The 72,089-nt window shown below is 32.1% G+C and overlaps 6 protein-coding genes, 1 long non-coding RNA gene and 2 pseudogenes across 7 annotated transcripts; 4 read left to right on the top strand and 5 right to left on the bottom strand.

The window, feature by feature from the left end:
- Positions 1–128: 128 nt before the first annotated feature.
- LOC126554556 (uncharacterized) lies at positions 129–1,862 on the bottom strand (annotated as a pseudogene).
- Positions 1,863–32,128: 30,266 nt separating this feature from the next.
- Positions 32,129–33,114, bottom strand: LOC126554555 (uncharacterized). Its single transcript, XM_050209612.1, has 3 exons — positions 32,416–33,114; positions 32,306–32,356; positions 32,129–32,248 (listed from the first exon to the last, which is right to left on the bottom strand). The coding sequence occupies exons 1-3, from the start codon at positions 33,112–33,114 to the stop codon at positions 32,129–32,131; spliced, it is 870 nt and encodes a 289-aa protein (XP_050065569.1).
- A 1,980-nt stretch (positions 33,115–35,094) lies between these two features.
- LOC126554554 (SCAN domain-containing protein 3-like) lies at positions 35,095–35,793 on the top strand. Its single transcript, XM_050209611.1, has one exon. The coding sequence runs from the start codon at positions 35,095–35,097 to the stop codon at positions 35,791–35,793; it is 699 nt and encodes a 232-aa protein (XP_050065568.1).
- A 249-nt stretch (positions 35,794–36,042) lies between these two features.
- On the top strand, positions 36,043–36,912 carry LOC126554553 (protein ZBED8-like). The gene has a single exon (XM_050209610.1). It carries the CDS (start codon positions 36,043–36,045, stop codon positions 36,910–36,912), a length of 870 nt encoding a protein of 289 aa, XP_050065567.1.
- Positions 36,913–37,201: 289 nt separating this feature from the next.
- LOC126554552 (tigger transposable element-derived protein 4-like) lies at positions 37,202–41,825 on the bottom strand. The gene is made up of 4 exons (XM_050209609.1): positions 41,822–41,825; positions 39,173–39,531; positions 38,413–39,052; positions 37,202–37,356 (listed from the first exon to the last, which is right to left on the bottom strand). The coding sequence occupies exons 1-4, from the start codon at positions 41,823–41,825 to the stop codon at positions 37,202–37,204; spliced, it is 1,158 nt and encodes a 385-aa protein (XP_050065566.1).
- Positions 41,826–47,515: 5,690 nt separating this feature from the next.
- LOC126554551 (E3 SUMO-protein ligase ZBED1-like) lies at positions 47,516–48,796 on the bottom strand. The gene has a single exon (XM_050209608.1). It carries the CDS (start codon positions 48,794–48,796, stop codon positions 47,516–47,518), a length of 1,281 nt encoding a protein of 426 aa, XP_050065565.1.
- A 5,814-nt stretch (positions 48,797–54,610) lies between these two features.
- Positions 54,611–59,555, top strand: LOC126554550 (uncharacterized; annotated as a pseudogene).
- Positions 59,556–63,204: 3,649 nt separating this feature from the next.
- Positions 63,205–64,047, top strand: LOC126554549 (translation initiation factor IF-2-like). Its single transcript, XM_050209607.1, has one exon. It carries the CDS (start codon positions 63,205–63,207, stop codon positions 64,045–64,047), a length of 843 nt encoding a protein of 280 aa, XP_050065564.1.
- An 866-nt stretch (positions 64,048–64,913) lies between these two features.
- On the bottom strand, positions 64,914–66,155 carry LOC126554557 (uncharacterized). The gene is made up of 4 exons (XR_007606691.1): positions 66,037–66,155; positions 65,870–65,950; positions 65,515–65,601; positions 64,914–65,428 (listed from the first exon to the last, which is right to left on the bottom strand). It is a non-coding gene; the product is annotated as an uncharacterized LOC126554557 (long non-coding RNA).
- Between the last annotated feature and the right edge of the window lie 5,934 nt (positions 66,156–72,089).

Here is a 72,089-nt window from a genome sequence, read left to right as displayed (position 1 = left end):
TGTATTAATAAAATTATTATAGCATTGTAAAAATATAGATTATAGAACAATGTACTTAGGTATGCAATTTTATTTACCTGGAAGAGGATAATGAAGTTCAGTCTTGACAAATACATAAGCTCGGTAAATGCTTTTGCTGATTCATCGCGTGTCCAGTGTACTTTTTTTTTTTTTCATTATAAGATCCAATTGATTTTTAGTAAACATTTCTGACAGAAAATCTTTTGCTTTTTTTTCAATAACATGAGTTTTATTCTGAGTTAGACATTTTATTTGCTTATTTGTAATATTTTTTAATTTTATAAGAGACAAATTTGTAATTTTCAATTTTTTTTTTAAATTGTTTAAACTATTTCTCAGAGATTCATTGATTGTCCTATATTCCAAATCAGATTTTTTTAATAAAATTAATTCATTCTTAAGGTTTTCATTTTCTTTTTTTAAAATTTCATGTTCCTTATACAAATCCTCATACAATATTTTGTAATTTTCATTAGGTGGAATTAATGCAGTGGTTGATTTGGTTCAATTAACTGTTCAATTAGCTGGTTATGACACTGTAGAAAAAATAAAAATAAATAAATGCATAAGTAACGTTATACTTATACTTTAAAGTAAAATTAGTAGTTATCCTAGTTTATTCTTCATGTTAAAAATATCATTTTTAATAGGTACTATCTATTTTGTTATATTTTTCACTGGTTGGTGAAAAAGGTGGTTTATGTTTTAATGGCCTGATTACACCAAAATTTAAGTTCTTTTATAATTATTGTAAGCCAAACTTATGAAATAGGTATCTTGTATTCTTGTATTAAATTTTCAACTCTTAACTACTAATACAATAATTTTTATGAATTAAACCTACAAAATAATTTGCAAATGTTCATGATTTTGACGAATTTTTGTCAACATTTGAACTTCAAGTTCTAATAAAAAAAATTGTGCGTATGTATTCTCATAATATATGAATTACTATAATACCAACTTATGAGGAACTTAGAATTATATTTTCAAGTATTTTGACTCAGCCAAAAAAATGTTATCGATATTTTTTAAAACAAAAACAACAAAACAAAAACGAATATTTCAAATGGCTATAATTCTATAAATAGCATTAAAATAAGCGAAATATTTTGAAAATTAAATTATGTAAAGAAAATTCCAATCTAAATAGCTAGTGAATTTTTCATGTATCTATGACTTATACTTTTTGAATAATTATACATATATTAATTATTAAATTTATTTTTACGAATTAAAATTATTATTGGTATCATAAATAAAGCTGCTCCAGGCTCCTAATTAAATAAATAATTAGTGATGTATAATACATATTGGGCCTTCTATTCAACTTAACTAATAAAACCTAACAGATTTATCTAATGTAGTGTAAACAATAAACATTATTTCATAATGCAGTCATACCTCTTTATACATTTTTGCCTCCATTCGACTTCTACGTCCTATAGCTGTTGATGTTTCAGTGGATAAACAGTTCGGTAAGTTTACTGTAGGCACTACATTTGGTTTTAGTCTCCTAACAGATTTTATCCCCAAGAGTTCAGCTTTCAAATTCCGTAAAAAGTCGTCGGAATTGAAATGTTCTGAACACACATATGACGTATTGGGATTCCAAATGTCTCCTCGCTTGCATTTTTGAACCCACAAGTTTTTAAGAACAGGGTCCTTTGGAAACCTTTAAATCGGGGTATCGAATTGAAAATTTAGTATAATATATGTAATAATATAATTAATAATTAATACCTGTGAAATGATACATCAGTCCTTCCATCTTTTTTTATTTTACCAGAATAACAGTTGCAATTTGCAACAGCACAACTTGATCCTCCTCTCGTACTCATAATTCAACGAGTTAATACACCTAATGGCTAATATTACTGTAGATATTGTAGAATTTTAGTTAAAACTCAAAAAGTTAAAACACTTAACTCTTTCCAGTACGGTGGGATACACTTAAGTACGTAATCCAATCATAAAAATAACCCATCCGACATTGCGGGACAAAATAGATAGTATACCACCTATAATCTAGGTATTTTATTTCTATTTTTCTGTTGTCTGTTGATTTAATTTAAGAAATTTAATATGTTTTCCATTATTAATGCTAATGCTTATAAATTCTTAGAAGGATAAAATTATTAAATATAATTTAATTAATTTTTTCAAATTTTAAATATTTATTCTTAAAACCTAATGTTTAGTTTTCTCCTTATTGAATCGATCGATCGATTTGTTTGATTATTATTTCATTGAATTTCAAATATAATATAGTTTATTTTGGTTTTAATAAGCTATTCTAATTTCTAAGTATATGGCTTAATATTTGTGTAGACGTGCCATAAGTGATTCTGTTTTAAGTATTTATGGAACAATTCTAAGTGGAAAATGCGTATTAGTTTTCATGATGGGTATATGTATAGTAAAACTATTAAAAGGGCTAAAAATGAAAAATAATTTTCTCGGTTGGAACTTTTTTCGAAACTTAACATATACAATATACATACTCACTGCAGTAATAATAATTATAATTGTATATAATTTTAAGACAGTTAATCTACTGACATTATTTTAATTGGTCACGGGTATTTACGCCACGCAGGATCAGTGAGTATTACATATACTTACTAACTTACTCTCAATAATTAGTTTTAAATAATTAAACAATTTTTCATCGAAAATTTAAAGTAGACATACATTTTTGTAAGGTGTGCAGCTGCACACCCCGTGTGTCCGCCTATATGCATCATAGCTAGGTAGGTAGTGAATTAGTGTATATTAACTTTCTCCTCCCGCCATGATTATGAACTTAAAAAAAAAAGTTCAGGGCATCGGTCGCGTTCATGGACCCGTGGCCCTGGCCAGGCCGAAACTTTTTTTTTTTTTTTTTTTTTTATTTAATAAATTTCTTTATAAGGTACAAATACATGAAGTAAATATATACATTGATAAAGAATATATCTACTCCTGTAAGCCTAGGCTTGTGGTGGAGTAGAGCGTTAGCGAATAATCGTACATAAATTATAAGAAAGATAAAATAAAAATAATATTATACACAATTATAGATATAAAATAAAAATCTAAGAAACATGATTAAGTACTAAAAATAGAATATGTTTTACATATTTAAATATAGACTAACAATTAACAAACATCATTATATGCGGATTTCACTAAGAAATATTTAATTCTGAAAAAAGCGTATCAGTTATGATTTTTTTGTCATTCAATAAGCCATAATGAATGTTCTTTTTTGATAAAGTTGACAACTGGTTAAAATATGTTGGACCTAAATAATTTACAAACGATTGCCCAAAGGATTTTTTTGTGTATTCCACAGGTAGGTTATACACTCTTTGTTCTCTGGACTTTGAAAAATCAAATGTTTTGGTATTGTTCTTTATACATTTTTTAACCGTGAAAAGTAATGCAATTGATTTATACAATAGTTTTGCCGGAAGGATACCTAAAAATTTATAATTTAGTTTCGTTGAACCTTCCAAAGATTTTTTACCTAAAATTATTCTTACTACACTATTTTGATTTACTTGTAGTGGATTTAAATAATTATCCTTTATACCTCCCCATACTAAAAGTCCATATTGAAAAATGGATTGATAGAAGGCGAAATAAATCATACGCATCGTTTTCACCGGTAACAGATCTCTTAGTTTTATGAATTGATGGATTGTGGAACGGAGCTTACCAACTAGATTGCAAATATGCAAATTCCATCTCAAATTTTCATCAAATATGATACCTAAATAACGGATCTTCGTTATTTGCTGTATTTGTTTACAGTTACTATTATTACACATTAAAAAATTATCACAGTTGTGAATAACCAAAGGAGGAACCATATTAGTACATTTATTTATCGAGAAATTTATAAACATTGATTTCTCAAAATTCACGGATATAACCTCTATTTTTTATACATAAATAAGTTGAGTTTAGTCCTTTCGTGGCTTTATTATGTACTCCATTCCAAGATGAGTCTGCGAATAACAGACAAGTGTCATCAGCATAGGTCACTATGGTTCCATCTATCTTCAAATCACATACCTCATTTATATAGAGTATAAATAGAATAGGGCCTAAGACACTGCCCTGTGGAACACCGTATTTAATAAATTTGCCATCACTTAGGACATTGTTTAATTTCACATGCTGTTGTCTGTCCGAAAGGTAGCTTTGAAACCAAAGTAAACTTCTATTATTTATACCAAAGCTGGGTAAGATCTGAAATAGAATATTATGGTGTATAGTGTCGAAAGCCTTTGCAAGATCTAGGAATATAGCAATAGTTTTTAAGCCACTATCCAATGAGTGATATAAAAACTGTGTTACTTGATATAAGGCGTTTTCAGTGCTTAGCCCTGGTCTAAAACCATATTGATGCTTAGATAATAATTTATTTTTTTCTAAATAAGAAATTAATCTTGATTTAATAATTTTTTCAAATATTTTAGAAAAGTTCGTTAACATGGATATAGGTCTATAATGAGACATAGACCTACGATCACCTCCCTTAAATAAAGGTTTAATAATTGCAGTTTTGAAGTTATCCGGAAAAAACTATTTTTAATACTCAGATTATAGATAAAAACCAATGGAGTTATGATTAATTCGGATATATTTTTTAGAATTTTTACAGTAACCCTGTCGTATCCTGCAGCTGTATCGTCTTTAAATTATTTATAATAAAGCGTACTTCTGGAGCATCAATTTCTTTAAGAAACATTTCATCAATGAGTACAGACATGTTATGGTTAGTTAAATCTAAATCTATATTTGGAACATAATTTGAGTTTTCGGCAAGTTTTTTACCAACATTTATAAAAAAATTATTAAACTGATTTGACGCCTCTTTAGTATTTTCTTCAATATTTAAAATATGGTTGTTTATATTTATAGAATCAATTGAATCATTATTTTTAGAAGTTCTACCTGTTAAATCGTTAACCAATTTCCAAGTTAATTTTGGGTTTGAAGCAACACTACTAAATTTTTTTTCATAAAAATTTATTTTCGCTAGCTTGACTAGTTTCGTAAAATTATTTTTGTATTTTTTAAAATAGGATGCTAGTTTGATGTTATTTGGATTTTTTTTAGATTTTAGTGATAGGTAGTGTTTATGACGAGCTGAACATAACAGACCTTTGGACATCCATTCTTTTAATCTTTTATTTTTAGAATTAATATATTTAGATGTCGTGGAGTCATTTATGGCATTTGTTATTATTTTTTGAAAGGCAGAGAGACTATCATTTACTGAGTTTGAGGTATATACACTTAACCATTTCTCTTTGCATAAAATAGAGTTAAGTTTGTCATAGTTGATAATTTTAATAGAATTTTCTAAAATTTTAGTATTTGATGTTACGGGTATAGAAACCATAATAGAACAGTGATCTGTGATTTCAGTTTGCAAAACACCCGCTTTTATATTATTAATTGGAAAGTTATTGTTATGTTTAATGAATATATGGTCTAGACATGAGTGTTGTTGATGTTGCGGTAATCTAGTATATATATTTATGAGAGCGTAGAAGCCGAGTTCAGATAAGAGGTCTAGGTAATCATAATTGTTTGTTTGAGTACCGATTATATTAATATTAACATCACCAATTAGGGTAATTATACCAGTATTTAGATTTAAACCATTTAGAACACCTCTTAATGATTCAACAAAACCTAAGTAATCAGAGGAAGGCGAACTATATATGCATAAAATAATAAATGGCACATTATTATAATGAAACGAAAGCTGTACAATATTATAATCTAACAGATTAAAGTCAAAGAAATCCGCAATAAGATGTTGTTTTACAAATATGATTATACCGTCATTTTGGTTCCTTTTTTTACCAGAAAATAAAAATTTATAACCAGGTAAATCATAGTGACAAGAAAAAGGATCATGCCACGTCTCTGTTAGAATTAATATATCTATATTTTTACAATTAAAATCATTTTCTAAAAATAAAAGTAATTCATCGAAATGTGCGTTTATACTTCTTATATTAAAGCATATAATATTTAAAACAAATTCAGATTTAACAATGGAACAGTTGACATACTCCGAAAAAGACTCAAAATAATTTGTTCTGTACTTATAATTATCTATAAAATTATTATACTTAGACATAGTTTAAAATTATATGTATGTAATTAAATGTTATTTAAAGTGAGGATAGAGATGATTCATTTTCAATGTGAATTGCTTTATGATTTTCGGTTTTTTTTACAAATATTTTTGAGTCTTTAAACCATACGTATTTAAAACCGGCTTCTCGAGCAAAAGCTTTTGACTTAAAAAATAAATTTCTATTATATTAAGTTAAAAAGTTATTTACATACAATGCCTCGTTTCCCCATTTGTCATGAATAGTATTTCCTCTTGGTTTTTGTTTCCTTGAACTGGATACGATGTTGTCACTGTTTTGACCTGTGGATAATTCAACTACTAACTTCCTTGGTCCCTTAGCGACTTTTGACTGAACACGAAATGCCTTTGATGCCGATTTTTCAAAACCAAGTTTATTTAAAATTAAGTTTGCTGTATCCGTGCAGATCTCATCTTGAATTTCAGGAACGCCCATAACCTCGATAAAATTTGCCAAAGCTTTTTGTTCTAAAATATTTATGCGGTTTCCCAAAATAGTGATTTCACTATTGAGCTTTTTATTTTGTTCCTTCAACACTTGATTTTCTTCCCTCATTAGTTTCATTTCCGATAATATTTCTTTCAATTGCTCACCAAAAGTGTCAAATTTTTCACTCATGAAATTTACCGAATCTGTTAGATTCACAAAGTTTTCATCCGAAGAATTTTTTTCACTTTTTGACGTAACCTGTGTTGGTGAATTCTTAATGTCATTTGACTTGCACTTGCAAAACCACTTTGATTTGGCGTTTTTCGACATTTTGCGAAAAGTTGATTCTTTCAAACCTACACACATAAAGTGGTAAAACTCGTTGCAAAGATTACATTTTAAAATGTCTTCTTCAAATATATCATCATTACACGCGTTACATAACATCGTGATTTAAAATAAAATAAATTGAAATGAGTAAAGAGAGAAAAGTAAAATATAAAGTGTAAGACAATACAAATGATAATTAAATATATTGATAATTTTAGTTTACGTGAGACACTCTCCGAAAGGCGAAAGATAACATATAAATGCACTAAATAAAATTAACGAGTGGATAAAACTAATCCCAGCGATAACGCAGCGAATGCAGATAGAAACACGTCTATTCGCTATGACTGACTATAGCTAACTGACTTTATGTAGATATCTAAAATATATGACCCGTTTATTGGACAGTAGGACTTACGCTGTCTCATATTTGGTAACTAAATTTTTTAAGTTAAAAAAAAAAAATCTTTGTTTGAATACATATATTATTATATTATAATAAATACAAAACAGTAATGAAAAAAAAAATTATAAAAATGTAGGTTCAGCTGAGTATGTGAATTTGTGCAACAAGGATGTAGAAAATACTCAAAACCTAGTGCATGAAAGAGTTAACACACGAGTATGCTGTATAGGCGTATGGCAGCATATATTAGAGTTGAGGTGGAACAAATTAAAATGATGAATAAAAATTAAAAGCATAAATAACTAATTTCGTGAATAAAGAATAATATTTTATTTTAAATAGTTTCAGTAGTAAATAAAAAATAAAAATTATTCTGAATATAATTTAATTTGTGAATAAATAAATTAAATAAATTGTGAATAATATTCAATTTACGTGTAACAAAATTATGACAAAAATATAATATTTATAACAGAGGAAATAATGGTAACAACAATAACAACAATTTACATAATAATAACAAATACTATATAGTACGTGTTCGACCTCCGACCGATACACACGTGTATCCCGGTCTACGATAATCGCATTTATAGCTTCCGATAGCAGTATACGTTAACACTCCAATCGATAAGACATAAGGTATGTTGTTTTATTTCGGCCCCTTCTTGCCTTAGTAACATCATTCAACATCCATCTCCAAGATGGATGACCCAAATTTAACCCCCAACTTTACTACACCCTCAGTTCCAAAACTCAACACTCAAAAAACGTTCGCAGAAACAACAGCTAATTTCCAATTTCCTAAAAAAGATCAAGCAGTAATTTTTAATACCATTGAAGACATACCCCAAATCGAATATATAAGAGCATTTAGTACACTTACTGATCCAAACAATATTAAATTTGCTTCACGCATATCAAACAATCGTTTTTGTATCTACTTTGCCAACAATAATATTGTGGAACAGATTATCTCCAAACAGTCGTACATTGTTATAAATAATAAGGAGATAACCTTCCGCCGGCTTATCAACCAAGCTAAACGCGTAATTGTGTCCAATGTACAACCGGTCATACCGCACGACGTAATTACAAAGGCACTCAACAATCTATCAATTAAAATAGTCTCGCCGATAACATTTATGAAAGCAGGCTTCGCTAATGATGAATTTAATCACATAGGAAGTTTTCGTCGGCAACTATATATACATCCGGATGACATCAATAAAATTCCTAGCTCTATTCTAATCAATTTCGAACAAACAGATTATCGCATCTTTCTCTCTGATGATACAGTGATATGCTATATCTGTAAACAAACGGGTCATACATCTAATTATTGCAAAAAGGAAATTGTAAATAAATCCCAAAATATTCAAGTCGAAAACCCGAATCTTATTTCCAATTTCATGGACACAGATAATAGTATACTAACTGACTCAAATTCAAACAATGAATCTCAAACCACTCTCTCCAACAACAATCCGAATCCTACCCCCAACAATACGGAAATAGATAATAATGTTCTAATCGACCCAACTACAAAAAGTGCAGGTAATCACATAGAAAACTACATCGAAAACTTCTCCACACAAGCATCCAACATCATTCCCCCTCCTCAAAACCCAACCCAGACACCAAAGAGACCAGCCTCATCCACTTCCAGCACCTCCCCATCTATCAAGGCACCAAACGATAATTTCCAAACTAATAGCTCTACGTCTCTTATCAACTCACAAATTCATCAATCTTAGAAGGTAACACTATCCGACAAGCTACTAGAATCCGCGAAAACTCCCCAACCACAAGTAAAAAAACCAAAACGATCAAATTCTTTGGAACAGATCATACTAAAGCTGGATCAAATACTTGAACCAACAAAAATCGTATTTGAAACTATACCAAATTTAAAAATAAACTTCACTCAACTAAAATTTATCATCGAAAACACAATAGGTATATCCAACCCAATGAGTATTATACAACCTTTTAACTTGTCACCCATGAAAATGATTGAAATCATAGACACCATCCGCCCAAAAATCAAGAATACAAGCTTTAAAAACAGGATTTCAAAATTATATCAATTAATATTAGACTCAACTGGATCCGGAGGTCCTGTCCCCACAGGATTATAAGTTACCAACCTATAATCAACGTATAAAATATTTTATTTTATTTTATTTTTTTTTATTTATTTTTTTTTTTTCCTTTTTTGTTTTTGTCTCCTTTTAAATCTTATGCTGAACATAAACTTAAACAAATTTCACATTATTCAATGGAATCCTAACGGTTTTTATTCAAAAATCGATGAAATCAAACTATTAGTCAACAAATTCTCACCAATAGCACTATGCATCCAAGAAACAAATTTTAGCAACACCAAACCAACTCATTTAAACAATTATTCAAGCTATACTAAAAATAGAAATCACGCTGGAAGAGCTAGCGGCGGAGTAGTTATTTTTATAAACAATCTTTTCGCTTCTGAAGAAGTCCCCATAACATCACATCTTGAAGTAATAGCAGTAAACATCACAGTCAAAAGAAATTTAACCATTTGCAATATTTACTTACCAAACTCCCAAGACTTCAACGTTTCAGACATCCAAAATATTATTGATCAACTACCCACACCATTTATCATTCTCGGTGACCTCAATAGTCACAACACTCTGTGGGGCTGTAATAACACCGACCACAGAGGAACCAAAATCGAAACAATACTTAATACCAATAACATCAACATTCTCAACAATGGCCAAGCTACAAGAGTTAATTCTAACAAGGGCAACCTTTCCGCTATTGATTTATCTTTCTCCTCTACATCAATGTCACCCAATTTAGAATGGGACGTTATTCCGGAACTTTCTAGCAGTGACCACTTCCCAATTAAAATAACCTTATGTTATACCAACCCTCATGAAATACACACTCGTAACTCTAAATGGAAATTATCAAATGCTGATTGGAACCTCTTCCAAACGGAATTCGAAAATAATCTATTAAATTCATCTTTTACTAATGAGAATACTATTGAAGAAAATATTGAACAATTTAGCAAACTTATTTACGATACAGCATCAAATATCTTTGAGCAACATAACTACTCTGGAAAACGACCCCCGGTCCCTTGGTGGAATAAAAATATTAAACACGCTATAAGAAATAAAAAGTCAACGTTTAACAAATACAAACGCACAAAACTAATCCAAGACTTCATTGAATTTAAAAAAAAACAAAGCACAAGTAAGATTTTTAATCAAAAATGAAAAAAAAAAATCATGGATACAGTTCACTTCAACACTAAATTCAAAAGAATCAGCTACCAATATTTGGAATAAAGTCAAGATCATAAAAGGGATCCCATCGACACAAATTAAAACCATTTTAACAGATAAAGCAATTCATACCGAACCCCATACAATAGCTCAAGCAATTGGTCATCACTTCTATTCAAATAGTAGTAACGCCAACTTAAACTCGGACTTCCTTAAACATAAACAAGATATAGAAACTAATTATTCTCCTTTCATATATAAGAATCAAAGCTTAGGGGACATTCTAAATGAACCTATAACATTATGTGAACTAAATGCTGGTCTTATAGGAAAAAAGAGCAACAGCTGTGGCTCAGACAAAATTCCATTTATTTTTTTACAAAACCTGCCCCCTAGGGGCATTCTCCTAATACTTAAACTATTCAACCAGATCTGGCGATCTGGGATACTTCCAATCAAATGGAAAAATGCTATTATCACCCCCATACCTAAAAAAAACAATGACAGATTCAAGCCAACTGGCTACCGACCAATTTCTGTCCTGTGCAGCATGAGTAAACTATTAGAGAAAATAGTATACAACAGATTATATTGGTTTGCGAATAAACATAACCTTCTATCACCCCTTCAACATGGATTTAGAAAACACCATTCCACTACTGATTGCCACGTTAAATTAGAGTCAGAAATACTGGATACATTGGCTAATAAACAAATAATGATTCTTATCAGCTTAGATTTACAAAAAGCTTATGACACCGTTTGGCGTCATAGAGTAATTGAATTGCTTAAACAATGGAACATTCATGGTAATATGATAAGATATCTAACTAACTTCTTAAGCCAAAAAACTTTTCAATTAAAAATCAGGGATTTCATCTCTAATGCCTTTGTATTAGAAAATGGAGTACCTCTAGGATCTCCGCTCAGTGTCTTCTTATTTCAAACTGCCATCAACAGCCTTCCCGACTTCATACCAAAACCAATCAAATCAATCATCTTTGCTGATGATACACACATATTATACGTCAGAGGAAATTCAGTCCCTTCAATAACTAAAGTACTACAAGACTGCCTTAATGTACTGTCAAAATGGTGTCACAATACAGGCTTTATCTTTTCTCCTCACAAAACCAAATGTATTCTTTTTTCCAACAAAAGGAACATAACCAAACCTAAAATTTATTTGAATACCATTTGTTTACCTTTTGTTGAAAACATCACTGTTCTTGGCCTTACCTTCGACTCAAAATTAACATGGAAACCTCACATTCTGAAAACCAAAAAATCAGCTTATAAAAATCTAAGAGTAATCAAAACGCTTAGTCATCTTGAATGGGGCGCCGAGTACTCCATTTTATTAAATCTATATAGATCACTAGTTAGATCAAAACTTGACTACGGCTCAATCTGCTACGGAAACTCTAATCGTAATATAACCAAATTACTTGACCCTATTCATAACACCGGTATAAGATGTGCAACGGGAGCCCTACAGAAGTAGTCCTGTCACCAGCTTATTAGCCATCACTGGGGAACCTCCACTTCACTATCGCAGACTAAGACTATCACTCAAATATATAACCAGAATTTTGTCTACTCCAGTTAATTCAACTATTCACTATTTAAATATAAACCATTCTTCATCTGTATACGATTTAAACCCGAATCTCAGAAAACCACTAAGATCAAGACTTCGCAAAGAAATGTCCGACAACAACATCTCCCCTGACACGATCCTTCAATATGAAACCTACCTTACTCCGTCGTGGATTTTACAAAACTACGAAATCGATACCAGTCTTAGTGGCCATGTAAAAAAAGAAACACCCGAAATAGTCTATCGAAATTTATTAATGAACTAATTCATATGGATAACCCCAATAAGTCTCAAATCTATACTGATGCATCTAAAACTTCAACAGGCATAGGTCTAGCAGTTATACACAATAGTTCTACTCAATTATTCCAGCTAAATAGTCATAGCAGCATTATACAGCTGAATACATAGCTCTCTTAAAAGGAGTCCAAACAGCTGTCAATTCAAATTTTGACAGAATCGACATAATATGTTCTGACTCACTCAGTGTTCTGTCTAATTTAAAACATAATACCCAGATGAATCCCTTAGCCATAAAGATAAAAAATATAATTCAGTTATCCAAAAAATTCATACGACTTATATGGACTCCGGGTCACTGTAATATCGTAGGGAACGAAGAAGCAGATAAAGCAGCTCGAAATGCTGTAAGTAACCCTAACGCCTTAACACTCGATCTTGTGTCACCAGTGGATATTTTCAGGAACATTGATAAATACTGCATACAACTATGGGACTCAGATTGGCGTCAAGTTACTGATAACAAACTTAGAGAAATCAAATATTCAGTCGAACCTTGGTCAAAACACAACTTCTCTAATCGAAAAGAAGAAATCATTATTAACCGACTAAGAATTGGTCACACAAGAGTCACTCACGATTACCTCATGAAAAAGACTGAACCTCCATTATGCCGCTCTTGCAATTTGCCCAATACAGTCAAACACATTCTCATCCACTGCCAAATATCCTCTGAGGCCAGAAATGAATGTGAAATCCCGGACAATCTATATGAAGACATAGGACCCCATGCCGACACACAACAAATTATCTCATTTTTAAAAAAAATCGAAATGTTCAACTTAATTTAATCTATTTATATTCAATTTTTTTTTGTCTCTTATAATATGTTTTGTTTTGTTTTGTATCTCTTTTCAACCATTGTAACCTAACTTAAACACTATAAGCTAATAACTAATAACCTTGTCGTTGATGCTGAAACAATAAAAAAAAAAAAAAAAAAAAAAAAAACAAATACTATAAAAATAAAAAATAAAATATTACATTTTTCTTTCAATAATGAAACTATAATAAATATACCTATAATTTAAATACATTTTTTAAGTTTTTTATCTCATTTTTGAATTTTTTTGTGATAAGTCAAATGCAAAATAAATTAATAAAGAATAATTTTTATTCAAAATTTCAAATAATCAATCGAATAATTTTTTATTTGACTAATGTCTAATGCTAACTCTGCAGCATACTACGTACGTTGTACGTTGTACGATTGCCGCGGCGTGAACGGTGTACGGCAGTGACGTATTACCCCCACTGCTTAAATTTCATAAATTCGACGATGAGGCAACCTATATTATCTATAAACCTTGGCTGCAGTGATCCGCTCATTACGCAACTTGGTACTATTGTAATTTGTAGTACTGTACTAACTAGTCCAGTGTTGCCAAAATGTACAACCAAAAAAAAGTAAAAAGTAAATAAAAAAAAGCTAGATAAGGCTAAATAAAAATGTAATATATTAAAATTAAGATATTAGACATCGGATAGATAATAGAATAGATAATAGTGTAAATTAATAATTATTAAGACTTGTTCATAAAATAGTAAGATCATAATAATCTCCTTATATAATAATAAATAATATAAATTAAAACAAAATTATATCTTCAGTAGTATTATCAGCACTAATACTTAATTTACTTAATTCAGCTTGGGCAGAGTATATTGTAGTTGAACCAATATATTTTAGAACCGATGTCGGTAAGTTATATTCTGAGCAGCAAACCGAGTTTCTTTTTAAACCTACTCTTGTACTTTAAATAGCATCTAAAAGTTTAGGTCCCATTTTGTTTCTTAATTTACTTTTTACTAAATTCATTTGACTGAATAATCGCTCTACTTCAGCATTAGACCATGGAAGAACTAATATTCTCATTGCCAGATTTGAAATTTCTGCAAACGGGTAAGATCCACTTACATCTGTATAACAAGCCACTTCATTCCAAAATTTGATTGTATTTGATGTTTCTGTCCACTTAACATTTAGTATATTAGCCCACTGTATACTAATTTTGTCAATAATTTTGCCATCTATTTTTAAAAATTGTGCCAAAGGAGTAAGTGGATATTTTATAACCTGCAATCCTAACCCACTTTTGACTGATATCAGTGAAACAGTTTGCAATATGTTAACATTTTTTGGAAGACGCTGTTGTAATTGTTGCAGAAGGACTTGAAGAAACCGTAGACATCTCTCTTTTAGATGCTTTCTTTTTCATTTGAAGATGGACAAGATGCTAAAATTTGATCAAATTCGTACCCAAAGTTAACATTTTGTATTGTATAACTAGTCATATTACAAGTTAAGGGATCTTCTCGACAATTTGGATTAACAAACCTTTTTGAAGTAGAATAAATTAGATTTATTAAGTCTTTGAGTAACTTACTTGGGTCCGCTGTATTCGATTCAAAGGATTTGTTGACTGTTTGTACTTCTTCCAATATTGGGTGTTAAAACTTTAAATATGCCAAATTCATGTTGTCGTTATACATTTCATAGAGGACATCAGCAGCATAACACTTTTCTTTAGTCCTAGCTATACTAAATAAAGTTTTAAGTTCTAACCATTGATTTAGAATGCGACTAACAGCTGACTCTATAGATAACCATCTTGTATCTCAAGACTTCACTATTTTTAGTGGATCATGACCATCATTAATGGCCCTATATAAATTTGCATATTGTGCTTGACGTAAAGTCGAGTGACAAAACCAATTATACGTTTCTCTTACTAAATAATCAATATTCCTAGGAAGTGTTTCTGATGCAGCAGCAGACACGGCTAACTGCAGTGAGTGGCACACTCACTCTTCTTTGAGTTTTTTGTAAACACCATTGTTTACACCCGCCATAACGGACGCATTATCAGTTCCTATTCCACATAGTTTTTGTAAATCTAATCCTTTACTATTTAAGGTTACTTTTACTGCTGTTACTATTGCTTGAGCATCACATGATTCCAACTGAACTAATGACAAATATGTTGAAATTATTTGCTTCAAGTTTTTATCCATGTACATAATACTAATACCCAAAAACTTCAGAAAACTTATGTCTGTCAATTCATCTATGAGTATACTATAATAACTATCACCAATGCTTTCTTTCAAACATTGTGTGAACTGAGGTCCAATAACATTTGAAATAATAGTAGTACATTTAGATCGATGTAATTTCATGTACAATGCAGCGTCAGACTCTTTAAAATATTTTTTACATGACTCACCAAGATGGTCACATGACAAAATGGAGCAGTGAGCAGCAATAAACAAACTTATCGCCCCCTCCGCAGCAGCCGTTTTGAATGAATCTACTTTTCCATAAGAACAAATTGATCTTGATGTTGAAAAAGCTTTTGATGCATCAATATGTTTTTTTGTTTTAATATTATGTTGCTGTAGATCATATTTTTTTGCTTTTAAGTCACACTTGCAGAACTTACAACGTGCCTTGGTTATGTCACCTAACTTCACTACCCAGTCTTTAAAAAGTCTCTCACTCAACCATTCATCCCTACATTTTTGAGGATATCGTGGAGCCATTTTTTTCACTAAATTAATGTAATATGCAAAATACCTGTCAAAGAATGAATAAGAAAATATTTGTCTCAATAAAAGAAATAATTTTAAAACTTAGTGAGGATCTTGATAAACTTTCTACAAATAGATGGAATAATGCTCTGGAATCTTGATAAAGTTGAGGTCATTAGACTATATTTTTATAGATAAGATTACACATTTACACCATAAATATAAAATAAATATAAATATAAATATTAAAATTACAGCAAAACTAAATACTTATTTAATAAATAATGAATGAGTGCTTAATAAACTAATACAATAATATAGTAATAAATATTAAATAATCCCCTGGCCTTGATAGATAATAATAATAACACAATATTCAAACATATATGATGTAGATATCTAAAAATTTGAAAAAAAAAGTCTATACTTTTATGTAAAATATATATTTGAAATTTGACAATGATATCAATCAGATTTAATCTATAATAACAGATATGATATGTGATTTTCACAATTACTGAAAACAAATGTGAACATTTCTGATTGGTCTGATTGATATCGGGTATATTTTCATATTAATATTACCTAAGATCATATAATTTCATTTTTAAATGACCACTGATAAAATTGCCAAATAATGGCTAACCTAAAACATAAAATATGTTAGATTTATGTCTATAAGCATTTACGAAATTTCAATGGCTAGATGGGTATCAAAATAGGCTAGTTCTAGCCATAAATTGGCTAAATTGGTAACATTGCTAACTACTAACGGATATGGATAATAGATATTAGTACAAAACTCGCCACTTCCACTTTCAAGCGCTACCTGTCAATTCAAGAACGAAGAATGTTATTATAACAACTGATAACTGCTCGTTGTGTATCCTGTATATTTTAATTCGTGGTTTGGAGTGTGGAAAGGTAAATAGGAATTACATGTATATTTTTTGAGATGAAAACTTTTGGGATAGGGTAAAATTTATAGTATTTCAAAATCTTCTATAACTGTTGTGACCAGAATTCGATTTTTTTATTTGTCCATTTACATAATATATGATTAATATATGTTTCATGCTGATTGTCATCAGAGATTTGTTATAATTAATATTTATAATTTTAATGCTTAATTGTTGTTTCACTCTTTTTCATCTTCTTGTTTGCGGTTTTCAAAATTATAAAGTAGGTGTATATCATATATATAAATTAGGTATATATATTATATTTTTTTTTTTTTTTTTTATGAAAGGATGCAGGATGATGATGAAAAATTAGAAGAGATCGCTAGACGGAGTAAAAAAAAATACAAGATTGTGGAGTTATTGCTGAGTTTACTATTTCATTCATCTCCTTCGTTGTATTGTGTTGATTGAATCCTTTTATGGCTGGGAATTTTAATATTTAGTAGACTTGGTGAAGTGTTGGTTGACTGTAGTATATGCCTTTATTTTGTAACCGATTTCGTGTTAAATTGGTTTTACACTTTTTTTTTTAAATAAAATAATATAAGTTATTTTATTATTATGATACATTTTTTTTTCAACATCTCACTGTTTACATTTTTGTGAAATTGATTTTATAAGTGTAACCACATCAGTAACTTCTTGGAATAATTTATATTAATTTTAGTCGTGTGAAATGATTTTTTTTTTTTTTTTTTGAGTAAGTATTAGAGATTATAGGTATTGTTTATATTTTATTGTAATATTATGATGTTCGAACATATTTTGTAGTTGGCCTTACATTGTGATTTTTATTCAATCAATTTTGTTTAAGTGCAAAGAGTGTATTAATTATTTGTTTGTTTAACTTCGTATAATTATCTTTGTGGAATAGGAGGAGGAACGGTTAACATGTCTATTTTGATAATAGCAGGGTATATTTTATATCCTATGAACCCTATTATTATGGTAAGCACGGTTAACCATGTAATATAACTTATGTCACCTAAGAAATCATCAATAAGTGTTAGTGAAATTTTCTTTAGTATTATATCATTAAAGTATTTTTCGGGGTCTTGTATTTGTTTTTTTATGTGGAAGTTAGGAATTTCATTGATCTAATTTTGATTTAAAATTTCTGTCAAGTTTAAAAAATATATACTTTCTTTTTTATTCTCATGGTTTATATTTAATAATTTAATTTTTGTCCATGATACTGGTAATACCCTTTTGACTGAGTATGTATTTGAATTGTTAGTTTCGCAATGGTACATTTTTGGAATTAAAACGATATCATTTCTTAATAGTTCATAGCTACACGGAAAGGTTATTTTTATTAATCCTGGGTGATTATAATTTAATTTAAGTTTTTCTGTTTTGGTTATATTTAATATTTATTTTTTTATGTGTAAGGAAGGTTGTGGGTTAGTTATGGCGTATGTGTTTATTCCTTTTTGTTTTATTATTATAGAGTCGTCATCCTATTGTTAAATGCATTGGAAATAGCAGTATTGACTAATTATATCTAATTTTTTGTTTTTAAAAATTGCTTCTACGCATTTTGGGGAAAGAGTAATATCAGATGAAAATTTTGGAATATAACAAAGGTCCGTGTTTGGTGGGTCTCAGTGTTGTAGGCCGATTCCTGATATTATCCTGTGTTCCCCATTCATGGAATTTATTGCTATATATGTTTTTTCTGAGTATATAATGCAAGTGGACTCGTGAAACTTAAAATGAGTTGGAATGTATTGATATAGTTTCCATTTTGCTTATTTTTCTTGGATAGGTATTTTGATTTTAATTAGAATCTTCGATTTTGAAAATTGACATTCGGTAATTGGTAAGTTATAATATGAATGAAAATTATAAGTTATATCCATTTCTTTCGATTGCTCTTTTTAATTTTGTTAAGTCGTTATACAGTATTTTTGATTTTATGATCATTGCTGGAATTTAATGTAGCTTATAATGTAAATGAATGTATCTCTTTCATTGTTTGTAAATTTTAGAATAAATTTATTATAAATTATAATATTGAAATTACAATATTTGTTTGAATAGATATACAATTTAAATTATATTGAAACTATATTTTGTTGATAAGGTTGTCTTTGGTGATGAATTCGATGGTTTTTAAAGTATGTTCTTCATTTAGAGCTTCTTTGATGTTGAGTGGGAGGTTGAGAAGAGTGCGGGTTGGTTCGTGTATTGGGCATTCTTCAAAAATATGTCTTATGGCGATACGGGTTTGGCATGTGTTGCGTATAGGGGGTTGATCTTTACTGATAAGGAAGGAATGTGTGAGAAAGGTGTGGCCGATTCTAATACGAGTGATGGCAATATTTTGACGTCGGTTGAGGTCTGGAAGTGTAGACCACTGTTTCACAGAACATTTTATGTGTTTAAGTTTGTTGGTAGGTGGAATGGAGTCCCAGTGGTGTTGCCATGACAAAAGGATTTTATTTTTGACGGACGTAAAAATATCATAGGATGATATTTTGTCAATAGTGCTGTTATGTGGAATATTATAGGCAAGGTAGGCCGCTTCATCGGCCATTTCGTTGCCTTTTATTCCTACATGGGAGGGTACCCACATCAATTCAAAGGTTTTCCGGGTGTTGATTAGTTCAGATTGGGTAATTTGAGTTATTTCATTTCTAGGCCACGTATTTTTTTAGTGCTGTTAGGACGCTAAGGGAGTCGCTGATGATCAAAAAGTTATTTGTTTGAAGCGAATTTGCTAGTTTAATTGCTTCGAGTATTGCGTAGTTTTTTTCGGTGAATATGTTTGTTATTGTGGGAAGTTTGTGTTTGATGGTCGTTTGATTATGAGCAACTGCTAAGCCAACACCGTTTTCAGACTTTGAGGCATCGGTGTAGATTAGAGTGTAATTGGGGAAACGAGATTGAATAATTTCGTGAAAATGAGATGTTATAATTTTGTGGTTTATTTCATGTTTGCAGAGTGTGAGTAAATCTGTTGATAATTTTATGTTCCATAGCCAGGGAGGGTATTTTTGCAAGATAATTTTTTCTTCAACGGAGGTATGTATATTCATTTTATTGCATAAGTTGGAGTAGAAATCATGTAATGTTGTAAGTTTTTTTTTGACATTGCGATTGATGTTTGAGTTTTGGTTTTTGAAAAGAGGTATATGGCCTATGTGGTTGGGAGTGGTTTTCCTTTTGATACAGTGTAGAAGAGTGGTTTTGTCTCTTATGAGTTGAAGGGGTATTTCTCCTGCGTAACATAAAATACTTTCTGTGGGGCTTATTCTGAAAGCGCCGATCGAGAGACGAATTCCTTCGTGATGTATAGGGTCTAGTGTTTTGAGATGTCTAGGCTTAGCTGTATTGTAGATTGGAGATCCGTAATTGATTTGTGATAGGATTAATGTTTTATATATGTTTAACAAAGACTTTTTATCTGCTCCCCACGTATGGTTGGCGAGAGTATTTATAACATCCAGTTTGGCTTTACATGCAACTTTTAGCTGTTTAAGGTGCGTGATCCAGTTTAACTTATTACCGAAAAACAATCCTAGTATACGGAGTGATTTATGGAAAGGGATTTGAGTGTTTTTAAGGTAGAGGATGGTGTCTAAATTGAGATTGAATTGTATGCTTTTTTGAGAAGAAAAAGTGAAACTAGATTTGTTGGCCCATTCATGTAGAGTATGGAGAGCGTTTTGAAGTATTTCCCTGGTAGTATTTATGTTGGTGCCACTGCAGTATATGTAGCAATCATCAGCGAAGATTAGGTGTTTGGTGGGTTTTTGAATTTGGAGAAATATCTCATGTATGGCTATAAAAAACAAGGTTACGCTGAGGACTGATCCTTGAAGGAGGCCGTTTTCAGTAGGGTACAAGTTGGATAAATTGTGGTGAGCTTTGACTTGTATCGAGCGATTTGTGAGGAAATTTTTAAGAAATGTTAGAATGTTTCCGTTTATGCCCCACTTATGGATGATATGAAGGACTCTGTTGCGCCACACCATGTCATAGGCTTTCTCTAGATCTAGTGCTATAAGTATAAGATGCTTTTAGTGTTTATTGCATTGCAGATATCCGTGTGTAGATATGAGAGGTGGTCTAAGGTAGAATGATTTCGCCTAAAGCCACATTGGTTGCTGGGTAAAAGCTTAGATATTTCAAGAAACCATGTTAGGCGTTTGTTAACCATTTCTTCCAGAAGTTTACTTAGTGTGCTTATGAGGGAGATTGGTCTGTAATTAGATATGTTGAGTTTATTTTAGTTGGGTTTGAGAATCGGTATGATTATTGTTTTGCGCCATGGGTCAGGGTAAAAACCTGTTTCCCAGATTAGATTATATATTTGAAGTAGTTTTTCAGGCCATTCCTAGGGAGGTTTTTGATGAAAGAATATGGTATATCGTCTGGTCCAGGGCTTTTGCTGTTGCAGTTTGATCTAGCGTCTATCATTTCAGAAGTGCTAAAAAGCATGTTTAAGAAATTTGAGTGAGAATGAGAATCTAACTCTGGTTCGTTTGTGGTATACTTTTCAAAATTATCTTTGAAGGTGGCAAATTCTGAGTCGTAATTTGAGTCACTGCTTTTTTTTTGGAAGACTTCCACGAAGGATTTGGTTGTATCCGATGGTGTTGAGAGTGAAGTATTGTTATGTTGTAGAACCAGGGGTAAACGGTGATAGGATATACCTTTTATTGCTTTGATTTTATTCCAGACTTCCTTTGAAGGAGTGTTGGTATTAATGGAGCTGGTATATTTTTGCCGTGTTTCTGTTTTGCTCTTTTTGGTGATATATCTGGAATGTGCTCGGGCTTTTTTAAGTTGAATATAGTCGAGAGGGGATTTTGATTTTTTAAATTTGTTGAGACATCTTTTGTACAGTTTTATTGATTCGTTGCATTCATGATTCCACCAAGGAACTAGGTTTTTTTTGTGTTATGGTTAGTTATCATCGCATGGTAATCCTAGTTGTCAGGTACGCTGTAGGACTGTAGGACCGAATAGTCCCAATGGGTCGAATATTCTATCCATTTTTGACAACGCTCCACGCATAGTGAATATTGGCGAAGGTTGAGAGCCCAACGAAAAACTAAAAAAATCATCGTTGGAGTTCCATTGAAAGCCTTAATTCCTCCGTTGTCAGAATCGTCAAATTGTATACCATGCTTATCCGATCAGCTATAGGCAAAGACGATAAAACTTCAGGGGTATTGCTAGACCATCTTTTGAGTTCCAGTCTAGATTTAGCCAGAATAGATTGCAAGGATGACTGAAATTCCAAGGCATCTACGACGGAGTAGGATCCGACACAGATATCATCGACGTAGGTTTGATACCGCAGAGCATCACGGACTTGGTCTGCGTCGACACAATCGGTTTCGGTAATGAGCTGGAGCATGCGTATAGCCAGATATGGATAACGCGGCCTGGTTGACGGTAGTGGTTGTACCAGGTCGGTCGAGACAGGTGTCGTAGGACACGAAAATAAAAAAGAACAAACGTCGGGTGATGCGTATCTTCCCTAGCGGTAGGTTTATTTCGACAAAACGCACGGGGCGTGATCACCACAAAAATACTATAACAATAGCTATTAACGGCAACACAAAGCCAAAAGATGCGATCACCAAAAAGAAAATTGGCGTAAAAAAAAAAACAGTAAAGCTGTGTCGGCTTATCCGTGGTACGGTTTACGCAAGAGAGAACGATCGCCAGCGGCCGGCACTCGTCCGGCGCGACTTGTCTTCCTGTCCCGCCTAGCCTTTGTGGCGTGGACGGAGAGTCGACAGTGTCACGTTGTTGTCACCCGTGGTGGTGGTTGATAAAGTCGTAGACCGGTTGCTGCGGTGCCTGTACTTTGTACCGGCAGCCGTTGCGTACCTGTCATGGAGCACAGGTAACGCCGTAAGTGACCGCGTTCAATTGATACTCCACGAGCTGGTCATGCGGAGATGACCACCACAGGATGTGTTGGTACTTGCGATACTCTGGTAACACCTAGATCTGGCGGTACATCTTGCAAATGTCTAGCCTTTAATGCATATGGATGTATACGAAATCGGGTTAAGACATCGATTATGTCCTGTTGTAACTTCTTCCCTGGAAGTAGACAATTGTTTAAGGACGGTCCGGCTGCGCTTCGTGCAGGCGCATCAAACACCACACGTATTTTTTCGTCACCATAATCTGCCTTATAAACGGCATGATGAGGGACAAAGTATTCACCGGGTGTGGATGCAATGGACATATGACCTAACGCCAAATAGTCGTCCAAGAAATTCTTATATAAAGACTGCAGCTATGGATTAGCTAAAAGCTTCTTTTCCAAAGATTCGAAACGTCGTACGGCCATCGATCGAGATTCAGAAAATGTTGTTGGTGAGACAGGAGCTCAAAACGGTAAAGGAACGGAAAAACGACCGTCTAGTAGTCGCACACAATTGTTTCTGAATAAGGACTCGCAACTTCCTTCTTCGGTGAACGTGTCTAGAGTAATTTCAGGTTCTTCGATATCCCAAAATTTATGCATTTGTTCCTCAACAGACACCATGATCAACACCGGAAGCGCATGAAGTGACTCAACGTTCATATTTGGAGTAGGACCTATCAGAATCCAACCGGAGATAGAATTGAAGGCCGACGGTAGTGAGGCGTCGATCACGATTTTGTGACCATTCATAATGGTAGCATATACATTAGCGCCAAGTAGAATATCCATGCTGGATGTGACGTGAAATGATGGGTCAGCCAACGCAAGGTTTGAAAATTTATCTTTGATGGATGAATGCAATGTTTTATGCTTTATATCTCCTGTATTGGACGGTAGTACCCATGTTTGAACGGATAGCGATGGGTCAGATGAAACCCGTGGCTGGACAATGCAATCAACCCGGCCCAAGACACTGGTAACCGGATTCTCAGTAAAACCAGTTACGGGCACAGTTCAGCTAGTGCGTTTAAGACCAAGTCGGTCCGCACTTGATACTGTGATGGCGCTTATCTGTGAAGCACAGTCGACTAGTGCACGCATGATTTGCCATGAGCCGGAATGGTCTTGCACATGGAAGAGTGCCGTCCCCAACAAAACCGACGACGATGTAGAGGGGGTGGGTACCGGATGAGATGCACACAAGGACGATTTAGTATTGGGTTCGGTAGTCTTCTCTTTGGTATTTGTAACGGAATTTATAACACGTTGTTTGTATACGTTATAAATTAAGTACGTTTATTTAAATAATAATAATAAAGATACAAAAAATAATAATAATAATAGTAATAATAAGTGTTTTTTCTACATTATTTTCTTACATTGAATTAATTAATACAGATATAATTATACGTATATATGAACGTTATAATAAATAGTAACACACTGACCCAGCGGCATTAACACAGGCGGACTGTATTCCAACTGGAGACAGGGTTATCAGACACTGTTTACGGAGGCGTTAATACGGTCTTACCGTATTCCAGCCGTATACAGGTGGACACGACAATACAAACAAATATATAATAACAATAGGACTTACGGTCACCAACTCACGCAGCGGCATTAATACGGACGTACCGTATTCCTACTGCAGGAGGTGGTGTCAGGCTGGTGGGTTTCCTCTTTCTGTCCTCCTTGGTCGGACTCCTGGGCAGTGGACGTTGTATGGGCGGCGGGCGGTATCCGGCTGGCAGGCGTTTGTCAGAACGAATTGCTGAATGTTCGGCACACGACTGTCTCCGCGGTAGCGTCAGTTTGCCGACACGAGAATGATACGAGTGTAGCGGCGTTAATACGAACGTATCGTATTTCGACTATACTCGGGAATATCAGTCCTCGTCCCGGCGTCTTCGGCTCGGCGGATGAATTCGACTTTTTCGGCTGTGCACGGGGGCTACTTATGCCATGCGACCTCGACCATAACATTGCAGAATACTGTTCGTGCATAACGTGTTTTTTTATGTATTTCACCTTCCAGTTTTCAACGTTTCGCGAGTTAAATCACCATCGGTAATTTAACTAGTATTCAAAAAATATTTGCATTGTAAGTATCTTTAATACTTACATTTAAATTTATTAAATGTTTACCGGCCACACTCGCATTGTTAGCATGATTCTCACCAACGCGCTCTGTTGGTAGTGTGTGTGTGCGCCTATGACTGTCGACGGTACGACAGCCTCGCCACTACCGACTGGTAGCGCGCCCGCTATATCCAGGAAATAACGATGTCTCGTTACATATTGCTTCCGTTTGTGTGTAACAGAGTGTGATGATTCCGTGAGCAATGCTTGAAATCTGGTTTCGATCGACATTTATTAGACCAATGAGTCACTGAAACAATTGAAACACAAACTGCGTGAGCGCATCCAATCGCTACGTTCATTGACTGTCAACGCCAGGAACTGTTCACAGGTTTCTAGATTATGATGTGCCTAGTGCCTTAGAGTATGGACAAGATCGTTCAGGCTTGGTTGTTATTATCGACTTTGCATGTTGATGGCCAGAATTGCTCGAGCGATCTCCTTTTCGGTTCGATGGACGGGAAGACTTCGACTGAGAACTGAAGTTTCCCAATCTAGAACCACTAATTATTTTCAACGTGGACAATCGTGACTTAACGCACGTCAGTAACGCCTCAATAGTCGGATAATCACCCGAACTGGTGATGGTATTTTCAAACAATTCCCGGGTCGTAATGGGTAAGCAACGAAATGCCATTGAAAATAATATGAATGACCCCAAATTCGGAATATTGAGTTCTTTTAATAAGGATAGGCTTTCACAGAATCTGCTGACAAATCTACTAAGGTCTATCAATGATTCGTGAGTTGACACTGGAAATTGGAATAAAATGTCAATGAGTAACATGCGACTAATTGCGACCTATTGAATCGTTCTTTAATTGTTAACCACGCCAGTTCATAATTGTCCTCGAACATTGGTATTCCACGTATAGCGTCAGAAGCTGCCCCACTCAAATAGTCAACCAAGTAGTACATTTTGTCCGCCTTAGAAATACAGGCCACTGGTGAAAATCACCATCATATTTAGGTAGCAGTATTTCGGGTAAACGCGATGATAGAATAGACGCGGACGACGAAGATGATCCAGCCTGCTGAATAGTGTCCTGAGTTTGACCAACGCGGATGTTAATGTAGGACAGGTCTTACAGGAGCTAGAGCGGGTAGTCTTACAATAGATTTCGATGTAGTTATGAGGTTACGCACTTCAGCCGGTAACTCAGGCGAATAGTCATCTAGTTCGTCTAACTCAATAAGATGATCCAGAGTGGACTCGTCCTCTGACCTAAATTGTAACCATAATGCGTTTAAATCAGCGGTAGCATGCTTGAAGCTGGAAGCTAACGTTTGATCTGATAGCGCATGTACACCGAGGGCATGGATCGACCAAATTTGTGATACGACTTAAGTACGCTTGGTAATGTAACGGTCACGCAGATGCGTCACTCAACTTTTTTTGTCTCCCATTGCAGCAAAATAAGGTTAACCAGAAACAGACAAGAAATACCTACCTAAATTACAATTAACTACACACAATAATGTTGTGCATACAGTATACGCTATGTATAGTATATTATGATTTATAGTATATGTTGTATATTATCGTAACGCTGTAAGAAAGACACTAAACAAGTAAATATATAAATATAAAAAGGTGCTACCTATGATTATTATTATCGACAATTATTCAATATTCACCGATTCATATATTAAATTATAGAGGTGAACAAATCAAATTAAATACTAAATACGTAAACAGCCACACTATAACTGTTACAATAATGTCACACAACACCAATCCCACACATAACGTTATATGGACTCTAACCCAGGTCCATTAACCACGCTCTGCTACCAAAAATGTTGACGCCGAGGTAGCTCCTACAATTAAGGGGTGATCAGCTACGACTACTTGCGCTGGTACGGGTTGAGGGTGACAAATAAATAACAATCAGAATACTGATATAAATGTTACAAGTTATAATATATTAAGGGTGGTATATAATGATAATGTGGACGTCTCCATGGTCAACAATAAATATAATGAAAAGGGAAATAATATAATAAACTATACAGCCGAATCAGCGTTAATTTATATTTTAAACAATTCCATAAATAAGCAATCTTGATGATCTTATGCAGTTTTAATCCTTTAATTTTTTTCTATTCGATTCTGTAGTGATCGCTGTGCAGGACACTGCGACTACGTACAAATTAATTATTTAAACGACGTAGCACGTTCCGTGGTTGAGCTTGAGTTGTTGTGAGAAAGGTAGTAGGTGTCGTAAATTAAAACACTTGTTGTTTTAATTTAAATTAAGTAAATGTTTTATTAAGTTAAACAAAATGAAACATTAAATAATAGCATAAAACAAAAGTAAAATAGCTTACTGCTATGTAAAATTACAAGTACTGGGAATGACCGTAAACTCGCGGCGATGTGGCTGTGAAAAAGTCTACGACGAGCAATAGTCTTACACTGGAGTTAACTACCTTCTGAATAATACTAAGTCCTCTACTCGTATTTATATGAGTTCTCAATGACGTATAGGGGACTAGTATTATTAATCATTTTAATTAGGTCTATTTTAGAGTGGTATGATGATTTACATAATTATGGAATCTATCATGTTGTTTCCGCTGATTGTGTCTAAAACTTGCTATTTGCGGAAAACACGTATCTCCGGTGATCTTTGCCCTATGTAAGTATCATCAGGTGTTTCCGCTGAGTTAATCGTTAATCAATCGACGGAAAGAACATGTTTTTATGATCTCTGGCCTATTGCTATTAATGCAGGTGTATTACTTAATTAATACACATTTTCCCCATAATTTAATAATATAACCCAATATAATATAATATAGTATAACATAATGCAGGTGCATTGGGTTTACTACAATTCTTTCAATTCTTTATGTGTTCTCCAACTCTAAGTTCAATTTGGTTCCAAAAATTCTAATAATTCCTAAAGATCTTATTACTGCATTTATTTATGAAATATCTTTTTAACAATGAATCAAAAAATATTAATGAACATGTTTGCACCAATGTAGACAAACAGTACAATACATGTGTATTATCAATGATAATAGAACATGAAGGTATTTAGAAGTATGTATGCAATGATTGACACCGGATTTAATATTTCTTGCATGAATATATTTTTAATTAGTGATATGAAACTCGTTAAAAATTAGGAAGATATTGTTAAACAGCAGCAGATAATACCATATTAGAACAATTAGGAAAAATAAAATTAGTGGTCAAAATAAATGGGAACACGTACTCTATTAATGCGTACGTAATCATAAGATTGAACTGCAAAATACTACTGTGGCAACGATTTCAATATAAAAAATAATTTAATCGTCAATTTTAAAGATAAAAATTTAGAATTAAATAACGATGTCTTTATACCTATGGATAAACTATGGTACAATTGTATTATAACACACAAAGCATTAACAATAATATAGGAACAAAATATAATATAACAGACATAAACTATGACAAAACCAAAATATATAGGGAAAATGGGATCAAATTACAATATAAATATTCCATCAAAAAATAAAATAAATATTAAAAACTTCGACATAAACACAAATGTAATAGACACAAGTTACGTAATAGAACCAATTGAACGATTAAGCAAAAATAAGCTCCTAACATTAGAATCATCTACTGTTAATAATGAAGACGATATAACTGTTTACAATTTTTCAAATCTTTACAGTAATATTCCCGCAGGAATTTCAATAGCAAATATCGTAAAAACAAATACGCCTAATATGAAAAAAGAATTAGCAGAAAAAAATTTAAAAAAATTGATTAAATCACAAATAACGTAAAGAAGCCCTAAAACTAGTTAATAACTGTAGTATAATGAAATAAGTAAAATAAAGGCGTGGTGGTATAGGGGGGGCTGTAGTAAATTGGTGATTTACTAAAGTAAATAGGTAATATGGGTAATATATTAATATATTTGAGTGTGATTTAAATTATATGAGATAAGTTATTAAATGATAGTAATTGAATGCCTTGTCTACATTACTTTATTCTGCTACGATATATTGTTAGATCGATGTGAAACTATATAGATTGAAATTCCACTTACCTTCTTTGTCGATAGTTGTATTATTTTGGATTGTATCTTGATGTCATGAGTCGATGAACACTATTAATTACGATTTAATTTACTCTTTACACAAGTTATGTAACACTGGACTCGAGTTGTAGTTTATATTGGTAGATGTTTGGTACAAATTGTAAAAGGTTGAAATTTGGATATAGGATTTAAGATAAATATTATTGGATGTTGGGCAGTGCAAATGATTATATGAACAATTTAAGTTTTAAACAATAAAGCTAATATACCAATATAGGTTTGTACCCAGAAAATAGTGAGCCAAAGTAACGTTTAAGAAGTTTCTTGAAATAAGATATATAGGATTTGTATGTGGGAATCGATATTGTCCAATCCTTTTGATGTCTTCGGTATTGATGTTGCGTTCCTTGAGTCGTTGATGTTGGCGATGTTTTCTTTTACTTCAAACTTGTATGTTATGATGGTGAGGTTTTACACTGGTCACTTGTATATTATATCAGTGAGGTTTTACAATGACCTCTTGTATATACACTGCTTTTTTACACTACGCTACTACGAGAATGCTATGTGGGTGTTGTAGTTTTTATACACGTTCTCCCCACTACAACAGGTCATCTGGCGCGGTCAAGTCGCTCATGTGACCCGCATGTTAATTTATAATTGTATAATTGGTATTTTGTTTTAAATTTGATTATTGTATAATTATTTTCTTATAATATAATGATCTTGGTATTTATTTTGATTTGACCAATCGATATTTCATCATCTTCTAATTATTGTAGTGTTCATTTTAATTTGTTAATTGCTATTCCATTATTTTGTTATAATTGGATGACATTAGATAATACTCATATTAATTTAGCCAATTGTTATTTCATCATCTTCTAATTATTTAATAATAGTGACATTTATATTTAATTTGGTTACTTGCATTTGGTTTCACATTTTCTAAGTACGCCTACAATTGGAAATCTACTTTATATATTTATTAGAATATAACACTGTAATATTTATATATTACATAACTATAAACCCTTATTTACTTCAGACCCTTTAGATATAAATTGTGCTAATATAGAACCATGCGAAATAAAATTAAAATCAAATAAACCTATCTTTCAGCCACCATTTAGAGTTTCATCGTCACAAAGAGAAAAATTAAAAATATTAATTGACCAAATGATAGACGCGGATATTATTGAAAAAAGTAGAAGTTGTTACGCTGCATCTCTTTTCTTAATTCCAAAAAAGGAAAAGGAAGAATACTGATTCTTAGTAGACTACAGAAAATTGAACAACGAAACTGTAGCTGACAAACAACCAATACCACGATCACAAGACCTTTTAAGAAGTTTAGAAGGATTCAAATACTACTCTTCTATCGACATGGCTCAGGGTTACTTTCAAATACCAATTAAACAAGAAGACCGAGATAAGACAGGATTTATTACAGATTTTGGAAAATTTAATTTTAAAAGGATACCGCAAGGGTTTAAAAGCTCAGCTCCAATCTTTCAAAAAACCATTAACAATGTGTTTAGCGAATATTTAAATAAAACCATGATAGCGTATCTTGATAATACATGTTGTTTGGGAAACAGTTTTGAAGAAACATTAAAACAAGAAAAAATCCACTATGTATTTGCAACATTTACTTGCCTGATAGCTCCAATTTATAACTCAATGATCTAAACAACATAATCAGACAACTACCTAAACCATTTTTATTCTTAGGCGACTTCAACAGTCGCAACCCTATTTGGGGATCAAACTACACCGATGCTAGAGGAAAAATCGTAGAAAAATTCCTCGACAACGAACAAATCATTCTTCTTAACACCGGAGAACACACTCGACATAATGTAGCAAACAACTCCTTCTCATCTATCGACTTGTCAATTACCAGCTCCTCTCTGGCACCTAAAACTAAATGGAAAGTTCTCACCGATTATAATTGTAGCGATCACTTACCGATATCTATAGAGTTACTCGACCAATCTCCCCAAATACCTTTTCTCCCCAAAATGGAACACCAAAAAACCTAATTGGGAATTATTCAACGACCTCATAAGTCAATCAATCACGGAGAACCCAATAGAAATTGACTCTCCCATCAATCAAACCGTGATCAATTCTTTAACTAATAAATTCACTCCAGGGCTTCAAAACGTTATATAAAACGTTATAACGGAAAAAAAATAAACGAAATCAATAAACGAAAAACGAAAAAAATCGAATAACATTAAACATAATGTATCATTAATCATAATTAATGATTAAAAATTAGCAATAAACGTATTTGTAACGTAAAAAATTGTAAATAACGTTATTCATAAAAATGTTTGAGCTTTTTTTTAAATTGAACCCAACATATTTTTTTTAAAATCTTATAGTTATGAACAATTCAAAGTTGGCTAACCTGTGTTGACAATAATTTATATTTTCAGAATTATTTTCAGGTTTATTTATAAATACTGAATTTATTACTTTTTAACTTATAAGACGTAAATACGTTTATTTCTGTAATATTCTAGGAATTACCCGTTTATGTTTGATTTATTTAATTGGTATGAAAATGCGGACATGTTATTTAGACTTTGGAGTTTAATTTAATATAATTTCAAGTTGCCAGTTGTAGATTTGTCGTCAATTGTGATTACCTACTTTTCGTGTGTCCGCGTGTGGTATTGTGGTGTATTATACGTATTTATACTAATTTATAGTCCATACTTTATAGTTTTATTTTAACAGTATAAATATTGTCAATATTTCATTTAGAATTGGCCAATAGATTATTGCACATTAGGTAAGTACCTATTAAGTACCCATATTACATACCTTATTATTTAGTTTTACACTTTTACTTTTCATTATTTTTAAAATAAAATAATTATTACCTTATTATTAATAAATAAAAAGAACACTTTTTTTAAAAATAACTGACTTGTTTTTATTTTACACAAATACTATACAAATAATATACAAAAATATTTTTACACAAAAATACATTAAACAGTGTGTCGTCTTTTGGGTAGTAAGTTGGTAGTATTGTATTGCGGTCCGTATGGTCCATCGTTTTCGTCTGTACAGCTTGTCTGTGATGGAGGGGAGATATCAGAAAGAATTTCCTCAAACATGAAATATTAAAATATTTGTTTTTTATAAAGTAGGTTTTGTTATATTACCTCATTAAATATAGTGTAAAATGATGGCGGTGAAAAAGGTTTCTCGTATCCCTACAAAATATAATATATTAATATTGGTATAAGAAAAATAAAAAATATTTTTTTCTTACCTCATCTTTTTCTAATTCGTCCAACCATCTTTGTGCGATATGTTCAGCTGCATGTAATTGAAGCTGACTTGTGAAATTGTAGTCATTTACATGTGTTGCAATGCAAATGTTGTTAATGCTTATCACGCGATTTGTCATATCTTCAAGCGTTCTAGTTTCAACCTTGGTATTTGTTTTTAAGTATGATGCGATTTGATTAATTTGCTGTATTACGAGCGGTTTAACGATTTTGGTTTTTCTCTCGATGATCTCGAAAATTGACCACTCTAAATCTTGTAACTTTAATAAGTCGTTACGATTTAACAGTATGCAACATCCGTCTTGAATTTTAGACTCTATAATGAGCATATTCTCTCCTTGGTACACCATACTAGATATTGTAATTGAATCGGAATCCAAAAATAAATTACGCTTATACTTTTGTGGTTGTTCAAGTATAAACGATAGAATGTTTCCCATAAGTCGGAAAATACGTTTGAGGAAATCGGCGGAAATATTTACAAAACGTGATGGTGTTATAATGTGAATCACGGTGTTGAATTCATCTGTCGGATCGAGTCCGATGTTTAAAAACTTGCGAGATGAAAAATCAAGGAAAAAATTACTGCAATCGATTAGGTTAGCCGGTGGTGACGGAGGCACATATGTAAAAACATTCTTCTTGTAAACAGCACGCATGTTTTCTATCGAACCAGCCATATTCAAAAATTTTATCACAAAACAACGCACTTAATCCACAAAGAGTGGAGATAGACTGATTTCATTTCAGATTTTGAAAACCTCACATGTATATTTTATGGTAGGGATTTCTTCTACAGGTTTAAAGTATGCATGTCAGAACATGTTAGATTATTGAATAATACTATTGTTTGTAATGCAAACAAGACTCTACATGCTTGTTATACTATAATTTTTCAAATGGTAATATGTCGGTAATATGTGATAACAACAGGGATAGATAGCGTTATCTATTGAATATGTGTGTACGGTAAAATAGTTCTGCGCATGATAACTGTTGAATATACATTAATATGTGTGTACGGTAATATAGTACGTGTACGGTAACCTGGCGTATGTACAATAATATGATAACCACGGTGTCTGGCGATGGATGTGGGGGCGGCGGGGTTACACGGATACGTATCCGGTGGCGGTGGCGGGGACGGTTACGGCGGCGGCGGCGACGTCTCAGCTACGGCGGAGGCTCAGCAAGGCTCAGCGGCTCAGAAGCTCAGGTTCCAGAACTCTCATTTTACACCTACTGTGATTCTTTGAAAAACACGGCACAACTATTTAATAAGGTGAAAAATGATGCAACTGGAAGAGGATTTTTTGTCGCATCGCAAACTACAAGATTTAGATCATGGCTATGGCACTCTACATGAACTTGGTCTGGTGATAATTTACTCAAATGACTAGTAAAACCATTGTATGCCCCTCGCATATTAGATGCTCCATCAGTAAAGTTTCCAATACATTTTGACAAATCCAAACCGATAGAATTTAATTCTTCCTCCAATAATTTTGCTATACCTTGGCCACTTGAGTCATGGACACACTTAACTGTGATTAATTTTTCAAACACTATATCATGAAGAACAAATCTTAGAACTACCGAACATTGATCTAGTACAGAAACATCCTGAGTAGTATAAAGAAGAACAGAAAAAAATGGAGCTTTTTTCACCTCAGAAATCATTGTATTTTTTATATTGAACGAAATGGCGTTTATAACAAGTCGAATCGTATTTTTAGAAAGATAAGTTAAAAAATTTCCACGGCCTTTTTGGTTTTTTTTTCTTTTTTTTGCTCACTTTTTTTTATAATTACTTTGAAATGTTCACAAATTACCGGATTATATTTACTAAGTAATATCATTATTTCTAAGAAATTTCCATGGTCTAAATTTGAATCATTTAAACAATACGCGGCTTCATTATTTTTGCCTCTATAGCGTAGGCCTCTTTTCCCTATTAACTTGACTACCGCAATAATTCTTTCAAATATTTGTCTATTTTTTTTTATGTTTTGTTTTGCAATATTATTTAAGTTTGAAAATAACAATGAGTCAATATCTTTATTATCAGTTTTTAAAAAATATGATTCAGAAGAACGTGAATGAATTATACTATTTTCGAGCTCGTTAATTCGTTGATGTATATCAGTGGTTCCCAACTGGTGGTCCGCGGACCACCGGTGGTCCGTGGACTCATCTTAAGTGGTCCGCGAATAAAAAAATTTAAATTTAAAAAAAATGAGCGAAATTATACTTGATATTTTTTATTATTAACGGCTTAGCGCCTAACAGCCAAATAACACACTATCGCGACCGATGACAATTTATGTACGGATATAAATAACATTCGGTCATGAGGGTATAGCTGAATTATGATAAATATTTATCTGCGTTTTTCCACTATACTACTATATTACGATAACTATTACTAGTTATGTCTCATAATCTGTCGATAATAATTAATATTATCACGTAGGTATTACCTACTCGTTTCGTAGTTTATCTTTTCTTATTTTACTCGTATTATATTTATTTGTCATATCGTAAGTTAGTACACTACGTGACTTCGTAAAGAAAGTACATATTTTCTAGTGCGTTGTTTGTTTAATTAACATTTATTTGTTTGTATAATTATATATTATACTAAAATATTACTATTAAACATGCCACCGAAAAGAAAATACAATGATGAATATATTAAATTTGGTTTTACCGATATTACGGTGAATAAGGAAGTAAGACCACAGTGTGTGATTTGTACAACAGTTCTCAGTAATGATGCACTAAAACCTGCAAAATTGGAACGACATTTGAAGACAGTCCACCCAAATTTTAGTGATCGTTCTCGAGAATTCTTTGAAGGTAAGAAGGAAAACTTTAAAAAAATGAAACTTGGGACAAGTCGTACGAGATTTGAAACCTCTGAAAAAGTGCTTCATACCTCATATGAGATTTCCCTATTAATTGCAAAATCTAAAAAACCTCATACTATTGGTGAAACTTTGATTAAACCATGTTTGTTGAAAGCCACAGAAGAGATTTTAGGTAAGGAAGCAGCAAAAAAAATGCAAGACATTCCTTTATCAAATAACACTGTAAAATCGCGAATAGCAAATATGTCACAAGACATTGAAGAACAGCTTATATGGCTCATAAAAAAATCTCCCTGGTTTGCTCTTCAGTGTGACGAAAGTACGGATGTAGCACAATGTTGTCAATTGCTAATCTTTGTTCGATTTTTAAGTGGAGATAATACAATAAAAGAAGAATTATTACTATCACAAGTATTAGAAACTACGTCAAGAGGGGTTGACGTTATGAAAATAATTCTTGATTATTTTGAAAAACATAAACTAATGTGAGAAAATCTTGCTGGATTTTGTACCGATGGCGCTCCAGCTATGCTCGGGTCACGTTCAGGTTTAGCTACATTGGTAAAACAAAAAAATCCAACCACATTAACTACGCATTGTATTATACATCGTCAAGCGTTGGCGTCCAAAACATTACCAAAAGACCTAGCTTTTGCGATGAAAATATCCATACAGTTAGTGAATGCTGTTAAAAATAGTGCACTCAATACACGTGTTTTTCAAAAATTATGTGCAAATATGGACGCTGAGCATGAAACATTACTATTTCATACTGAAACAAGATGGCTTTCGAAAGGAAATATGTTGGCACGTTTATTTGAGCTTCGAGAGGAGTTGAAGGTTTTTTTAATTGATAAAGGTATGAACTATTTACATGAGCAACTTTGTGAGCCAAAAATTGAAATGCAAATTGCATATCTTTCGGATATATTTTCCCACTTAAATCACCTAAATTTGCAACTGCAAGGTTCTGGTAATGTTAAACTTGAAGGTTCCGCAAATATTTTCGTATTTGAAGATAAAGTTCGCGCTTTTGTCTGCAAGATAAATCTTTGGATTGACAAAACTCAGGTGAAAAATTATTCTGTATTTCCTACACTGCGAGTTCTTATTGATGACGAACACTACAAATGTTTTACAGAAGATATTCAGCATAATGTATTAGAACACTTAAGAGTCCTTAAAGAGGAATTTACCAGATACTTTCCAGAATATGGTGTAGTAGACACTGATGTTGTTAAGAAGTTAATTCGTAATCCTTTCACTGTCGAAGTCAACAACGTTCAAGAAGAAATGCAAGAAGAATTAATAGATCTTCAGAACGACAGCAACTTGAAGAGTTCATTTGAATATAGTACAAACTTAGAAGAGTTTTGGTGTAAAAAGGCCATGGGATATCCAAACATTCGGCAAACAGCATTACGTTTCCTCATGGTTTTTTCGACCACATATTTATGTGAGCAAGGATTTTCTTCACTATTATCTATAAAAAATAAACAACGAAATCGTCTGAATCCAAGTGATGATATGCGACTGGCCCTAAGCAACAGCATCGTTCCAAGAATTTCACAACTGGTAAAAGAAGCGCGCCCTAATAAGTCACATTAATACTCAATAATACGTTATATTTTTTTTCTCATTGAATAAGACATAATTAATATAAGTTCTTAAAATGTAAAATTTAAATTTGTATCAGCTTTTTTTATTAAATTAAATTTTTAAATAAATAAGTTAAAATATTTTTCCACGACATAAACTGTATTTCTGATTTTATTTTGTACCTAGAAATTATAAACTATATATAAAACTATAAAAAAATAAGTGATATAAAGAGGGGGAGGGGTTGAAATCAGGGAGTGGTCCGTGACGGTGAAAAATTTATAAAAGTGGTCCGTGCCTATTGTTGAGTTGGGAACCACTGATGTATATGCTTCCAATCAGACATTCCTTTGGTAAATGTTTTTTGTTCTAAAGCAAACGCCAAGCAAACTGAGCAAAAGAGTTTTTTAGATGACTCATCAAATGTTAACCAAATGCGATTTGTTCCGTTTTCTCGGAAAAAAATTTTATTAGAATAATGAAAATGGATCTTTTGGTTGATACGGATGGAACTTAAAGAAATAAGATATATCTTGTGTTTTGGGCTAAATAAATTTGTTAAGTTCTACTGGAGAATTTTCAGTTCTTTCACAGATTGCAATTTCTAATAATATAAAAAGAATCTAAATGTTAAAAATTTTAGAAATATGATTTTAATAATATATTAAAATAAATTACCAATAGAATGAGAGCCACTAATGTTTTGTTTATCCATGGATGTAATTGAAAAGACTTTTTCAACATTATTTTCGGGAGGAGTATCATTCGTTTCTTTTAAAATTTGTATGTTTTTTAAATGGTCTAATATTATATGGAAAATAAATGGATATAAATTAATTTAATGTATGTTATTTAAATTATTAATTATTATTTGGGGAAAATGAAGTGGAGTGTGTAGGTGTTATTTTATACAAATATTATAATTAACAAGCCTAGGCACAAATAAGTTAAAAAGTTAAAGTTAAGTTAATTTTAACTTTTTAACTTCACATTTTTAAATTTAATTTTCATTAACTTAATGAATAACGAGTTATTTTAATCAAATCTAAGTAGTTACGATTTTTAAAACAACAATTAAATAATAAATACAGTAAAACCTCGTTAAGACGCTCTCAAAGGGGAAATCGTAAAACCGCGCAATATGCGGGATAGCGTTATAGGCGATATCCTGCCTATTACGCTCTTAAAGCGTTATAGGCGATATCCCGCCTATTACGCTCTTAAAGCGTTATAGGCGATACCCGCATATTAAAAGCGTTTTAAATGTGATAATATGTAGATAGAATAAATTAGAAAAATGTTCATAGTGTGACTTGTTATGTATTACACAGTTACATAAGTTGTATTTAAAATTAATAATAAAAAAAACATCAAATATACATACAATAAAATTATTAGGAACATATTTTATAATTATGTATTATTTTCTTGGATTAAAAAAAGTGGTAATGGTTGGTTGTTTCAATACATTATTTTTATATTTATTCAATAAGAAATTGTCCACCCTACCTAGATATAGAAGCATGTTTTCGGAGCCATCAGTTGCAGTAAGTGCCTGTCTCAATGTAGATATTGATTGTACAGTACTAGCGATTGACGGAAGTGGTGGAATGTATTTTTCCTCATCATCACTTGGCTCATCTGGTTCATCGTTTACTGTAGCCTGATTGATAATTTCTTCAAGTTCTAGTGCCTCGTTCGTTATTAATTGGTCGTCAATGGATGTGTAGCCTGGATAAACCTCCTCAAAGTCCCGAAATTCGTCTGAGTCCAAAACGTGAGGGTCTTCTTGTGATACGTTACCAAAATAGGCTTTGTTGAAACAGTTTTTAATAACTTCTGGTTTTATCTCATCCCACGCAATTGAAACATAATGAATAGCATCTAAAACATTGATTTTGGGGATTTTGGGGATTTCTTCATCGGTCACCGATTCCATTTCTAGTAAATACCGTTGAACTAATTTCTTACGGTATTTCTGTTTTAAAACTTTGATCACACCTTGATCAAGGGGCTGAAGCTTGCTCGTAGCATTTGGCGGGAAAAACACAAGTTTGATATTTGTAAGGGTTATTTCTTTCGGGTGAGCAGGGCAATTATCGACAAATAAAAGGACGTTTCTTTTCTGTTTAACGAACTCACAGTTGAGCTGTTGAACCCATTCAATGAATTAAATTTCAGTCATCCACGCACGGTTTTGAGCTTTATAATCACACGGTAAAGTGTGTACATTTTTAAAACATCGGGGGGATTTCGATTTACCTATTACCAAAAGTTTTAGCTTGTCAGTTCCAGACCAATTTGAGCAAGTTAAAACAGTTAACCGGTCCTTACTTAACTTACCACCATGACATGTTTCGTCTTTCATCACAAGTGACTTATTTGACATCAATTTAAAGAACAAGCCAAACTCATCAGCATTGTATATATCCTCGGGTGAATAATCTTTCAACAAATTTGGTAGAATTGTCTCTTTCCACGATTTAATACTGTTGTCATCTACAGCATCGGCTTCCCCACAAATTTTACGATAGACAATACCGTGCCTTTTTCTAAAACGATCAAGCCAACCATTAGATCCACCAAAGTCCGCTATGTTCAACCTTTTTGCGATCTCATTTGCTTTTTCTGTCAAAACGGGACCATTTACAGCCAAATTTAATGTGCGAGCTTATCGAAGCCACTCCAACAAAATATTTTCCAACTGCTCATTTTTACCATTTCTAACCTTTTGACGTTTCGTACTGCCAGAAAAAGCGTTTTTTTCAATTTCTTTCCGGTTCTTCAATATGGTTCGCAACGAAGAGGAGGGCAATCTTAATTGGTCGGCAATTTGTTGTTTATTGAATACACCAATTTTTTCATCATACAGTTTAATAATTCTCAATAATTTATCGTCAATAGACAAAGCTTTCCTTTTCACTCCGGCACTACTAGATGACGTAGACGCACTCGTCATTTTAAACCACACACGAATAACAATAAACAAAACATACAAATTATAAATCTGCGTGTGATGTCACGTGTACACTTCAACGTCCGATCATATAACTAACTTACGTACGTACTTACGAAATATAGTAAGAGTATAAACCACATCAAGATGTTAAAAATAAATATCAATTACTCGGTCGATAATAGATAAACGTTTCAACGAAATTCTTATCGCTGATTGTATTAATTGGGTTTTTTTCTATTTTAAAAGGTTTGAGAAGCCAGCAATTAGAGCGTATTATGCGGGATTACGTATTATGCGGTGGCGTATTAAGCGTGTTTTTTTCAATGTTAAAAGTGTACAATTACCTAGGACCGGGAAAAATCCGCGTGTTAAGCGGGATGGCGTATTAAACGGGAGCGTCTTAACGAGGTTTTACTGTAAAATTATTATTGATTTCTGATACTTAATTACTTAACTAAATTAAATATATATAGGTAGGTATACCATTCTATGCCGCGGCATACAGGAATAGTGTAATAATAATAATATTTAATTCAAATAGTAAATACTAATTAAAATATATATGTATATACTCGTATATTATAGTTCGATATAATAACTAATATATAATATGATATGATTTAGATATAGATAGATAAAAAGTGCAACGTATTTGATTAGATATACTTAAATTATATATTTAATCAATTAATCACAATTAATGTACAATTTTCAAGAATATAATATTTTAAAATATTTTTGTCATAAATAACCCAATAAGTTATTTTTGTTTTGGATTATGTTTGGCTCACATTATTTATTTAAAATGTTTATAATTTGTGTACCTGCATTTTGCTCTACTGAACCAGATGCACTACTAGTGATGGGATAAAATAACAGTAACAGTGATTTATATAAGTTACTACTGAAGTAACAATAACAGCCTGTTACTCGGAAGAAAAAGTAACAGTTATTGTTATTTTTTGTTATGATGTATTTTTCATTACACGATCTTAGTTAATAAATTGTAAAGGATGTCAACTTGTTATGAATGTTTGTAACTGTTATAAATTAATAGTAATAATAATATTATATTCTGTTATTTCATTCTATTTTTAGTTTCTACGGATTATATTTTCCTTTGTTATCACTTATCAGTATTCAGTGCCAAATTCCGATTGTTCGCGCCAAAAGCTAATCGCTTATTGTTGCGCCGATGTGCTCGACGATGCCGTCCTAATCTCTCTCCCGTCTCCTTCACTCCACTCCGTCCTCTACATGTTAATTATCAATTATCTTAATATTATTATACTATCTATATATTTATTCTCTTTGTTTTCCTATTATATTATTTAAATTATTGGTCGGCCTTTTCCGCATATGTTTATTATCATATTTTCGTATTATTTTTTTGTCACTCGTTAATTGTTATCATTATTGTTTGTCTTATATCATTAATTATTATCATAAGTCGCCTGGCGTGAAAAACCTCCTATGTAAAAAAAATCGCAAAATGACATTTTTACATTTCTGAATTCAGAAAAAAATACGCTATCTAGTGATAAATATTTCAAACTTATTGGTGTTATCAAAACATTTTTATTCTTCAAAACAATGAACCTCCTATGTTAGCTGTATTGAAATTGTTATCTGATATAGCTCCCATGTGCATATAGCGGAGGTTTGTCACACTGTTGATTTGTACGAATTTCGCACATCGGAGCTATATCAGCTGGTGTTGAATAGGAGGGAAAATAATCTTTATTATCACTTTTGTCTTTTCATAATTCATATTATTATTTTTCATTTTGAATTTTTGATGGCAGGAAATCGGAATCTTCAACAATAACGTAAGTGTAATTAAATTTTAAATTAAGCGAGGGGTAAATACCTGACAGAAGTTTTGTACACCAGATTACTGATTTCAATGATTATACCTATGATTACCCATGATTTACTTTAAGAATTACCTACGATTACCCATGGTTACCATCACCTTGTACACTGATTACCCCCAAGGTATATTACCCCTCGAAATTAAGCTTATTGTTATAATACAATTTTATAATACTCAAAATATTGAAACCTGATTATATAAATACCTATTGGCTAATTTGGTCTTATCATAATATTCTATTTATTTTTTAATTGCATTCTATATAAATTTAAATTTCTAATTTTCCTATACATCTTCATTTTAGAAAATGAATAGTGTAAGAAAACTGGTTGAAATGGTTGTCCCTGACATTGATAAAGTTACAACCATAAAGGAAATATGTGAGGAAGATTTAAAGCTTTTAGAATCGGTTAATAGCATTAATGAGCATGATCATGAGCACTGGGCTGTTGATGAAAATGGAAAGGAAGTTGACCTGAATGTATATTATGATAATCCTATGCCAATAACCACCATAAATAATTTTAACAATTTTGATAATTATGATTTTATTATTACTGATAATATTAATACTTATGACAATATTGATGATGACACTGAAATAAATGGTAATGTAGATGATCCAATAAATGAAATTAATAGTGATGTGGACTGTGATGTTCTTAGTGAATGTATGTCTGAAAATTCTATAAAAATTGGTAGAACAAATAAGGAAAAGGCTTCAATAAAAAGAGTTGCAGGAGACCCATATATGGGTTCAAAAGTTAAGAATGGTAAATGCACACAGTCTTGTCCAAAGCCTGGAAGATTTTTGAAAGATTGTTGTGCTCATAATCACAAAAAAAATAAATTAGGATCCAAAGGTTTTTTTTTGTGGAATGTTCACCGAAGTAGATCGAAAAATAATTTTTAGAAAATTTTGGAAGCTTGGATCTTGGAAAGAAAAAAAAGCTTACATAAATGGTTTAGTTGTAACTAGAACTGTAGTTCGTAGAAGGAAATCAACTAAAATTAATAAAGATACCACAGCAAAGAAAAATTATGCACGAGATATTTATTTATCTTTAAGAGATAAAAAAAAAAAAAAACAAGGTATGTCGTACATTTTTCTTGAACACACTGTGCATTGGTGAAGATACATTTAAAAGATGGACCAAACATGATATTGAGACAACTTCTAAGAGTTCTGAAACTATAATGGACAATCATAATAGTATTTTGACGTGTAAATCTGCTTCTACTAAGAAAATATCTCCCAGAAAAAAAAAAAAAATTCAAGATACAGAATTAGTTGTAACATGGTTAAATATGTTACCTAAGGTACCGAGTCACTATTGCAGAAAATCTTCAAACAGAATTTATGTTGAGTCCACATTTTTATCTGTATCTGAAATGTTTAAAGAATTTTCTAGATGGGTCAAAGAAGAGTTGTCAAAAGAAGTACCTCGAGATACACTTTTTCGCAGAGTATTAAAAAATGAAAATATATACATACACAAACCAAGAAAGGACCAGTGTGATATTTGTACCGGACATAAAACAAAAATTGATGCAGTTGACGAAATTACTTACCAAAATCATATACAAAGAAAAGATAATGCCAGAACAGAGAAAAATAAAAAAAAGGTTGAGGCATCTGATAAAAACATTGTTGTAACTATGGACTTGGAAAGCGTTTTATTGTGTCCCAATACACTAGCATCATCAATGTTTTACAAGCAAAAGCTTCAAGTCCATAATTTTACAATATACAACCTGGGTGATAAGTCAGTTACATTATATGTGTGGCATGAAGCCAATGGAGGAGTAACTGCAAATGAATTCATATCATGTATTGTGGATTTTATAATGAATTTAAATCAAGATGCAGAACGAGTTACTCTTATATCTGACGGTTGTAACTATCAAAACCGAAATAAAAGCTTAGCCAGTGCTTTAAGATTGGTGTCAAAAGAAAAAAATGTTGATATTGAGCAATTATTTTTGTGTAAAGGTCACACGATGATGGAGGTAGATAGCGTTCATTCAACTTTGGAACATTATTTTAAGCCTCCGCTCTACTCTCCATCAGATTACATCACCAGAATGAGAATGGCTAGACCCAATCAACCGTATAATGTTAAAGTGTTAGACTACAGCTTTTTTAAAAATTATGATGCAATATGTGACATAACTTCATTACGTCCAGGTAAAAAAACTGGAGATAAGGTAGTTACAGATTTGTGTCAATTAAAATATAGTCCATTATCTCAAAATATTCAATATAAAACCAACATTAATGATGACTGGGACAATCTACCAATAACAACTAAAAATCAAGTAACTGCCAATACAAAAAGTACTAGATCAAAAACAGCTGCCACTACAATTCAAGAAAATGTTCAAATAAAACAATTGTCAGATGTACCTTGTTTGTACACAGCTCAATTGCCAATAACGAAGGCAAAATATGATGATTTGCAATCTCTTAAACAGGTATTACAATACAATATTTATCTACATAATTTATTATTAATGCTCATTTTAGTAGCTACAATTTAACTAGAAAACATTATTAGATTATAAGTTTTATCGATGCACATTAACCATTAAAAATTTATGTTTAAAGTCATAGAGAAAGATCACCACTCATTCTATGACAATTTGAAATATACAGAATTTGGCAGAAAAACCAAATAATTTACTATACTTACTTTAAAAGACTAATAATATATAACACAAGTGATTTTGAAATGTATGTTCCTTTTAACTTTTTATTTAATTTTGTTATGTGATTTTTAAGAAACAGAAACACAGAAAAAAGTTTGTTATACCTACTTATTCTTATTATTATTTTATAGTATAAAATTGTTAACGTTATATTAATAGAAACGACTGATAAAATATTTAAACATATTAAATACCTTTGTGCATTATTATTATAAGTTTTAAGTTTTTAACCAAAAATTATGTAGTGTTATTAACTGTTATTTTTTATTTTATTTTATACCTAATATGGTTTTTCAAGAAACAGAAAAAAGTTTGTTATTTTTATTCTTATTATTACTATTTATAATTAAAAATTGTAATTAATTATAAAATCTATTAAATAACCATGTATTAAATTTTTATTCATAACTATATTGTTAGTTTCCTGTATCTTTATTAGAAATTACAGAACATTTAGCAAGGGTCAAATTTGGTCTAATATTTCTATAATTTATAGAATGCTATTAGTTATTGATGCATATTGAGGTAGGTATGTTTCTTTTTAGGTATTATAAAGCACAATTTTAAACTATTAGTTAACCTAACTGATAATATTATAATATTATAGATCTATGTAATTAGATTAATTAAAAGGTTCATTATTTTTTTACAATTTTAGCAGTACCTAGTTTATACTTTGTATAGGTAGTAGAAATAATATAGACATGAAATCTCTCATGTGTAAAGAAAAAAAATATACACAAATATTAACCTCCTATGTGTCAACAACAAACCTCCTATGTGGAGTTTCAGAATAAGAATTATCATCAAAACCTCCTATATGTAAAAATCTTAACAATATGCTTAATATCCCTTTTGGATAAAACAATGAAATAATAATAAGAGTCCGATTTCATTTCTAAACATATTTTACACAATATAACTATTTTTTGAAATTTTCATATTCAATACTTATTTTTTAAACTACTAAAACGTTTCTCCCGAAAAACTTGGTTTTTTTACATAGGAGGTTTTTCACGCCAGGCGACGCATTGTTGTTTATATTATGCGGCCAACGCCCTCATTATTATTATTATTTTTTTTTTTATCTATATTATTGGCGTCGGTGTGTCTGTCGTCTGCCGGTTTGTTTTTTTTTTCTTCGTCTTGTTGCTCGCTATTAAAGCGACGCTCAGTTTTTCTTGTTTTTGAGTCTTTTTGCTGGGTCCGCTATTAAAGCGCCCTACTCTTTATTCGCTTCGTATTCTGCTAATAAAGCGATATATATTATATTTTTTGTGTACAACTTACTCAACCGCCAATACCGAAATCCCAGTCTCCTTGTAACTCATGATCCATGGTATGATTTCGGTGGTCTTCCGTCACCAAACAAGTAAGTCCGCTTTGTACTTTTAACTGTCCGGACAACAGCGCGGGACTTGGACTGTCGTGACCCCAACATCGGTGCCGTCTGTCGTTCGTGCGTAAGTCCGCCAGCAACGTACGTTCCGTTGTGTGAGAGGCCGCCCAGGCCGTCTAGTTCGACAGCGGCCTACTGCAGCCCATGCCGTCACCGTCTACATCTCAAGACCTCATTAAATTTAAGCTTAGCATAAGTCTTTCCCTATTGGTGTAAGCTAGGTGATCATTGCACCATATCGATCCGACCACCGAGCCCCCTCCCCATAATCAAATTGCACCGTTCTGAAATTCCCTCCCGTTCTCTCCCGTACGTTCGGTCAGTAGACGTTAGGTTGCCTATCGGCTAATATATCAGGCGAAGGCATAGGGTTGCCTATCTATTGCATTTGCGGCGTTATAGTATGGCAGTGGCCATAAGGCGTTAAGATAACCCACATTTTTGTATTCTCGCTAAGGCGAGTGGTCCTTCGGGTAGTCCCGAGTGAGGGCGACTACACCGATGATCCATCCATATCATATCAAACCAACCACGGTTGTAGATTAAACTTTAATCTGTGATAGAATAATGATTTGCTGTATTTTGCATTCGCACAAAATAATAATAATAATTAATATAGTACACAATATACATATGCATTATGCACGTGCAATATGCATTTAGATTTTAGTTAGATAGTGTTATGAAGTACTCAAACTCAAGACTCAAGTAAAAAATTTTATAATGGTAATGTTATTTATGATTTTAAATTTTGTTTGTTAAGTAAATTTTATGATAAATGGTAAAAAGTAAAAAGTTTGATAAATTATTACTTACCGTTACCAATCCTTCTTGTGACGATTTCTTTACTGAAACTTACCAATAATATTTCTATCAATACTCAATGATGAGATGTAGTTATTATGAAAGGATATTTACAACACTCAACATAAACACAATAGTAATAATAATTTTAATTAAAATTGCCTTTGCTGATATATAATGTATATAATAATAAACTATTTATAAATTATATAAATAATAATTAAAATGAGTTTGTCTAAACTTTATATACTAGAAACAACATTTAATTTAAAGTAATTTTTATAACTCATAAGTAATAATAAAACTTGTAATATAAACATTAAATGTTTATGAAAAATGTTTTCATTGTTATAATATTACCTATATAATAATGCATAATTCATAAATAAAAAATAAAATTCTTACTTAATAATAATAATTCAAATAAACAATCACCCTGGCACCTTGCCTATGAAAGCAATATTTTATACTTGATTTAATATAAAATAATAAAAACAACATTTTAATGAAAAAGTAATTACATATATAAACATAAACATTATAAATTAACTTAAATTGTAGTGAAGAAATAGTAGTATGTTCACTTTCTCACTTTTTAGCCTACAGCGTCGATCACTGAGAACTAATCCAGCACTAGAAAAAACTCTCTCGCAAGGTACGGATGTTCCGAGATGGCACAACGTATTTTTGGCCAAAATACTCAAATTTGGGTAGTTATAACTGTGGTATTTCCACCATTTTAATGGATCTTAATGTCTAGAAATTATCGAATCTTCCATGTAACGTTGCAGTTCCACAATAGCTCTTGATGTTGCAGTTCCAATAGGTGTTGACTTGGCTACACAACTGTCAATATCATCCCAGGTTAGGTTAGGTTATTAACATCTGCCAAACTTACTGATTCATACTCTTCGGTATATTTGCTACAAACAATGTTTGCCGTTTTTTCTATTAAATCATTTTTCGTAGTATTCAATAGAGTATCATTATGGTTAAATGGAATGTGTTTAAATCGTGGGTCAAGAAATGTGCATCTTGAAAGAGTTTTACTTTTTTCTAAATTTTTAAATCCGTCTCTTTCATTCATATTAGCTATAAGTTTATCAACCACATGTAAAACTCTTGGTGCCAGGTTAGTTTTTCTTAAGCTATTATAAACTTTAAAGAGTCTTTGAACAATTACTATTACTAATGACGCAGTTATGTATTTTTGTCCACTTATAGCTTCAGTAGATTCTTCAAAGGGCTTCAATACTTTAATAAGATCTTTCAAAATAGACCATTCTTCTGGCCGAAGATTTTCAGGAGCATTATTAAGTAAACCCAAAGTACCACGAAAAAGAAAGGTTTCTAACTCGACAAATCTGCATACCATGTAAAATGTTGAATTCCATCTAATAGAGACATCCTGAATTAATTTTTTTGGATTTTTTATACCATTATTTAATTGGTAGGTTTTGAATGAATTGTTGGCTACTGTACTTTTTTTAAAGTGAGAAACAATATTTTTTGTTTTGTTTATCAGGTCTTCTTCTAAAGTGAGCGCAGACTGGACTATAAGATACATTGTATGTGCAAAACAGCCCATATTCTTTAAACCTAAGTTATTAAGGGCATTTTTTATGTTGTATGCGTTATCAGAAACTGCAAATGTATTTTTTTTAGTTAATTCCCATGATTCGAATATTCGTTTAAACATAGATTTTAGTTCAAGTTCAGTGTCAATAAAATGTATTGTAATGGCCATAAAACTTTCATTGTTTCTAGATGTCCAACAATCTGTCGTCAAACAAGCACTTTCAACAGTTGATGTCAAGCTCAAGCTTTTAATCTCCCCTAAACATTTTTCATACATAGCTGGAATGAGTTCTTTGGATATTGTATGACAATTTGGCAACTCATTATTAGGATTCAAGATTTTTACAAATTGTTTGAAACCTGAATCTTCAACAACCTTAAAAGGTTGGAAATCGTTAACAAAAAGTTTTAATAGCGTTTGATCTAACTTTTTTTTTGCATCTACAGATAGTTTTTTTGGTAAATAACCAATAACAGACGTTTGTATTTTTTTCGGAATAGAAGTTGATGCTTGCATTATGGTGAAAGCATTTGATGATGATGGTGTATTTAGAGAGGATGTAGACATGTAGTTTCATTTGTTTCAGACAACAGTGAAGAACTAGGCTCAGATGTCTGTGTACTGTGTGTAGGGTTATCCGGGTTTTCAATACTTTCTCTTTCGTTATGATTCTAATGTAAAATTAAAAGAACTTAAGTTAAAGAATTATAATTGTATAAAAATTGTTAATTTTTATATGATTTTCGAATAATAATAAATATAAAAATTAAATTGAATTAATTTCAATACTTAGTACATAATAGTGTATTATTTAATATTTTAATCATTATTTTTTTTAAATACTTATTTTTGATTTGTCATGTCTTATAATGTACAAAATATTTTAGGAAGTTATAATTTTAATTTAGTTTAATCTTACATTTTTCTAAATAAAAATAATAAAAAATCCATAGATATGTACTTACTGTAGAGGAATTTGACGACATTTTAATTGCATGAACGCATGCTAAGTGTTTTTTTAGATTTGTCAGTGTAGATTTGAAAGAATATCTTTTTAAGCAAATATCACACTTAGAAATTTTATTTATTTGATCAATTACTGGGAAATAGCTCCAAATAACACTTGTACGTTTGTCCATTTTAATATAAAAATGTAAAAACTTTTAAGTAAATACATTTTAAATAAATTTAGAAAAGTCACTGATTATGCTTACTATGTACTGAATAAAATAGAATAAAATAAAATATCACACAATAAGTTACGGAATCGTAATGACAGAATAAAGATATGAATTAACATAACTTTGGAAAAAAAAAAGCAAATACACACTCAGGAACAGACATGCATATCCCTGTTCATTTAGTTTTTAACCAAATTAGAACCTGCTAGCATAAGGCATAATTATATTTTTATTTAAATACTTAAAATGATTGTATAAATTTATATTTTAATACAAAAAAATTAAATACTGTTATTATGTAGATGTATTCCTGCTATTTTCATTTTGAAATATTTATATTATTGTTTTGATCTAAATTCTAGATACATATAATACCTTGATTTAGTTGTAATTAATATTTTCTTACGATGTAAAATTATTTAATAAACTTTTCATCTATATTAATATTATAACAAGCTTCTTTAACCAATTATGTGAAGTCTCAGATTTTTCTTGTATTTATTTTTACATAATAGTATATAATATATTATAATACAAATATGTTTATTTTACAAAATATTCTTTTTGAATTTTCATGAGGAACTAAGGTTTTAATAAATTGATACTATAAGACAATATTGAAAATAAAGGGTTAAAGGAATACAAAAAACAAGAGTATAATATAATTGTACAAATTATTTATTTATCTTAAACAAATTTTCCAGAACTCCATAGTAATGATATAACATAGTATAACAATAAAAACTCAATTAAGAGTATAAACTTGATTAATATAATATATATTATGTATATTGTATACAATAATAGCAATTACAAAAATATATGTTAGGACATTTATCCTTATATGATTTAATTACATACATTATTAATAAGATGTGAAAATGTATTAAACAAAAGAATGTAACGAGTAGTTTAGTAAATTTTCATACAAAAAAGATACTTAAATTACGTAGACTTACAACAAAATTGATTTAAATACCTACCATCAAATTACATAAAAAGTTATTTTGTTACAGTTAATTGTAACTTAAGTTAAAATACTCCCCACGCTAGAAATAATGATATTTATTATTAAATTTTAATTAAGTATTCATCGTTAAATCTCGAGCTAATAAAATAATAACAGGAACACTATATCAATATTCCAAAGAATAACAGCTACTGTATCATTCGGCATTCCCGAGAGCCGAATGCAGCTTTTCATCTAGTAACAGTATCAATAACAGTAACTGTTATTTTCACTGTTATTTTTCAAATAACAATAACAGTTTATAACTGTTACAGAAAAAGATAACTTGCCATCACTATGCACTACTAGTACTAGGGATAAGAGTTTCGGCCGTTTCCAGATCATTTTCTCCACTTATAAAAAAAAAATAATTTTTTTACACTTTTTACTGGAGTCTAGTAAAAGTTTTTTATTTTTTTCACGTTCTCGTTGATCACCTCCTGAATGTTTTCTAGAGCTTGAATTCATTTTTTATTTTATACAGGGTGATTTTTTTTATCAAACACTCATTATTTCCAAAAGTATTCATTTTTTTGAAAATATTTTTTTACATAGTTTTTGATTGTTAAAAAAAACGTTTTTATAAAAAAAATATTTTTTGAATATTTTTTATCCTTATAATTTTTTAAGTTATTACTTTTTTGAATGACAACATAGATTTTTAATTTAATATTCCAAAGCAGAATAATTTTCTGAGTAATTCGATACATAAAAATCAAATTTAGGGTGAGTAGTTTATGAGTTATACGTATTTAAAGTTTAGCTGCGTGGAGTGGTGTGGTGTGGGGTGCAAAATGTTTGTCCACTACTCCGCTTGTCTAGCTTGTCTATCAAAATACTCAAAAAATGATTCTGCTTTGGAATATGAAATTAAAAATCTATGTTGTCATTCAAAAAAGTAAAAAACTTAAAAAATTATAAGGATAAAAAAATGTTTAAAAATATAATTTTTTTATAAAAATGTTGTTTTTTTAACAATTTGAAACTATGTAAAAAATATTTTCAAAAACATGAATACTTTTAGAAATAATGAGTGTTGTTTGATAAAAGAATCACCCTGTATTTTAAAGCTTATAATATGTTCACACTAGCTACTAGCTGGTACACCGTATACTGTTGTAGACTGTAGTGTTTTCTGTAGCTAGTCCTTAAATTGTCGTATTGACTGTTAAATGGACTATTTCATATTTATAAAGTATAACAACAATAGACGATGCCACGATGGTCGACGTATGAAAGATAAGTATCAACATCGTGGTGTTGCTATCTTTGTTTTTGAATTAGTTTGAAAACGTAATTCAATTTAGTCGGTATATTATTTATAAATAAATAATACTAAAAAACACTGGTAGGTACTTATAACTCTTAAGTATAGTTAACTAATCCGGGAGTAAGTAATGCGAAAGCAGTCCGCTCCCGGTCGTCGGTTCCAACAGCAAAAAAAAAAAAAAAGTTAACTAAACAGTAAAAACTTACTGAACACTGCACACTGCATTATAAGTATCAATCGAAAGAACATTTTTTTTCATATTTTATAATATTATTATATATAAAATAATAATAATAATAATAATAATAAAAATAAACATGGACATAAAAAATCGGCCGGGCCACCGGTAAACCGGTAAACCGGGAGGACCCAAGGACTCCCACCCAACTAAGAAGGGGGTGTTGTGCGCGGGGCCGCATTACACGAACGTTTGCGAAAATCGCGTCAATAAGGCAAAATCGAACGATTTTAATAAGGAAAAAAAAAATCGGGAAACGACCGACGGGCCGACCGAAAGTCCAACAAGTCGTCCCGAAAATAAATCCAAGCAGCCCCAAACTCGAAAGAAATGTTTTTCAATTAAATTCCGCTATTCCGAGTAAATCTAACCAAGATAATTCATCGGTAGAAACGCTCAATATTTCAAATAGACAATCACGCCGAACTTCTATCCCAAACTCGCCGACATTGGTAGTGACTGATCAAGGAACATATACACCATGTAGGGAGAGAGAGGACAAAGGGAAGGAATTTTCAATAAAAATTTGCGATTTTGAAAACATTTCCAGTGTGGACCAGGACATTGAGCCTGTAAACATTTTTCCGTCGGAGGAACGCAAGATTGGATCTGATAGTCATTTCACTGACATTACGGCCGATACTGAGTCCGACACAGGGATTAAAACCTTTTCTATGTACACGCCTACCAACGTCACACCACTTGAAGTGGGTTATCCGGGAGTGAATACTCGTATATTGTGTCCTGAGCAGTTTTGGGAACAATTATCCACCGGACCACCAGTTTCTAATCTATTCGGTTCTGATAGTGGAAAATTCGCGCCGTGAAATCTATGAATTCGAATTTAGATACGAAAATGTTTATTAATCAAAATACAACTACCGTTCCATCGGGACATTGAATGGGTGACACACCAATACCCGCGGTTGAATTAGAATTTTCGAGTGTTTACGTGACTGCGTTACTAGACTCTCAGACTGTAAAGTCTTACGTGAAGCCCTGGGTAGTAGAAAAATATGGCACATACTGTTCAAGAACCACTGCGGTGGTAAGGTTAGCAGACGGTCGCACAACGAATACGAGCGGTGAAGCTTCGTTTGAAACTAAAATTTCGAATTTGGAATTCATTTTTAGAGCGGCCGTACTAAATGATTTGTTCAGTGATGTATTATTAGGTCATGACTTTCTAGTCCAAAATCAAGTATCGTTGGATTATACGACGTATACGATTTATATGAGCTCTACACTGAAAAAAAAACCCCTGGTAACATTGACAATATCGTCTTATTAAACTTGAACAATGCTTACATTTGTCATATAGACAATAATTTGTTATAATGACAATAAGTTTATTGAATTTATAATTATTTAACCAATTTGAATATGCATATTGTCAACAATATGAACAATAAAATAATAAAATTAATAATATATTATTAAAACAATAATATGTCTATTATGGATATTATCATGTACGTTGTGTTCTTCAAACATTTAATATTTATATTTATAAGTCGGGATTCCCCAGAATTGACGATATATTGTCTTCGTAACAACACTATTATCATATTTTTATTATAATATTATCAAAAATTAAACTTAATCCGTCATTCGTACATTCGATATTGACAATTAACATTTCATGCCAAATGTCCGTTGAGAGAACTCATACTGCACGTCTGCATATAAGTATTAATTTAACAGTTATCTAGTTGTTACCGGTGTCTTAAAAAGGTTATTGATTTAAATACATCAGTACATCACTTACCTTATGGTGTATTGTCTATACCTTTACCAGTTATACCTATATTGTTCGTTTTGTATTTTCAAATTGTTTTAAATGAGCCATGCTTTTCATTTAAAAAGCTTGAATATTTTGATGATCACAGTACGTTTCAAGTAAGTATAACATAATTTATTTATTTCTAATTTTTATTAATACCTACATAATAGTACCTATATATATTTTTATTTTTATTTAGGAAGTGTTTATTCATTTAATAAATATTTAGTGGATAATAGTGTTTTCTAAAGGTTTATGATTGAACTACACCACTTTGCTGTATCTACCTGACAGTGTATTGTAGCTATACCCTATACTTACATTGGTAGTTTTGTATTTTCAAATTGTTTTAAATGAGCCATGATTTTCGTTTAAAAAGCTTGAATATTTTGATGATCATAGTACGTTTCAAGTAAGAAACATAATTTATTTATTTCTAATTTTTATCAATACCTACCTATATATATATTTATTTTTATTTAGGCAGTGTTATTCATTTAACAAATATTTAGTGGGTAATAGTGTTTTCTAAAGGTTTATGATTGAACTACACCACTTTGCTGTATCTACCTGACAGCACATTGTAGCTATACCCTATACTTACATTGGTAGTTTTGTATTTTCAAATTGTTTTAAATGAGCCATGCTTTTCGTTTAAAAAGCTTGGATATTTTGATGATCACAGTACGTTTCAAGTAAGAAACATAATTTATTTATTCCTAATTTTTATCAATACCTACCTATATATATTTTTATTTTTATTTAGGCAGTGTTATTCATTTAACAAATATTTAGTGGGTAATAGTGTTTTCTAAAGGTTTATGATTGAACTACATCATTTTGCTGTATCTACCTGACGGTGTATTGTAACTAGATATTTTTGTAAGTTAATTTTTAAAAATGCTTTGTTATTTATGTAAATTTAATGCTGATAATTGGAAATCTTTAGTTTATCATTTTAAAATTTTTCATTTACTTAAAACTGATAGTACTTATACATGTTGTGAAGGGACTTGTACACAATCTTTTCTATGCTTAGCTTCATTTAAACGACATATTCAAAACAAACATTTCCCTGAAAACATCCCATCAAATAATCAACCACAAGACCAATCATATTTCAATTCTTCATTACCACCACACAATATTGAAAACTTAATTGATGATAATGTTTTAACTGATAATGTAACTAATAATCCATTTGATTTTGATCTAGTTAGTGAATCTCTATATAAATCTGCAATAGAATTTGTTGTAAACTTGCATAATAATAATAATTTTACTAGAGCAGACATTACTAATATTCAAACTGGTATATTAAATAAAATAATTAAACCAATTGTATCCATGCTGAAGAATGTAGTAGATGATGAAATTAAAGAACCAATTAAGATTGCTAAATTTCATAGACTTGCTTCTGTTATAGAAAATCCTTTTCTATATTGTAACACTGAGTATCGCTTAGTAAATTGGCTTATAAAGAATGAACTGTTATTTAAAATAAATCAATTTACCATTAATAATGAAATTTTCCCTGTACACTACAATGGTGAATCTGTCTTTAATGAAAAAATCACTAAAGGTGTTCTCTTACCTTTACAATTTCAGTTTAAAAAATTCTTTGAAAATGGAGATAATTTTAAAGAACAGTATACTCGGTTAAATTACTATAAAAACAATCAAAGTACTTCTATTGAACATTTTGTTCAAGGAAGTCTTTGGCAACAAAAAGTTTCTCTATTTTCTAATGAAAAGATAATATTTCCATTTTTTTTATACATGGATGAATTTGAAATAAATAATCCCTTAGGCTCACATGCTACATTTCAGTCTATTTCAGCTCTATATTATAGTTTTCCATTATCAGAAAACAATTCAAAATTATCAACTATATTTTTAGCTGCACTAGTAAAACACATTGATATTAAATCATTTGGTAATGATAAATGTTTACAAAGTCTAGTAAACGAAATAAATATACTTGAAAATGAAGGGATAGATATTAAAACTCAAGATGGTGATTTTCATGTTCATTTTGTCTTAGGCATAGTTCTTGGAGATAATTTAGGTCTAAATAGCTTATTAGAATTTAGTAAATCTTTCTCAGCAAACTTTTTTTGTCGCTTTTGTAAAGCTTCTAAAGCTTCAACTATAACAATGCTTGAAGAAGATTTGAGTCTTTTGCGCAATGCACACAATTATTCTGATGATGTTACTAGTATGAATTTTGCAGAGACAGGGGTTTATCAAGAATCATTATTAAATCAAGTAACTGGGTTCCACGTCACACAAAATTTTTGTATAGATATAATGCATGATTTGTTTGAGGGTGTTTGTCACTATGATTTGTGTAACATAATCAAGTATTATATTGTTACTGCTAAATTGTTTTCACTTGAAACTTTAAACAATCGTAAAATGAATTTTAATTATGGACCCATTGAAATAGGTAACATTTCACCTCCCATAAAAATGATTCATTTAGAAAAAAAACATTTAAAAATGTCAGCTAGGGAAGTTATGACCTTTGTTCATTTTTTTCCCCTTATGGTAGGAGATCTTATCCTTGAAAATGATGAAGTTTGGAACCTTTTTCTTTCGTTAATTCAAATTATAGACATTCTTCTATCATATACCTTTACTGATAGTGCGATTTCCCACCTTAAAAAACTAATTTCTTATCATAATTCTATGTATATAACACTTTTCAATGACACCTTAAAACCGAAACATCACTTTTTGATCCACTATCCAACAATAATAACGAATTCAGGCCCTCCTAGACATTATTGGTGTTTTCGTTATGAAGGTAAACACAAAGAATTAAAGATGTATGCTAGGTCAACAACTTCCAGGAAAAATATTACGCTAACTTTAGCAAAAAAAATGCAATTAAAATTTGCCCATAGTCTTATGATATTATCTGATAAAAAAATTATTGTGAATGATAAACACAAAATTCAAAGTAATTATACAGAAAATATAAATAATGAACTCAATGTAACTGCGTTAGACTATGTCTGTTATACAGAGCTAAAATTAAACGGAGTTGTGTATAAAGCTGGTTATTTTTTAACAAAAAATTGTAATAAAATATGTTTATTTAAAATATGTGAAATGTTGTTAGTTAATAGACAAGATGGTAAAGCTTATGTTTTGGCTAATGAAATAAAGTTAAACGATTTTAACTCTCATTATGAATCTTTAGTGTAGATCATAGCGAAGAAGTGGTTAATTATGGTTTTATTTGTAATGTAGATGAATTTAGTGGACCTCCAATAAATATTACTAAAATATCATCAGGTCAAAAAATGATCCGTCTAAAAGAATTTTATTAATTTAATTTAATTATTTGGGTACATAACTTATTTTTATTAAATAACTATGCTTTAAACAAATTATAAATGTATTATATTTAAAATTGGATTGTTGTATTTAGAGCTGTATATTATTTTTATTTTTTTTAAACTATAGATTCTGTTGTTTTTAAAATTTGTCAATATAATTAGTGTGAATTTTAACCATTAACCAAGATGGAGAATATTAATAATTCTATCACAGGTTATGGAACTTTGTATGACAATTCTTCTTGTAATGTATGTACTATTCAATTTTTGTAATAAAAAATATAGTTGGTATATAGAATATAGAATTATTATTTCATTTTTTGTTTAGTTAACCGAAATTGGTCAGATATCTAATTTCCCAAATAACATTAATGTTGAGACTGTTGAGAGTGATATTATGTTCGATTATAATTACCCATATGAAGATTTACCAAAACTTAAAGAATTACTTGAAAAATGGGGTTTACAATGTGTATATCAAACTTGTGTTGGTAAGAAATTCAGATGTAGCTAATAACTTTTATGATCATTTTTAACTTTTTAAGTTATTTTTATTAAATTGAAAGTTAAAATTTAAAATATTCAATAAATTAAGATAACACTTTGAATAAACATTATGACCATTAGTTTATATATCGTCAATGAATTTATTTCAATTTTTTTGTAGATCAATTAATTGACATCACAATCCTCGCTACTATGAAATCCGAACATGTGGAGAAACTATTCTCAAAATTTCCTTGGGGAATAATTTTTAAGTTTGAATATGAACTTGCAAAATGGCAAAGTAATAATACAAGTATTGTAAATAAAAACTGTAAAGCTAGTATTACAAATGCAAGTGAAGTTTTGTGTTCTTCAAACAAAAATATAAATATAAATAAAGATAATAAAATATCGCATCAATTATCTAATAATGAATTGAAAGTTGATGAAGTTTTGAATTCAACTATACAAGGTGCTCTCATATTGGATTATTATGAAAAAAATAATAAACTAAATGATGGTATTCGATCCACACTAGTAGACATACTCATTGGATGTGTACTGTCAAAAAAATACAAATGTCTGTTAGCTTGGCAGAATCTATTGCCAATCAAATTGTGGCAATGTTCAAATCGGAAGTAAAAGTAATTATTTCATTGATTATCTATAATTAATGTTATTTAATTTGATGATTAAATATGTACCTACAGGATATATATTTTATGAAAATTGGAAATAATAAAAATCCAAAAGGCAAATTATACGCAAAATATTATAACTGTTTAAGAAATTTAAAAAATAATGGATTAGTCCCTTCGACAATTGTCAAAAACAAATTGAATATTGACAACCACCATAAAACCAACTGGACTGAGAGAGAATTTGGTAAATTTTATTGAATTTATCTTATTTTATATGCTAATATATACATATTATATCTACTTGTTTTTATATATTAAATATTTAATATTTTCAGTTTCTGAAAATGAAATAGATTCCATATTAGATGTGCTTAAACATGGTACAAGTACTTACCCAGAATTAGAGGCCAACTGGAAAGCAACAATTAACTATCGCATAAATAATATAAAATCTTCTACATCAACGACAGATATTTTAAAAAACTGGAAACAATATTTAATTCCATACGGCCATAAACTAGTAAATAATTAACATTTTAAATAAAAATAATACATTGCCTAACACCTATTATTAAACTATGTTTCAGATTGATATTGACTATAATGCTTTATTCCCAAATAGTCATAATATTTATCAAGATTTTAATGACAAAGCAGACAAAATTTTCAAATTATTAGATGAAAAAGTCAAAGATAATAGTTGTTGTAAAATACTAGAAACTATAGTAAATAATAATGATGCTAATATAAATGAAAGTAAGAATTTTGATTAATTAATAATACATTGTATCTAACATAATACCAGTTATGAGTAATTCAGTAAATTTTATTGAATAACTTCATTGTGTAGATTATGTTTAACTACATTTTACATAATTTTTAATGAGCCTTTAAAATTTTAATTATAGATGTTAAAAATGCTGCACTATTTCATTTGTTACACGCTATGTTTGAGCCTACATCAAAAAAAGTGACTAAAGATAGCAACGGAAAGAAAAATCTTATAAAATACTCCATCAAAGATTCCCAGATAGTTTTATGGTGTTCAAAGATTCTGTAGAAGCTCAGCAACAGCATCTTGAAGAACTAAGAAACCACGGGACTCATATACAACCATTTATTGTGATTGTTGGAACGATGGATGTTCAGAGAGAAATATTGGTTTACTTTGATTCAGTTATGTATAAAGTGCATTCGGTTCTAAGATCAATTGAAGTATGCTATAAGATATTCAATTTGTTCAATTTAGAATATCCATCGCAATCAGAAATTGTATGGTTATTTATTCAAAAATATTTCTTTGGTGTACATTCCAAATATGATAAACCTTTTCCTAAATTAATTCAAGTTTTAGCTGAACTAAATCAATAAATTATATTATTATATTTTGAAGAATTAAAATAAAGAAATACATTTTTACCTGTACCTATACTGTTTTTTATTTTAATTATTATTTAGTATTTAGTATTTACATTAAAAAAATTTAATATTTAATTTATTTGTTCATTAAACACTCATTAATATTGTATATAATTAATTAATTAATACTTTTCATAAATTGACAATTTGAGATTTATATTAACAACCAACTTCTTAATACAACAGAGTTTTTTCTATAAATCAATCAAGCTTAATATAACTTTAACAATGGGAATGGATAAACTAGTATAGTTATTATTATGATGATGATAAGATAATTGTCAATGTTACACTAGTAAATATATTTAATTGATAATTGCAAGTATCAATTTAACAATATATTTTGTTAATAGCACAATATTGATATTAATTTAACAATGCAAAATCAACAAAATTAGTTTTTTTTATTATTACGATAATAGGTTAATTGTCAATGTTACACTGATAAGTATATTCAATTGATAATTTTAAGAAGCATTTTAATAATATATTTGTCAATAGTACAATACTATGTTGTTGACATTATTATCTTATTAACAACTATATATTAGTTGGTTTGACAAACATCTTGTTGGCTGTATAGCAACAAGATTATTGTCAATCCAACATAGTTTTTTGTTAATATGATCGAGGATTTTTTTTCAGTGTAGACAACGCGCATCCGTGTGCTGGAAAAAAGAACCCCCCCCACCGACCCACATTTTTCCGAAGTTTTATTTATGGGTGAACCCGAGTACGTACAGAGAATAAAAATAATACTGACCAAGTATGCAAACGATTTTAGTGGAAGTATAGGCAGGACTAAATTAATTGAACATAACATTCAAATAAATAATCTGTCGCCGTTGGCACTGCGTCCTTATCCATATCCACCAGAAAAACAACATTATATTAATGACATGGTTCGGGAAATGGTAGAGCCGAGTATTTCACCCTGGTCGTCACCAGTGGTACTCGCAAAAAAGAAAGATGGGTCGTTTCGTCTGTGTGTAGATTACAGACGACTGAACGACGCGACTATCTCGGACGCGCAACCAATGGGGAATCTCCATGAAATGGTTCGCGGTATGAAAGGTGCACGTGTATTTACTACCTTAGATCTCAAATCCGGATATTGGCAACTATCTTTAAAACCTGAGCCCCGAAAGTATACAGCTTTTCGAACTCAAAGGGGATTATTTCAGTTTAGAGTACTTCCGTTTGGTCTGAAAAACTCCCCGGCGACTTTCGTACGCCTGATGGGTGAGGTATTGAAGAGGCTGATAGGTGACTTTTTAGAGGTGTATCTAGACGACATCGTTATTTCATCATACGATATCGAAGAACATCTCATACACTTAGAAAAAAATAGTGGAGAGATTACATAGGAGTGGTTTAATTTGTCAGCCGAAAAAGTGTCATTTTGGGCAGACCCAAATTTCATTCTTAGGGCATATCGTCGATGCGGATAACATTGACAAACAACCCGAAAAGTTAGAGGCAATCTTAAACCATCCTTTACCCAAAAATGTACGGACGTTAAGAAAGTTTTTGGGCGTATGCAACTGCTATAATCAGTTTGTACACAATTACGCCGACATAATTAATCCCCTAACTAATTTATTTAAAAAGGATGTCAGATGGCGTTGGTGTAAAGTCGAGCAGGAATCTTTTGATATCATTAGACAGAAGTTATACGACTCCCCAAAATTAACCCCCCCTCCCCGTTTTTTCTTGAAACCATTCTGTTTACAAACGGACGCATCGGAGATAGGGGTTGGCGCAATTTTATTTTAACAAGGTAGTTAGGATAACAAGGTGACCTGGAAAGGAAAATTATTGCCTATGCCAGTAAAAAGTTAAGCGAAACGCAACGCAAGTACGCTGCGGTAGAGCGTGAGTGCTTAGGGCTAATTTGGGCGATTGATAAATTTAGACCATTTCTGGAATCTTGTACCTTCGAATTGTATATCGACAACTGGGCGGTGACGTGGCTACACCGGGCGAAATATAAGAACAGTAAACTAACCCGGTAGGCGCTGCAGTTAGGAACACTAGATTTCGTTATTCGACATGTTCCCGGAGTACAGAATGAGGGTCCCGATATGTTATCTCGATTCCCTACAGACAGTCCTACGTTGGAGGAAAATTTTGTTAGTTTTCCAACGAGTCACATAGTGGTCGGAAGTAGAGAACCAGAACAGATTTATCATATTCATCCTAACTCGAGTCCCATCTCCCTTCAGACATTAATTGATTGGCTGGGTGAGGACCCCAAGATCCAAGAGATTGTGTCCAACTTTACGTCAGATAATCCGGCGTGTAACACGCGACTAAATCGACTTAAAGAATTCGATAATTTGATTTATGAGGAGGGTCTCCTTAAGAAAAGGAAAGTAGGGAATATTTCGGATAATACGATAAAGTACATGGTGGTGGTACCCGTTAACAAGCAGGAGCATATCTTGTGACGTTATCACGTCCTGGCGGGACATCCGGGATGGAAAGAGACATATAGGGCAATAACAAATAGGTTTTATTGGAAGTCGGTACGGGAGTCTACCCGGCGCTACGTGGCAGCTTGCCACATATGCGCGTGTACCAAATCATTAAATAACAAAATCGATGTCCCGTTACGTCCTAGAAAACCAACCCAACAATGGGAGGTGGTTAGTGCCGATTTAATGGGACCTTATCCACGCATAAGTCGGGGTAAGACCAACATCTTAGTAGCCACGGATTGTCACAGTAGGTGGGTCGAAGCGTATCTCTTGGGGGCGGCAACATCCGCCGTGATTACCCAAACTTTGGAAAGGGAGTTGTTCGCGAGATTCGGTTACCCACGGGTGCTATTTAGTGACAATGGCCCTCAGTTTACATCGGACGTGTGGACAAAATCACTTGACCTATAGGGGGTAGAGGGTTGGACTACCTCAGTATACCACCCGGGGCCAATCCGGTAGAAAGGCGTAATCAGGAGCTGAAAAGGGCCTTAGGGCACTATTGGTGAACGATAGTCAGTGGGACCAGAAACTCTCCGCGGTTCTGTTTACATTGCTCTACTGGAAGAACGACAGGACCGGCGTTTCACCGTCAGTTTCGGTGTTTGGACACGAAACAAAAAGTCCAGGAGATGGGGCACTAATCGTGAGGTCCGATAGTACGCAACGGGTTCCGGCAACATCGGACATCAATAGGGTTGCCGAGAAATCGAAGGAGAACCGGCGAGCGTTTGCCGCCGGGGACCAGGCTTTCGTTAAGGCACACCCACTCTCCAAAGCCGATCAGGGTTTCCACGCGGGGTTTGCCGCGAAGTGGACGGGTCCCGTCACATTTAAGGAAAAACTGGAGAAAGAGGTTTTCTGGACAGATCAGAACCCGCCGCGCAAAGTGCACGTCTCCAGTTTGAAATCCGCGTACACGAAGTGATACTCGTTCTGCAATCGGCCAAGTCGTGTGAAAAAAAAAAAGGGAAAGGAAAAAAACGGTGGTATTACGGTAGCTCACCGGAATCTGCGTGGTGGTACCACCATTAACCTCGATTATTGTTTTTATGTTTTTATGCTATCCCCGTATAGATGTCACGCGAAGGTGAGGAACCTCTGGCGGGACCAGAGGCCATATGCGGTCGAGCTTGGAGGACTTGGTGTGGCAGACCACCTCCCAACTCGACATCTTGCGGCCGACCAGGGCGACGCTGATCGGGCTGGGAGCAGAGTGCCCTCCAGACGCACCACAGAGACTATCGGTCCAGCAGATCGGTGACGTGGACATGGCGGAGCTGCGGGCCGACCCTCGTCTATGGGTGGCGTATGAACGCGGGTGGCGCGAACACGCGAGAGCTGCACCGGCGAGTCCACTAGCACCGACGGACCGTCGGCCCATACTAGGGCCAGTCCGCCACACACAGCGGACGGTCAAGAAGGCGACAACGGCACCAACGGCGAAGCCACAACCGCGACCTGCACGCCAACCACCGCCGGCACGCGTAGCACAGGGACCAACGCTGGCCAGTGCCCCACAACCGGTACACAGACGTCCCAGCCAGCAACAACGCCGGAAGCCGCTGACCGTCCAGCCGGCAACTGCCCAACCGCGGGCACAGCTGCCAACCGCCCGACCGCGGGCACAGCTGCCAACCGCCCGACCGCGGACACAGCTGACGGCTGTCCAACCGTGGGCCCAGCCGCCAAGTGTTCCGCCACGGACACAGCCACACACCGCCCAACCGACCGTTGCGCTGCCTCCTAAACCACCGGCCACCACCACCCTAGGACCCGGCCACCAGCCCCCGATACGAGAACAGCAGCCGGAAACCCCGGTGGAAGCTATTCCTCAGGAGGGGTCCCCTACCGTGGACGAGGATGCTTGTCAGGCCCCCCCTCCAGCGTTCGTGTCACACAAACCAATGGAGGTGGGCGGTGACGAAATCCTTGTCGATATCAAAGCCCTATACCGGGAATAGTCCTGGCAAGTGGGAAACTGGGCGGTAATCGCCAGTTCCCCATTGCAACTGTAGGTGCCCGGGGTACCCGATGGCACCGCACGGCTCTAGACAAAGGTGTCTATCAGCTTGGGAGGGGGGAGAGTTGACACGGTCGTGTCGCACGAATACCGCGATCTCACCCGCTAGATCCCCTTGCCTAGGTATCACCACTCGTTCGATAATCAATCGAACCAGTTTCTGAGTCGGCGATGAACCCCGAAGCTCCCGGGGCGTGGGTCACGACCGCCGCGAGCGACGGCGGCGTTTGTCTGTCTTTAACCACGTCCACCGCTATCAGACCGCATCTGTCGCGACAGTTATTATATATATTATTTTATATATATATATTTTTTTGCTTTTGACTTTTTCTTTCTTGTTTGTTGACTTGCGAGCCGTGCCTCCTTACTTACGGTTCGGTGGTTATTATATTAAATATTTTTTTAAAGCAAAGTTTCATTATTATTATATTAATCTTACTTCGTATCATCTATACATTTGTTGTTATTTTCTTTCTTTTGTTTTCCTATTATTATCAATATTAAATTGTTCTACGTGACAACCTGAAGCAGAATCGGCCATAGCCCACACTTTGAATCCCCTTTTGATTGGTTTCAAGGGCATGTATTGTTTCATTGTCGATCTACCCGTAAATGCAACCATACTCTCATCTACTGATAAATTTTGAGAAGGATTGTATACAATTTTATAAATATTATTAAGTTGATCAATTAATGGTATAATTTTAAATAATTTGTCTAAACTTTCAGATAAACTAGGAAGCATTTTTTGATTATCATTTAAATGTATATAACGTAATAATTCTAAAAATCTTTTTAATGGCATGACATTTGCTATTCTAGGACAGAAAAAATTATGATTTGTAGACCAATACAATCGAATATTAGGTACATTATGAAAGCCCAAAAATATAAGTATTCCAATAAATACACGAATTTCTTCAGGAGTGGTGTCTAAAACTGCATGTTTTTGAGAGTCAAACAAATTAGATTCTTCAACTATAATGTCTATTACGGGAGAAAATATAGATTCCCAAATATCAAGGACTGATTTTTTGAATAAAAATGGATCAATAGGACCTTGTGTTAGAAACCTTGTGTTTCTTGAAGAACTATTAAACTTTTCAGGTTCTTTACCAGTTTTACAAAAATTAAAGTTAAGCTCTTCATCTTCAATTTCGTTGTCAGTAGATTCATAATCATTGACCTGCGATGACAACCTTACTGGTAAAAACGTTTCGTCAGTAGCTATATTGTCAGTAACATCAAAATCATCCCAATCTGTATAATTAGTTGTACATTTGTTGGTGAATGTATGAGTGGTGATTGAATTAAATCTGAAACTAAAAAATAATAATTATAAGTATAACATGATTTATATTAGAATTATATAATACATTTTAAAAAAAATATAAGAAATTTAGTTTACATGGAGATGTAGAAGCACTTTTAGAATCAAGTCTTGTATTTTCAAATTGTAGTGATCTTTATTGAGATCTTAATGATCTTTTTTGACCTAGGTATGAGTAGAGTTTACTGTATGTATTTTAAAATTATATAAAAACTATGAATATATAATACACATAATGCAATTTATTAAAAAAATGATATTTATATATGAAAACAAACACAATATCATAAATATTATTTGTAAAAGTACAACATATAGTTTATGATAAGATTAAATTATGTAGTATTAATTATTATTTGTATCATTTTATGAGTACCTAACCAATATAATAATCTTATTTTTTCCTTTTATAAAAATGTGTATTGTATTTTACCTGTAACTGTATTTGAATTAATTGATATTGTTTCTGTATCTAAATTTGGTTGAAGATATTCTATGCCTTCTAAGGATAAATCTAAAAGAAATAAAATTCTATAAATTTAAAATTTAAAAAATGTCATAGTATCACTAATTCATTTAAAATTACAAATTAATTCATACTTGATGTACTTGATGAACATGATGCACTGTGTCTTCTGCATCAGAGTCGCCTCCTATATCGGAGTCGAAAGCCATTTCATCAGTGATTTCTAACTCGAATAAAATCTATTCCTCGTTCAGAATCTATGATAAAAATATTAATATTATCTTCAATATCAAGTTAGCGCATTGTATAACAAACCAAAACTGTATATATTATACTTCTACATGTAATAGAGCAGGGATTCCTAACCTTTTATCATCGAGTACCACTAGACACTTTTTAAATCAATACGCGTACCACTTCAATTCTAAAACTAAATTAGGAGTCAAATTTTTTTTAACGTATATTTTTATGATTCATTAATTTCTTAACATTTTTTTTTATTGTTGGATATTTATGAAAGTAAAAAAAAATTTAAGTTAAAATTTCTTTGCGTACCACCTACGAGCTTTCCACGTACCACTAGTGGTACGCGTACCACGGGTTGGGAACCTCTGTAATAGAGATTTAAAATATACTTACTTTAAGTAGATTATGTGAAGTCTAATATTTAAAACACATACCTTGATCAACGACCGAAAAAATCGGCGAATTCAATACTGTATGTAATTAAAATGATAACTCAACGACAAATGATACTATACAAGTTTTGATTACACAACACAAAATTAAAGTCAAAGACGTCTTAAATATTATCAACCAATAACCAATCAGATATCATTCGATTTAAATGTTTCCAAGCAATAACAAAAAAAAAAAAAAAAATAATAACTATAAATTAATATTTTCGTTCTGCGCGGGGTCATTGGGATAATAATTTCCCGTTTTTTCTTAGAACCTTTATCTAGACACATTAGACACAATAGTTAACGATAATAATGGTCAATATAGGTTGGAAAACACATAATTAAACTAAATATAGCTGTGGGATATTATTTCCCATTAACCACAGGGCTACAGAATTTTGGTAATGTAATGGGTAATTATTTCCCTATACCCTCTAAAGAGTTAAACTTTTATTTGAAAAAATGTTGATACCCAAATTAGTGGTAAGGTCTTTAAGATCAAAAAAATCTTTATAGCACATTTTCTGAACTTTATATGGATTGCCACTTTTTTTAGCAGATCTAATAAAACTTACATATTGTTCAGGAACATAAATAGGACCAAATTTCTTTGATTTTTTAATATGTTTTTCTATAACAGAATGAGCATTGTCACCCTCATTTTGTGTGTGGCCAGTGATTAAATATTTATGTGTGATACTATTTATATGTGAAAATTTTAAAACTGCATACAGGAACATAGCTAAAATAAATTAATTTTTTTGTTGTCCAGCGCAGTTATCACTATAAAATATTACATCTAATTGAGCATTTGCTTCTGTTGCAGCTGCTTTTTCTTATAATACCTTGAGATAGTTAAGCATACAAGACCCAATATCATTAGCTCCTCTATGTGCTTGTCCCTCATGCCAGACATAACATTGGACATCATTGGTTTGTAAATTGTACACCGTAAAGTTAAAAACATTGAGCTTAGAAACATAATAAAATGAAGATGCATTACCCAATGGACATGGTGAATCTGATAGTAGATCATAAACTGCTGTCACACAATTTGATTGCTTATCTTTTTCTTTTTCTAAGCTAGATAAAACTTTTTTCTTTTAAATGAGTATCATACTTTTCTTGAAGTAATACTTTTTCTACAGGATCAGAATTGTCGAATGAAATACAAAGTTCACATTGATCTTTTTTTGGTGTAAAGAATGAAATATTAAACTCTTCATTGAATATACGGGCATACATAACATAGTTTGCTGCTAAAATATTTTTTTCTTCACATTCTGATTTATAATCTCTATTCTCTATAGATTTTCCTCCTTCAATAAACTCTTTTGAAGTGTTGGCACGGCAGTAATGACTTTCTATCCTTGGAATGGATCGAATGTGATGACGAATGTTTTCTTTACTGAATCAGGTACCTTCACATGATTTGTATGTTTGTCTCTATAGTCATCAGCAAGAATTTTTCCTGTGAATGAATCTTGTAGCGAGATATCAATACGCGATGTTTACGCGATGTAACACTTTCACGCGGAGCGCGTCGTCGTAATCAGTATTCCGGCCGCTTGAAATACATAATGTCGTCAATAGATCGCGCTATTGACGACACCCGTATTAAAGATATCTTTGTCAGGTATAATTTGTATTAATTATTATATGTAAAATAATAATAACTAATACCAAAAGATATATTAATACCTATATAATAATATGAGACCGTACAAGCGTGATCCAAGACAAATGAAGACATATAAAACACCGAAAAACATGAGCCTTCTGCATTATCACTATCGCCATACTAGGTGATAAATACAACCGCCCAGACGACCAGAAAGGTATCCAGTCCGACTACTGCACTCGAAAGCCAGATCGTACAGTTTATCCCTGCGCAGGAATATTGTAAATCAATATTGGACCTCGCACATAAACTGTCGACCTGGTAACTACAGGCAGCATTCGGATTATAGTTTCCGACTATCCGCGCCGTCATCGTGTTAGTTCGCCGCCGTCCAGTCAGTTCGCCGCCGTCCAGTCAATTCGCCGTCATCGTCAAAAAACACTCTTAACGAGCCGTGCACGCCGTTAAGGAGTATTGCCGCAGTCAAATTATCGCCGCTAGCAAGTGTTGCCGCCGTCATCTGCTTACAGTACGGTATTTTCACGACGACACCGCCACCATCTCCAGGAACCGTGAGATTTTACTATTTGCACGATCACTATTTCTCGCAGTGTGTCTGGAATATCACTTGTGGATATTAACGCCTGCACACTCGAGAAATACATCGCGAGCTTACTGTATCCGATTTGTGTCACATATTACGGGACAGTATAATATATGTGTTATTCATGTTAAATGTTTTTTTGATTTGTAGCTCGAAGAGCATAATTATGTTACGGACCTATACTGTCCGTATCGATTATTTTATATGCATAAGATCATACAATGTCAAATTTCCTAACTTGTAAAATTAATACCACAGGCACACGAGTACAGGACACGAGAGAGTAGAATATTATATTAATATAATAATTTGACAATTAAAGTAAATTCACACGTCTCTTTGCAAAAGTCGAAACTCGGTGTCTTAACGATTCGATAAGAATCATGGGTAAGAATACACAAGCAGTCGTTCCGGGACCCCTCGTATGACGAAGTCACCGCCCACTCTTGTAAGAAATCATATATAAGAGGGATCGAGACAAGAGCTCGACAGACGGTTACTGTATAACCAACGAATAGGGATATCTATGACACTCAGAGGCAGGTCGTAACACCACTCAAGTCATTTTTGATATCAGTTTCTGAGGCAGGTCGTAACACCACTCACCATCTTATTTTATATATTCTACATTAAGCTTATAATATTTGTATTCGTGCAAGACTTATTTTAATAAACAATTAACTTATACTTGAACAACACGACGTATTCATTTTGTACGTTGATGCATGAATCGACCTAGTCGGGACGCAACAGAAAAATTGGCGCTGTGGACAGGGTTGATTTCCGAGAACGAGACAGATCAGAAATATTGCTAATATTTTCCTGTCAACTTCTTCAACCAGAGGCAATTTCACCAAGTGGATCACCGTTGGATTGAGACGTCTTTCCAACAACTCTGTGGAAATCGATCTACAATCATTGTTGCAGTTCAGGCACGGCGAGGAGATCAAGCAAGCAGAATGAAAACAGCAGTTTTGTAAGCATAATTTATATATGTAATCGTCTCCTTTGGTCTATTGGTCCATCGTAGTAAGGAAAATTTTTTATTATTTTATTTTGGGAATATATGCCAGTAAGGTTATTTGAGAATTTTATTATTTTGAGATTTATATGAGATTATTTGAGAAATTGTATTGAGATTTATGAGAATTAATTATTGAGAAATTATGAGATTATTTGTGAATTTTATTTGAGATTATATATGAGAATTATTTTGAGATTTATTGAGAAAAATATTAATTAATGAGTACGGGTTCTGCAGAAAAGGACGCCGAAATTATTGACGAGTTTGAAGAAATAGCTCGAGAAACATTAGATAAGATAATAGATATAATAGAAAACGATAGTAGTATTGTAGATTTAAATGATAGTAGTAGTGAATTAATTACTGAAACAGAAATAAGTAGATTAATTAAGGAAGATATAGAAATAAGTAACCCAGCAGATTTAAATAAAAGTATTAGATTAATTAATTTAGAGGAGTTTGAAAAAAGTCCTATTACAAATAATACGCGTACAATAGGATTAAGAAGCAATAAAAATATTGTTCATTCAGAATATATACCAGTAAAAAGGGCAGTAAAAATAAAAAAAATGGCAACTCCAAAAATAACTACACTTAAGGTAACCGAAGCTTTAAAAATAATTCCCCAATACTCAGGTCTAGCAGAGACCACTTATCCGTTTATTTCCGCATGCGAAACCATAATTGATGCAGTAGAATCCGATCAATTACCACTTTTATTAAAAATGATTGCAGCAACTAAATTAACTGGTAAGGCTTACAACGCGACTAGGTATAAAGAAATTAATGCCTGGGAGGACCTTAAACAAATAATTTTAGACGCGTTCGAGTCACCATACGGTGCCGCGAATTTACAAATAGAATTAAATATTGTAAAATTAAAACCTAACGAGTCTATACATTCTTATAATAATATAGTAGAGGAAATATTTCAAAAACTTTGCAATGCGGTAGCCGTAGGAAAAACATCGTCTCAGACAATGACATTACGCGAAAACATTGGAGAACAGGCTCTGATTAGCTACATTAATGGGTTAACAGGAGAAATAAAATTTGAAGTAAAAGCAAAAAATCCGACTACTCTTGAACATGCTATGCAAATAGCTCTAATGGCCGATAAAAATATTCGAACTTATAACGATGTACAAGACATTTTTAAAAATAATGAACCGCCTAATAGACCTTTTAATAAGAATTTTTCTTATAATGAAACACAAAATATGTTTAGAAATAGTGACCAGTATAATAATAGACCGTATAATCAAAACTTTAACCACGAACGGAATAATAATCCGCCGAATTATAATAGATACAATAATATTAATAACGTTAACAATGGGAATACTAATGGCAACCAAAATACTAGGTACAACAATTTAATTGTTAGGCGCTGTTTTACGTGTAACCGCGAAGGTCATTTCGCATCGCAATGCCGCATGAATGTAAGACCACCCAATCGATTTAATCAAACGAACGACGGAAATGGCTTCATAACATATGCAAACGAAACGTGTTCATATTGTAATAAACGGGGACATATGGCCGATGTATGTTATAAGAAACAGCGCGACGAACGTGGAAATATTATTAACTCGGGAAACGGACGGGTGTCACACGTGACTCGCGGAGCGCGTGCGATAAATTACGTATCCGTGAATCCGACAGAGATTGCTTCCCAATCATACTCACAACAATAAATAATAACAACCATGTTAAATGCATTTCACCTGCTTGTATAAACGAGTTGGAATTTCTTGTAGACACAGGTAGTGAAGTGAACGTTATAAAAACTGATGTTTTACGTAGCGGATTAACAATAGACAACACACGAAAAATTTATTTAAAAGGGATAAGTGATAATACAATACAAACGTTAGGCAAAATAACAATACCTTTAATAATACAAGGACAGGAAATAAGTACAGAATTTAATTTAGTAGATAAGCATTTTCCCATAAGGAAGCATGGTATAATAGGTAATAGTTTCTTAACAGAAAATAATTCTATAATAGATTTAGCAAATAAAACATTAGCGATTAATATAAATGTAGACAATAGGAATATAGTATTAAAACCTAGGACAGAAACTATAGTATCTATACCTATAGCTGCGAAAGATGTAGAAAATAAGGACATTTTTATTCATAGGCAAGAAATTAAGGAGGGTGTATTTTGTGGAAATATTGTAAATACCGTACAAAACGGTGAAGTAGTAATAAGTATGTTAAATATAACAGAGGAACCTCAAAATATAT

Source organism: Aphis gossypii, unplaced genomic scaffold, assembly GCF_020184175.1.
Source record: "Aphis gossypii isolate Hap1 unplaced genomic scaffold, ASM2018417v2 Contig00538_ERROPOS56132+, whole genome shotgun sequence".
Lineage (NCBI taxonomy): Eukaryota > Metazoa > Arthropoda > Insecta > Hemiptera > Aphididae > Aphis > Aphis gossypii.
Note: the sequence above shows the minus strand (reverse complement) of the source record. Positions and strands in the feature narration are given on the sequence as shown.

Coding starts and splice junctions, on each gene's coding strand:
- LOC126554555 (XM_050209612.1), bottom strand. CDS start 33,114: ATGGCTGGTTCGATAGAAAACATGCGTGCTGTTTACAAGAAGAATGTT. Junction 32,357..32,415: donor ACGAATTAGAAAAAGATGAG/GTAAGAAAAAAA, acceptor TATATTTTGTAG/GGATACGAGAAACCTTTTTC. Junction 32,249..32,305: donor TTTACACTATATTTAATGAG/GTAATATAACAA, acceptor TTCATGTTTGAG/GAAATTCTTTCTGATATCTC.
- LOC126554554 (XM_050209611.1), top strand. CDS start 35,095: ATGCCACCGAAAAGAAAATACAATGATGAATATATTAAATTTGGTTTT.
- LOC126554553 (XM_050209610.1), top strand. CDS start 36,043: ATGGACGCTGAGCATGAAACATTACTATTTCATACTGAAACAAGATGG.
- LOC126554552 (XM_050209609.1), bottom strand. Junction 39,053..39,172: donor CTGACAAGCTAAAACTTTTG/GTAATAGGTAAA, acceptor TGGGTTCAACAG/CTCAACTGTGAGTTCGTTAA. Junction 37,357..38,412: donor AAACATGCTTCTATATCTAG/GTAGGGTGGACA, acceptor TTTTTTTCCGAG/AAAACGGAACAAATCGCATT.
- LOC126554551 (XM_050209608.1), bottom strand. CDS start 48,796: ATGTCTACATCCTCTCTAAATACACCATCATCATCAAATGCTTTCACC.
- LOC126554549 (XM_050209607.1), top strand. CDS start 63,205: ATGCGGTCGAGCTTGGAGGACTTGGTGTGGCAGACCACCTCCCAACTC.